General features: G+C 41.4%; 4 protein-coding genes across 6 annotated transcripts in view; 1 reads left to right on the top strand and 3 right to left on the bottom strand.

The window, feature by feature from the left end:
• Window positions 1–4,252: 4,252 nt before the first annotated feature.
• Window positions 4,253–33,986, bottom strand: dchs2 (dachsous cadherin-related 2). Of its 3 annotated transcripts, XM_082536939.1 has the most exons (21): window positions 33,034–33,062; window positions 31,584–32,933; window positions 29,139–29,330; window positions 28,820–29,051; window positions 27,939–28,175; window positions 25,161–26,183; window positions 24,884–25,071; window positions 23,868–23,967; window positions 23,053–23,210; window positions 21,895–22,738; window positions 21,462–21,701; window positions 19,076–19,210; window positions 16,106–16,315; window positions 14,695–15,555; window positions 14,501–14,614; window positions 13,717–13,928; window positions 13,479–13,630; window positions 11,096–11,226; window positions 10,661–10,947; window positions 10,177–10,318; window positions 4,254–7,848 (listed from the first exon to the last, which is right to left on the bottom strand). In XM_082536939.1, the coding sequence occupies exons 2-21, from the start codon at window positions 32,814–32,816 to the stop codon at window positions 5,252–5,254; spliced, it is 9,288 nt and encodes a 3,095-aa protein (XP_082393065.1). In that variant the 5' UTR covers window positions 32,817–32,933; window positions 33,034–33,062; the 3' UTR covers window positions 4,254–5,251. The 3 variants fall into 3 exon arrangements, with proteins under 3 accessions (XP_082393064.1, XP_082393065.1, XP_082393066.1); XM_082536938.1 differs by having other exon boundaries at window positions 4,253–7,848; window positions 31,584–33,986; XM_082536940.1 differs by lacking the exon at window positions 31,584–32,933 and having other exon boundaries at window positions 4,255–7,848; window positions 33,005–33,117.
• A 2,114-nt stretch (window positions 33,987–36,100) lies between these two features.
• Window positions 36,101–37,966, top strand: LOC309708702 (uncharacterized protein). Its single transcript, XM_082536957.1, has 4 exons — window positions 36,101–36,120; window positions 36,813–37,013; window positions 37,242–37,447; window positions 37,886–37,966. The coding sequence occupies exons 2-4, from the start codon at window positions 36,814–36,816 to the stop codon at window positions 37,963–37,965; spliced, it is 486 nt and encodes a 161-aa protein (XP_082393083.1). The 5' UTR covers window positions 36,101–36,120; window position 36,813; the 3' UTR covers window position 37,966.
• Window positions 37,967–38,067: 101 nt separating this feature from the next.
• Window positions 38,068–43,892, bottom strand: plrg1 (pleiotropic regulator 1). The gene is made up of 15 exons (XM_082536951.1): window positions 43,738–43,892; window positions 43,426–43,532; window positions 42,441–42,577; window positions 42,169–42,222; window positions 41,991–42,084; window positions 41,763–41,853; window positions 41,579–41,677; window positions 41,375–41,467; window positions 40,927–41,076; window positions 40,531–40,632; window positions 39,719–39,821; window positions 39,496–39,604; window positions 38,962–39,101; window positions 38,669–38,862; window positions 38,068–38,574 (listed from the first exon to the last, which is right to left on the bottom strand). Exons 1-15 carry the CDS (start codon window positions 43,744–43,746, stop codon window positions 38,515–38,517), a joined length of 1,542 nt encoding a protein of 513 aa, XP_082393077.1. The 5' UTR covers window positions 43,747–43,892; the 3' UTR covers window positions 38,068–38,514.
• Window positions 43,893–55,679: 11,787 nt separating this feature from the next.
• fgg (fibrinogen gamma chain) overlaps window positions 55,680–57,382 on the bottom strand; it is a 3,205-nt gene continuing 1,502 nt past the window's right edge. Inside the window, exons 6-9 of the mRNA XM_082537574.1 lie at window positions 57,134–57,267; window positions 56,538–56,722; window positions 56,095–56,372; window positions 55,680–55,995 (exon numbers count right to left, since the gene is read on the bottom strand). Of these exons, the coding sequence (XP_082393700.1) occupies window positions 55,811–55,995; window positions 56,095–56,372; window positions 56,538–56,722; window positions 57,134–57,267 (782 nt within the window). The 3' untranslated portion in view covers window positions 55,680–55,810. The remainder of the gene's footprint in view (window positions 55,996–56,094; window positions 56,373–56,537; window positions 56,723–57,133; window positions 57,268–57,382) is intronic.

Below are 57,382 nucleotides of genomic sequence, written 5' to 3'. Positions count from 1 at the left end.
TATCATCGTGCCATGTATTGTGCTAATGGAGAACACTCTCTTTATTGTGATTTTGAGCTAATGCTCTCAGATTGATGTTACAGATGCTTCTCAGTAGTAAACACATGTATTAGGGATCATTTGTGCCAAGTGCAAGTAATGGATATAGTCTATATTTGTGTATTATAAAATTACTGTTTCACAATATGTACTAGTATCAGCAGGTGAACTAGCATTACAAACTTTGTATTTTTTTTTCTTTAAATCCAATGTGTATGGCTAATAATATAAAGTATCAGAACCCTATGATTGCATTAAACTGGTCCTTGCTCAAACTTCCTGATTAGCTAAACACAAACACAAACATATGTGTGAGGTAAAACACACAAATATGCCTCGCAGCATCCTGTATAGTGTCCTATATACTTGTCCATTAAATCGTGATTGTTTTGCCAAAAGGAGAAAAAAAACCCCTAACAGTCATCAACACCTTTAATGATGAGTATGTAAACAGTTTAATTATAACCTCAGCTGTATTCCTGATTGCTCCTCGACGTGAAACAGTTTCTCAGCCAAGTTGAAGTAACCTAAATTCTTTCAGTGCATCATAGGGCCTCAAGCCCCCTGTGATATGAGCCAGAAACCACAATGCAAAACTTGTTTAGAGGCCAGCATATATCTCAACAGAATGCAAAGAGAGATAAATATGAAATCCAATCCAGGAGGAGAACACAGCTGGGTTTTATTTGTCAGTGCCTCTTCTTCCAGTTGATCAGGCCGAACGAGCGTTTTTCTTCTCTTCTTCCTTTTTGGTAGGAAAACCTGGTTCAGGAGGAATAGTATTAGCTCGACCTGATCCGACAATAGAGGATCCAGTATAAGCTCATAGTCTTATATAAGTTGCCTTGCGTTGGTAGTTGTGGTGATGCATTTGTCAAAATATATAAACGACAAAAAAAACCCTCTATATAATAAAAAACAAAGAGCTTTGTCTCAGGTCCTGAGCTCAAATAAAATTAACCGCACAAAAAGTTTCCTACCCAAAACACAGCTCAAGTTTCTCATAATCACGTATCCAGAGGAGCGCATCAGAATTAGGAACATTTTATGCCACCCTTAAATCATCTTGTAATGAGCAATAAAATGTACTGTGCTTTGCCTTCAGTCTCACCCAAAATACACAATAAACAGACTTTTCTCTTTGTGCACACCAGGAAACATGTCTGTTTCTGTAGCTGTTGGCAATATATATATATGTTGTTTTTACATGAGGTGATAGGCTTTTAATTTACACTTCAACCATCTGCACGTTACAGTAAAAATGAAAGAGTCACTCATTGAGCTGAATGCATACGTCTGACTTGTAAGAAGGTAAAGTTTGCAGAATTACCACCTTTGTTCAGGGAGCAATGCTCCTGGATCCCAAGACCCAAACATCCACCGTTCAAAACGTGTCAAACGGTGTGACGGGACAAGACGATCGGCTCTTTGAAGGCGAAACTGTTTAGTGCTGCTCTCAGTGACTATGCTTCAAGATGTGCTAAATGTTTGTTGCGAAGGAGTGAGCTCAGATGTGTACATAAGAGAAGTGTCTGAAGTGGTTGTGGAGTAGAAGAGAGGAGGAGGTTTTAGAGGCAGCTGTGGCTTTTCTTTGTTTAAAACAGACTGCCTTCGTTTCCAGACCTCTCGATGGCCGAATCTTTGGAATTTTCAAATAGATTGAGTACTGCGCTTAATGACGCACAGCAGGAAGAAGTCAAGAAGAATCTAATGGTTGTAAAACATATGGCTCTTAAATCAGCCTATAGCAAGTCTTCAATTAACATGTCAAAAGCTGACTTACTTGCCTGACAAACTGCTACTACAGCTTCTATGGGTTATGGTATAACAAAGTCTCCTCTCAAACATAAAACAATAGGTTATTGCACAGAGTCAGTCTGGCCTTTGAAGTTAAACAGAATGAGACTATCATTGCGTCAGAATCTGACTTTCAGGCTTCCAGTTCAGTAAGACGATGTCCCGTTTTCTATACTTTCTAAATTCTCGCTGTCATAACTAATGGCTGTGAAGATAGCAGCACTATTTATCACTGTCTTTTGCTGCTTACCATGACTATGGTAAATATGACATGAAGTGACACAGGGTGGCTGTAGCTCAGGGGATAGAGCGGGACATGCCAAAAATCCTTGGGAAAGATACTAACCCCAAGTTGCTCTCTCCTAACAAATCCATCGTTAGATAGAAAGCACTTACATAGAAAAAAAATGCTTGTATGAATGTGTGAATGAGGCGAGCTGTGTAAAGTGCCTTAAGTGCGCAGATAAAATAGAAACGTGCTGCATAAGGACCAGTTTACCCAAGTATCACAAAAAATGTGATGCTCAAAAAGAGTCGTAGTGACGTAAGCCCGCTGAAACTCAAAGAGTGTTACCAGACCGCACAGACGCTAGATAACAATAATAGCAGATAACATGATAAAAATAGACTTTGGCGTATGCTTATTGGAATGCTTTAGCGAGCGAGTTAAACCAAGTAGATTTGTCTTTCACATGCTGGACGCCAAACTTCTAGCCTGCAGTTTGTGAGATATTTCTGATTTTTTAGACCACCTTTTCAGCAGGACACCCCGCATTGTAGCACACAGTCATAGTCTATGTGCCTCACATTTACTTTGTTGGGATGTGGTCCCCCTGTGTCCACATAAACATTTATGTAATATTTTAGCACACGGTGGATAAACAATCTGAACAATCTGGTCATGCTGATGATTTAAGCCAGCCTAATATGACGTTAACATTTCTCAAGCATGTGTTCAACATTATTCACAAACCTCTCTTTCTTTCGTGTAAGTACTGAAACATTTTAGTGTGGTTGAGACTTCTTGACCCTTCTTTGTAAACGTACTCATACCTGACTGCCTGAGTGATGGGCAGCGTTTTATAAAGATCCACCGAATAACTCTTAACATTGGTGCAGGGACTGCTGAGCTATGTGCTGAGACACACAAGCTTGCTTTGCCAGATCACCTGATATAGTTAGAGATATCTTTCATCACTGTGGTCCTGAGGCCAGAGACCCACTGAAATCACAAATACAGAAGAGTGGAAAGCTTGTCAAAGCCCTGCGATGTGCAGTAGAGAAGCTGGCTAAGTCAATAAATACTTAAACATCTCTCAGTGGCTACATGCAGGGCACACTTGGCCAGTATAGTTCAAGGCTCGACTGTTTATTATCTTCTGTGAAACTATCTGATAAAGACTTTAGCTCTTCTGCTTCCTCGGCTCATATGTTGCCCAAAGGCAGCACACTTGGATTAACAGCAGACCACGTGGAGCCATGTTGAACCACTTTCAGATCATTTAAACAAGACAGGAGAGATGTGAGGTCTCGAAAACTTGAAATAAAAGGGGGAAACATAACAACAATAACTCATTATTAGGATTATAATCCATCAGTAAGTACTAGGTTGAAATATACTAGTGATGATATTGGCTTTCCTCTATTTTAATCAGTTTGTTTCATAACCTGAATTAATGTTCACATTAGAAAAGCCAGACTCTGATGTTTTGATGTTTAATTACCAGGCAAAGATTTGCTGCTGCTGTATATTTGTAAACCCTGGAAATGGTTGTGTGGACAATTGAAATACTAAAGGACTGGCAAAGTAACTTCAATCATCATTCTGATGCTCAGTTTGAACTCAGCAGGTCATCTTGACCATGTCTATGTGCCTAAATGGACTGATTTGCTGCCCTTTGATTGGCTGATAGACACATATTTGCATTAAAAAACACTTTAACAGGTGTACCTAACAAAGTGGTTCGAGAGTGTACACATATTATAGTGTTGGTCTATAAAAAGCATTTACACAGGATGTAAATGTTTACATCAGGATCCTAAAAGTGAAGAATAAGAACAGAATCTGTGATAGCGCTGCACACCACCACAAGTGTTCACATAGTTTGAAAACCTTTATCCCATTTTTCTTATGTAAAGTATTATCAAAGAATTTAACCTCTTGTTGCTGTTCAGATGCAAAATATTGAAGCTGACCATGTGAAAGACCAGATTCATGAAAAGAAAACCGTCTGAAGCGTAAAATGCAATATCCTGGGAAAACACATCATAAAAGTTTAATGTATTTGTTGCAAAAATGCCTTTAAAGAGCTGTTTTATTATTGCCCCACCACAAGAATCCTGTCTATATTACTGGTTCATGTCACTAATTCTCAGTTACAGTGACGAAAAAACATTTTTATCACTGGAAATGAGGAAATATGTACACATGCAAATCAAATTATCCTAAAGAAACTCGGTAGCACAAAAAAGCCCAAGAGAAACTTTTTTATTACAAATTATTTACTTACAAATGTTTTAGATTAGATTATACATTTCTCTGAAAATTATACCTAAAGTTCTGTTTATTAACAGGGTGGCCAAAGTTTACAGACAGCACACAGAAACAATCATGAATATATATCATGAGAAAATGACAAAAATCTGGAGCTGGTTCAGGAATAGAGACAGCAGAAACAGTACAATCTGTATAAACTTCGTACCAGTGAGGAATTCCTGAACTGCATTTTGGTTTTGAGAGATAGCTGCACTAACCCAGTCTTTCTTTTAGCTTCAAAAGTATTAAAGTATTAAATTGAAGGAATAAAATGTATTCTGTTTCTCACTGGGATTTATTGAGAGATTATATGAAAAGGGGAGGCAAAAAGGCCTGGATTCAAAATACCATTTTTTATTATTCCAGGAAGCAGCTAACATAGCTAACCGCAGAAAAATATTGCCTTTCTTTGGTTATTAAAGTTAAATCAACCATGAAAAAGTTTCCATTTAGAAGCTGCAACCAACTGCAATAACAAAGTGTTTCATTTTCTGCTCATATACATGTTTACAATAAAACATTCGGTAATTAATTGCTGACTAGAACATCTGCTCTTTTTCAGACATGTACATAACAAGGATATAATGCAAGACAGGTTTCAGTCCGGGTTTTCCAGATATTAATTTAGTATTTTTACTGAAGTGAGTTACGATTTCGCCCGGAATGCAAACCACTACAATAACTTCAATAGGATATTATTGTGTTGTATTACTGTATCACCCCTTAAAACCCTACAAGTGGACAATGAGACTATTATGGAAATGATACCAGGAATATATCTGAATATCAGCAAAATCACAACCAAACTGTGCAGTGTCTCCCAAAAAAATCTTCAAAAGGTGAATCGTAAATGAAAGTGATGTCACTTAAAATCTTTGGCTATACCTGTATTTCTGCCTCTAAAAGGCTAGCAGTGAGGGGTCCTGATTCAAGTCTGATCCCCCCAACTCCAGTGTCTGAGACAACTGGTGAGGCACTGGGGGTCCTTATAGTGAGCGAAGACAGTGATGGGGAGAAATTAGGTGTCATAGCTGAAGGGGTAAGTCCAGTGTTCCTGGCTAAGGGGGAATAAGCATATTTCCGGTAAGAGGGTCGTCTGACGATGCTTGGCACACGCCCTGGCTTTCGTGGAGGAACGGTCCTTATGCCCTGCTGTGCTACCCCTGTTATAAGAGGTGGTGGGTACATGAGACAACTCGATTCTGCTGCTAAGTCCTCACGGCCACCTTCAAGTTCCTCATCAGGGAGCATCCCAATATCAGTAAATACGGAGGCTAGAGTCTGGAAACGGGGTTCCCAGTCCAAAAGGTAGTCCCAGCAGTAGCTACCTTGCAACTCCTCGTCTAGAAACACCAGCGAGGAGAGAGAATCTGCAGAAGCCTGGGCTTCAGAAAGGGGGGCGAACCCTTTTATCCCCATGTTCTCCTTTAAATCTCTCATCCTGAGTATTCCAGGAAGTAGTCCCTCGCCGCCTCCTTCCTCTTTGAAGTGGTAGAGACTTTCTGTGCTGGCTATCCCTGAGACTAAACATTTATTGACTGATAAGATGTGCTCTGGTCCTACATCGATGGAACTGCAAGAGATATTATCTCCTAGTAAGGCAGAGTCTGGGATCTCTGTGGACTTCTGGGCAGATTCGTTTCTTTTACGGCAGGGGTATTCGTTGATCCACTTGATCTCCTGGTCCTCGGCTGTCTCGCCTTCCGCTGAACCTCGCCCGCTCGAGTCTGATGGATTATATGGGTTTGAGATGTCCATTTTAGTCACCATGATGCTTGGGCGTGTAATGTCATGCAAAGACATGGAACTTTGTGTTTGGTTATTATGTCTCGTGAGCGAGCTTGTGCCATGGCTCAAGTGCGTAGCAATGGCAGCAGCCTTTCTGATGGCTGCATCTTTGAGCTTACATCTGAGAACCAAGCTCACAAAAAGGATAAGCAGAAAGAGAAACATGATTAATGAAACAGTCAAACTGAGCATATGAGTATCCAGGGGGACTCCAGTTAGTGCTTCAGCTGAACTAGAGATATTGACAAAAACCAGGCAGGTTGTAGTCCTGGAGCCTAATCTAGGACTAGCTGCAGAAACAACCAGTTCTACCATGTCCTGGCTGCCTGCCCTATGATACACAGGACCAGAAACAAAGATAGCCCCAATTGTTCTGTTAATGGAGAAAAAAGGTGATGAATTCACAAGTGAGTACTCCACCACCCCGTCCACACCTCCATCATGGTCCATTGCCATCACGTAACCGACCGTATCACCAGGCTTGATGTTTTCTGGCAACAGAAAGTGATACTGCTTCTGGGTAAAGACCGGACTAAATTCATCCACTCCCTTGATATTTACTTGGACTCTCACTGTAGCAGCTTTGTCACCTTTATCTCTGGCTTCCACTATAAAACAGTACTCGCTTTCTCGTTCGTAGTCAAAGGTTTGTCTGGTGTGAATGTCGCCTGTCAGGGGATCGATGGCAAAGGCCTCCTTCCTCTCTGGGTTACCGCTGCCATAGTTCATGAAGCAGGAGGACATAACAGAGTAGGTGAGCTGCCCATAAGGGCCTAAGTCATTGTCAACAGCGTGAACAGAACATACATGGGTAAATGCAGGGAGGTTCTCCAGCACAGAACAGTTAACTGTAGGAAACATGAAATATGGGGTATTGTCATTCTCATCCAACACCGCGATGAAGACAATCGTAAATGCCACTTTATGGTTTTCAGATGATTTGCCACCATCCGATGCTCTGATGGTGAGGATGTATTTCGAGTCTTTTTCATAGTCGAGAGAGTTGTTGACTACTAAGAGGCCAGACTGAGGATCAAGCTTAAGGTGACCTTTACTGTTCCCAGAAATTATATCATACCGCACCAGGCCATTGGTTCCGAGGTCGGGATCGTGGGCACTGACCTGGACCAGTTTGGTACCTAACTGGCTGTTTTCACTTACTTGTGCATGGTACTCTGTGCTGGAAAACACAGGGACATTGTCATTGCAGTCTGTTACAGTCACCATGACGACGGTAGAGCTGTTCAGTGGAGGCATTCCTCGATCAGAAACGCTCACTGTTAATGCATAGCTCTCAGTAGTTTCACGGTCTAAAGCGTTGCAAAGAACAAGCTTTCCAACATTTTTAATCTGATTCTCAATCTGAACCATTTTTACTTCCAGACAGAATCTTTTCTCCTCATTTCCTCCGGTGATGGTATAGTCCAAATAGGTATTTTCAGGGCTCCAGTCTTGGTCCTCTGCAGAAAGAGTCAGCAGGGTAGTGTCTATAGGCGTGTCCTCCGGGACGGTGAGTGTGTATATGTCCTGGTAAAACGAAGGTTCGTGGTCGTTGGTGTCCAAAATCAGCACGTCTATGGAGGTAACGGTGGAGTGCATAGGATCTCCTCCATCTCTTGCTTCAACCAGAAGATGGATCAGGTTGCTGTTTGTGATGGCCTTTAAGGGCTTGTTAGTAAAAATAGACCCTGCAAAATAGAATATATTCCCATCAGTTAATGAGTTGCTTTAAAGGACCAGTTGATATTGTTGTATTGATAATGGTTCTAACATTCATGACTGTTACTAAAGGCAGTAACAGTCACAAACAGGACTATTAGCATATAATCATAGGCTTAAAATAAAGGCTAAATTAATATAAAGGCTTTATTCACATCTTTGTTTTTCAACAAGGGGAAATAATTTTTTTTTTTTTTTTTACAATACATGCCAAATATTGCAAAACTCTTTAACTCTTTGGAAGTTTAGCCCATAGTTTAGTACTTTGGTTTTGGTTTGGCCTGCAGTCTTCCCAGCTATGACCATCTATGACAGAAATACATTGCTGCATCTAATAATAAGTTTTAATATATATACTGGCAAGCACGGGAACAAAGATAAAACTTCAGGTAGTCAGTAACATGATTCAAAATGTTGTGGATCCGAATGTCTGAAACCACATGTAAAAACATGACCAACAAATCTGGTAATAATCAGATATTTTGACAACCCTTAAAACAGAACATAGTAAAACAAGAACACTGAGAGCACAACTCCACCGAAGGCCAGGGGCTAAACTAAAACTTAGATGTTTTTATTACAACATGCTGACGTCAGCCTGCTTTCATTACAATATGACGACATCAGCCTGTTACGGTGTCTTTGTGACATCATAAGGCGTTACATTGAAAACCTAAAGAGTAAGTTGTACAGCTCCCTCCATGCCCTTTCATACGATATATTACTCAAAATGGTTACTTGAAATTATTTTTCCAAGGTCAACTTTGATCTTTGGCGCTAACAACAAAGGTCAAATGTTTAGCCAACCAAGGCAGTCATGCCACCCGAGGTCTAATATGAGGTTGTGGAATTTGAAGACGATCTATAAAAAAATGTGGGTAAAATAAAGTTTACAAACTGTTCTTCTCTCAGCTTATGGTAGCAACCGAAATGTGTATACAAGAAAACAAAGACTAGAGATAATGACTCTGCCATGGAAGAAAAATCCACAGTGCAACATGCTGGTGGGAACTTTCAAGGGTTTTTTTTGGTTATTTTGGAGTTGGTCACTTTCCCTGAATGGACTTCATCTGACCCAGGAGGAGCAGCACAACACCAGATGCTTCATTTTTCTTTGTGAAGATGGATTAACAGACTCAATGCAGCAGAATAATGATCCCAATGCACACTGGATATTTCAAGAAGCACTCGGAGACTAAGAAAGGTGGACAATCCTGATATGAAAAGAAGCTCATATCAGGAAGCAAACAAATACATGGTTATATGGTCATTTAGACCAAAATATTCTTCACTGAATTCAAAGACCTGGCCTTCAGTTTAAGAAATATACAGTTGAAGGATTTGCTCCTCTTAAGATCAGTGTATTGTAACAATCTATCAATTTATTAAGGGTTAAATCAAAACTACCGTGGTCATTAGACACAGCATTGCAACATTATTTCCATGTGCTGACTGGAAGGGCAATTTTCTTGGTGAAATGCAACAAAGTGTCTGTTCATCTAATTTATTATTCCACTTCAGTGCCACTTAAGGTTTTCTACAGGACGATTGCATTCACTCTGAGGCTCTACTCTAACAGAGACACACCGTACCACAGAAAACACCATACTCGGCAACATTGCTGCAAATTTCCATTAGTGCATCTCACCACAAAACAGGGCAAATGCATTTCTCTGATATTAAATTTGGGGTTCAAACCTGGTAAAAGCCCATAAATTACTCTTAAGTGAAAGAGAACTGGCCAGAACTGAGGGGAGCTGGTTTGGTTTCAGCTATGTAGGATTTATCTTCTTTCTTGGGTTTAGGGATTCTTAAAAGGGAGATAATAACACAGGCACGGCTCATCCAAATCACTCTATCTTGCTGACTTCTAATTGGCTTTTTTTCGCTCTTGTCCAAGAACCTCACTAGCACAAGACTTCAAAAATATATTTCCACATTGCTAAAATGCTACTGGCAGAAGAAAAAGTCCAAGTATCATTTCCTGCTGTATCCTGAGCTGCTCCCAGTCAGGTTTTCAGTGTGCCGTTGGTTAAGGCATGCATGACTTTAACTGTGCAAGTAAAGATACCTTCAATGTAGAGAGCAACTCCTAAATATAGAAATCATACCACTAGACAGTCATAACATTTGATATCAGTAGAGTATGAGTATAGAGTATAGTAACTCTGGTATACTTAGATACTGCATGTGCCATATACATGTGCGCAAAGAGTATAGAGTAATCGTTTGCTGTCAGTGTTCATACATCATGTATGGGAGCACTTTCCCTTTTCATGAGTTGCACCGTTCCTTACCATCCTCTGGCTGGATGTAAAAGCCTTGCAGGGGAGATGAAAGCAGTCTGTAGTTGATCTTGCCATTGAGTTCAGAATCTCTGTCGGTAGCTGACACGGACACGACAAACGTGTCTGCTGAGACCAGCTCTGATAACTCCACCTCCAAGAGAAAAACAAAGAGCAAATCACATCTGCAGAAAGTTTTCTGAATCTACTGAAAGTTTTTACTCTTTACATATTCCACCTCCTTTTCTAACTTTCATTCAATTAGGCCACGGGCTTTTAGGAAAATGATCCAATCCAAACTTTGATGAGTTATTATATATGTGGTGCTGGTATATGGTATATAAGGTGCTGTCCAGAAGAGCGCAGGCCTCTGCTAGAGGGGGGAATATTTATTTTATATCTATATATCTATATATATGGGGGAATATTTTGAGTACCACATAATTAAGATTATGAATGCTTTCAACCATCTGACTGAAAAATCTTGTATCTGCACCTGGTAGGAGTCCTGGGTGAACGCTGGAGCGTTGTCATTGACATCGAGCACTTGAACTTTAACCTCTCCATTGGTCTGGTGAATTGAGTCAGATGCCCAGACCGTCAGAGTGTACTCTGTCTGCTCCTCATAGTCCAGGGCTCGAGTCAGGGTAATGACGCCAGTATACCGGTCGATAGCAAAGGGAATATTGGTGCTGCTGTTGTCTGAGAAGCTGTAGGTGATAGTCGAGCTCAGGTCAACGTCATTTGCAGTCACTTGGGTCACCATGTATCCTGCTGGCAGATCTAGGCAGAGAATAGCAGATTGTAGTTTAAACTACAATGAACTTGGATTTAAATCTTGTCCTACAAAAACTGTAAGTATTGATGTACTGAAGAGATTCTGCCATTCAAAGAAATGGAAGAGCAGTGCATTGACAGGAGTTAGGCTTACTCTCAGTTATAAGTACAGGATCCATGGGGGGAATGGCAGGGCTGTTGTCGTTGACATCTACCACTTGGACCCTAACGGTGGCGGTGCTGCTCAGTGGAGGATTCCCCCTGTCTGCTGCCTGTAGAACCAGCCTGTAATATAGAAAGGTAGGAAATTAGCAAATAATACAACTGAGCTTTAGTCAAATTCTCAAATCCATTTTTCAGCTGAGCGGGCCTGTTGACTCAGAGTAAAACAGAGTTTCTTGGTTACACCCACAATCACAAAGATATAATCCTGTTTTATTGTAATGTGGAGGAGGAAAAGTTAGTCAAGTCTTATTCCATCCAAGGTATGGACATTGAGGCTGTGGACAGCTACAGGTACCTTGGTGTTCATCTGAACAATAGACTGGACTGGACTCATAACTCAGACGCCCTCTACAGGAAAGGGCAGAGCAGGCTGTACCTGCTGCGGAGACTCAGGTCGTTTGGAGTGGAGGGACCACTCCTGAAGAAATTCTATGACTCTGTTGTGGCTTCTGCTATCTTTTATGGTGTGGTCTGCTGGGGCGGCAGCATCTCTGCTGGGGACAGGAAGAGACTGAACAGGGTGATCCGAAGGGCCAGCTCTGTTCTAGGATGCCCTCTGGACCCAGTGGAGGTGGTGAGTGACAGGAGAACGGCGGCTAAGCTGTCATCCCTGATGGACAACATCTCCCACCCCATGCAGCAGACTGTGACAGCACTGAGCAGCTCCTTCAGTGGGAGACTGCGGCACCCACGGTGTGGGACGGAGAGATTTCGCAGGTCTTTCCTCCCCACTGCTGTCAGACTCCATAATAAAGACTTTAACTGATCAAGCACACACATCCATACATATGCAATAATACTAAGTGCAATAATCCTTTCTGTCATCGTTGTATTTTTACTCAGTTGTATATAGTATTTGTATTTGTATTCTATTTTTATCTTATTGTATATTTATTTTATTCTACTGTATATAGTATTTTATTTTATTCTATTCTGTACAGTTGTGTACTGTATTTATTCTTATTGTATTCTAATTTTTGCCTCATAACTTTTGCACTGTCCACTTCCTGCTGTGACAAAACAAATTTCCCACGTGTGGGACTAATAAAGGTTATCTTATCTTATCTTATTCCTTTCTGCCTTTCAAAGAAATGGAAGACCAGTGCAGTGAAGAGGGTTAGGCTTACTGTCAGTTGTAACTACAGGCTCCATGGGTGGCTTAATTCAGATTTATTACGTTGTCTTGGCCCCTTCTTGTAAAAGAGACAAATCAGTACTTTGTAAAAAAAAAACCAAAAAAAAACCCCAAACTGCTGCTACCTTGAATCCTGAAAATCTTCACCTGTAGTCATGGTAGAAAAAAGTACGCCCTCTTTCAGTTCTAACATTTTACAAATAAAAATAAAATAAAAATAATCTGGTCCTTAGCAGGTCTTAAGATCAGATAAATACAACCTCAGATGAGCAACAACACATTACACCATATCATTAGTTATTTATCAAAACTAAGCCAAACAGTGTGTGAAAAACCTCAGCACACTCCATCATTCAGTAGCTTGTAGCACCAACTTTGGCAGCAACAACCTGAACTAATCGTTTTTGTATGACTTTATCAGCCTCTCACATGGTAGTGGAGGAAATTTGGCTCATTCTGCAATGTTTTTTCAGCTTATTGAGGTTTGAGGTACTTTGTTTGTGCACAGCTCTCTTAAGGTCCTGCCACAGCATTTCTATCAGTATGAGGTCTGGACTTTCACTGAGTCACTGCAACGCCTTCATTCTTTTCCCTTTTGTTTTGTAGATTTGCTGCTGTGCTTGGAATCTATTTCCTGTTACATGACCCAATTTCAGACTTCACCTGTCAGGCACATGGCCTCATATTTGAGTCTAGATGACTTGGTATACGAGGTGCCCAGGTCCCAAATCACCACACACTTGACTATTGCTAATATGCTGTGTGTGGTTTTCACCTAACAAGACATTTGATCTTATCTGTCCAGCAGACATTGTTCCAGAAGTTTTGCAGCTCAGGAGGCAGAGTGGGTGCAATATGCCCCGTTTTGTGATTTATCTGATATTGTATTTATCCGAGCTTAAGACCTGCTAAGAACCAGATCATTTTTATTATATCCTGATACGTAAAAGCTTAGAAATGAAAGAAGGTGTATCTTCTTTTCACCAGGACTGTAGGAAGATTGTAAAATGCCACCAAAATAATTGCTGTACTACGCCAGTTAAAATGCTTTAACATTTACGAAGAAGTGAAGTAGAAGAAACATGCAACTGTAGCTGATTCCATTTTGGAAGTAGAATCAATTTTATGTGTGCAATAAAGTTTACTTAATATTTTTTATTGAGCAGTTTGAGCATACTTGTATGATGGAGTGATCTCGCGGTCCAGTAAAACATTGGTCGCAAGGATTCCTCGTACAGAGTCCAAAATGAAAGCTCCATTAAGGTTACCAGAGAGAATGGAGTATTCAATCTGGCCGTTCATGCCGCTGTCAGCATCGGAGGCAAACACCTGTTCAAAATATGAGAAGCGGTCAGTATTAGAGGGATCACTGCATGCATCTCACATCAATGAGGGCGTTATTACCGAAAGTTTACCTGCATAATGTAGGTATTGTGCACTTGGCCCTCCCAGACAGCTGTCCTGTAGCTGCTGTGTTCAAACTGTGGTGCGTTGTCATTGATGTCCACCAGAGTGATGGAGACCCTGCAGTGAGCTGTCTGCAGCCCACTGTCAGCCAGCACCACCAGCTGGATGTGGGGGTTCACCTCAAAGTCCAGAGAGTAATCCTTCTGCACTCGGATTTCACCTACATAAGACGGTAACATGAAGGTAAAAGCTGCACTCAAAAGGAAGTACAGCTCAGTTAATATCAAGCCAATAAGGTTTATTTTTAAAAACACAAATCATAATCTTAATTGACATCTTACTTCACGCCCTTCTGTGAACAGGGCCTTTTCCTCTTTGGCCTCTTTTCACCAAATAATAGAAAAGTCATGGTAAAGTAGTGGAAAGAAAAACACAGCTTTCAATCTGACAACAAAGGCGTCGACAGAAGTACTTTTAGGTTCAAGTTTTTGTGGTGAACGTTCAGTCCAACATCAGTATGAGATTGTGTATTTGACTTGGTGTGTCTGCACGGTTACTTTATGTAGACGTGAGTCAAAAAAAGGAATTTGGGGGAAAATATGATAAAATCATACATGGTTTTGAAATACGTATGTATTAAAAAATGCAGAAGGACCAGAAAAGCTGATTTTTTTTTTTTTTGAAAAGGGGTAATTTAGGGATAATACAAAAAACTAACAGAAAACCTAAATTGCGGGATTAGACGGTTTTATTGGTTAAAAAGTTGTATTTAGAAATTAACATTTTAATTACCAGTGTGACGGTTAATGGAGAAAACCTGGTTCTCGTTGCCGCTAAATATGGTGTATGTTATTCTTTGTCTGCTGCTGCTTTGGTCGTTGGCCTCCACCTTTGCAATCCAAGTGCCTTTAGAAAGAAAAAGACAAAAACAATGACTGAGCTGTTCAGTGGTATCGGTGAAAACAAGACAAACAGATACAACGTACCAGCTCTGCTGTTCTCCTTGACACTGGCGTTGTAGACTTTGCTTGTGAACTGCAGTCCTTCGTGTTCTCCCTTCAGATGGATAAAAACCAGGCAGGTAGAGGTCAGAGCAGGATGTCCTCTGTCTGAAACGACAACTTGCAGCTTCCTCCCAGAGAAACCCGCTCTCACTCGTCTTCTCAGCGAAATCTCTCCAGTCTCTGTGTTGATGTCAAACAGATTGTCCTCGTCTGATAACGCATAATGTATCGTCCCATTCTCACCCTGATCCCCATCTGCTGCTGTCACTGTGGTAACTATCTGGTTCGCCAGCGTCCTCATGGAAACCCACGCGTTGAAGGGAGTCTGCTCACAGACCGGCATGTTGTCGTTCACGTCCTCCACCTGTATGGTGACCGACGCCAAAGAGCTCAGCGGTCCCTGAGTGCATCCATCGGTAGCGACAGCTCTGAGGCTGTACTGAGCTCTGCTCTCTCGGTCCAGAGACCTGGTGGTGCGGATCGCTCCCGTGAAGGCGTCGATTAAAAAGGCCCCTTGGCTGTTATCATCTGTCAGGGAGTAGGTCACTTCCCCGTTAGACCCTTCGTCAGGATCCGACGCACTTACACGCAGGACTTCAGCTCCTGCGGGGAGGCCCTCGCTGATAGAGGCATGATAGTTCTTGCGGGTAAAGGAAGGGATGTTATCGTTCTGGTCCAGCAGCACCAGATGGAGCTGGGTGAAGGAGCTGAGTGGGGTGGGGCCATAGTCACGGGCCTGGATGGTGAGTGTGTAATTCTGCATTTCCTCCCGGTCAAGGACCTGTGTGGTGCTAATGGCTCCGGTGTGACTGTTGATGGTGAACCGACCTCTGTAGTCCTCACCTGCAGACAATCAGAGATGACATCAGTGGAAAGGAAATAAAGGATAATTCCACTTTAACTTTGGCCACTCGACTCAACAATGCACTTTTGATGTCTTGAAAGCAAGCAGTCAGACATTCATCCATTTAGAATTTTGCTTGCTTCGTTTATCTGAAGGTCAGACTAAATGTATGCTGCTAATGGTCTCTCCAAGCAGAAACATTATATGCACACAGCTCAATATTGAACCAAGAAGTTAGTAGATAAGCTGTGCTTGTCCCTTCACTACAGACAGTTTGTGCAAGTCTTTAACTGTTAAATAAATGATATGCTCTAAAATACTGGACTACCCACAAGTTACGCACCTACAAGAGCTGCTCAGACTGCATCAGCACTCAACTAACCTGCTCTGCAACTTTGCCTGAGCTGCCACTTTATGCGAGCCAATAATGGACTTGTTGCAAAGGTGGCATCATTACAGTAGTAGCCTTGAATTCACTGAATGACGGCATGAAGTACAGGTAAAACTTTCAAATTGCTTGAAATACAAAACAAGGTCTGATCTTCTCACCAACTATGGAGTAGTGAATGGTGCCATTTTCTCCATGATCTGGGTCAGAGGCCTGGGCGGTGTGGATGACCCCAGGAGGAAGGTTTTCCGGGATGCTGATGCGGAAGGATGACTGCATGAACTCTGGGGGGTTGTCGTTGTCATCCAGCACAGAGCACATCACCGTCGTCGTGCTCGAAAGTGGCCGAGCGCTGCTGTCACGAGCCTGGACTGGAGATAGGAACAGAAAGGAAGGACACAGAGGCTTCCTCACCAGTTCTTTTTTAATTATTTACTAAAATATTCAAATGCTTGACACCCACAGGCTTTATAATAAGTACTGATGTTTTAAACAACAAGTGCCTAATACTATTAGCATGTTCTTTAGACCCTTTTTTCTATTTTTCTTTGGCATGTTTTAAATAGCATCCAAATAGCACCAAAAGCAAAGTGTAGCTATTGTAAACCTGATGTCTTAATGTCTGAATGTCTCAGATATGTCACACGCTGTTATTTTAATAACTCATTCAACACTAGAGTATAATTTTAAAAAGCCATGCTGTACACATTATATGTAACAATTTTACTCAAGATTCTTTCTTACAACACAGCAATGAGGCAATTATTGGCTGTGTGTCTGGACACTGTGTGGCCAGATTGGATGTTTAATAGTCTTTTTCAGGCAAGTTTTGTTTTTTGTTTTGTGTATTTTATGTTCAATATAGGTATTTGTTGTGCCTGAAAATGAATAAAAAATAGCAGTAAAAACTCCAAAATCAGTCAACGGAAAATAATGAGACACAGCTTTTAACACATGCTGACAAGAATTTTTTTATTTCTTTCCAATTCATTTCAGTGTTTCCCAATAAGCCCTGTGAGATTTTGGCGTGGCTTCTAAATATTCAGGCCTTCCTGTTATTATATTTAATTACTGGGACTTTATTTTTAATTATACTGGCAACTGTACAAATATTATGGTAAAACATGTGAAAACATTTCACCAAACGCTGGTGAATCTGTTGAATGTAATTACTGCACGCACCCATGTGAGAGCGAAAGCAAACTCTCGAAAAGACAGAAGGGTGTAGCGGTGCAGTCAGAAGAGGTTAGCTATACTGTAGCTCAGCCCTTTAACAGTCTTCTGTTTCCTTAACATAAATCAATCTGCTGAATAACGTTGCTTTAACGGAGAAAGTCGACCTTAAATTCTTTACGGCTTTGCCGGTGAAGCGTGACAAAGGAGAAGGTACAGAATGAAAGTATTTGTATAACCCTTCAGATGCAGGCTCTCACCCAATTATCGTTGTGAGTGTGTGGCTAAGCAAGCAAGGTCGTGATATGAAAGGAATCAAATTCCTCTGTTTACATAGCCATTAGTGATGCAATAACAGGGCAGCTCAACACAAACATCACCTCCATACAGACTGCCTCATCAGCAGATTGTATCTTCTGCCTGACAGGCTGTAATTGAACAATTACAGAAATTTGCACTGACTTTAAGTACTGTGCAAAAGCCTTGAGCCACCCCTTATTTCTTTATATTTTGTGTCTTGAGCAATAGTTCTCCAGGTCTTTCTGGAGGTTTTTCAAAGTCTTTTTGCTAAACATTGGCTGCTTTTTCACTCATTCTCAGTTTCATTTTCCCTTTGTTTCTAGCGCCCTGCCACAAAAACACATCTCATCGTTGGTTATATCCACAAAAAATACCAAACATAACACATTTGACAGGAATAGTAATGTATTTTTGCACCAACAAGATGATTCTTAAAGACCTGTTGGCTGAAAACTTAGTGTGCACCACGTTCTTATAAAATCTGAGGAAACTGGAGGAAAAAAGAAGAAATGGCAAGAGTAAGAAACTATCTGCAGGAGATGAACAGAATCTAAAAGTCATGTCCTTAACAAATCGGAAAACAATCCAGCAAAGACCTGACAAAGCACCCGAGAGATGTATCTGTCCCTTCAGTTGATCCATCTGCTGTTCACTAAAGCTTCATCAGAAATGGTCTTATTGGCTTTCAAGAAGCTATTCTTAAAGAATAGAAACAGGAGAAAAGGTTGAAGTTACAGAAAAACTAGAATGAAAATCAGGTCTTATGGAGTGATATGAAAATGAATTTGAAATCTTTGGCTCAAATCATCTTAATATGTGGGGAAGAAGTCAGAACAGAGATCCAACAGTGAGTGTCTACAGCCATCTGTAAAACACGGTGGAGCCTCAGTCATGGTCTGCGGCTGCATTCCAACCAGTTATGGACGTAGAAATGTACCGTCAGGTATTGTTCAACTATGCAATATTATCTGAAAAGTATCTGATTGACAATGATACCAAACAGACTGCCAATGCAGTCAAAGCATACCTGCATAGAAAAACACACCATTAAACACCATCAGTCTTGGATTGGCCTCCCCAGAGCCCGGACCTCAACATTACTGAAGCAGTGTGGTATCATCTTGACAGAGAACCGAAAAAAAGGCAGCCAACATCCAAGGACGAGCTCTAGATGTCCTTCAACAAGCCTGGAGAATTATTCCTGAAGACTACTTAAAGCATTAGAAGAAAACTTTTTTACACGTTTCAACAAACTCCTCCACCTATTTCCCAAGACTTTTGCCCAATGCTGTACGACTGACTGGCGCGTTTGTCACGACACTTGACAAACACAAGATTTCCTTTTACCACTGTTGTTGTATTAGATTGCTCTGATTTATTACAGAAAAAAATCCATTTTGGTGATGAGTTACTTAGTTTCTGAGCATAATTCTGATGTCTTCAGTGTTATCATTCTGGAAGTCATTAAACATGTGACTTTTACTGCATTGTTTTGCATAACTGCCGATTTTCCCTTGAGTTTGTTAACCCTGAACTTATAATTAAACTTTCTCATTTTTGTTAATAGATACGTGCTTTACTTCTGGCTTTTATTGTTGAAAACTATTATTTAAAATGTTATTGCTCAGGACTAACAGATGTTTGCTTATGTGTCCTACCTCTGAGAGTAAAATGCTGCTGCTGCTCTCTGTCCAGGTAGGAGGTGGTGGTAATCAGGCCGGTGTACGGGTTGATGCTGAAGAGCTCATAGCCGGGACCCGGCAGCAGACTGTACCACACCACAGCGTTCTCCTCTGAGGACATGAACACAGGAGGCGAATGTAAATGCTGTCACAGACCTCAAAACAAATGCTCAAGCAAAAAAAAAAAAAAAAAGGAAAATCAAGGTTAATAGAAAAAAAAAATCAACTTGATCATATATCAGATGATGCTGCATAATTACAGAAATCCAGTGATTTACATTACAGATATGCTCCCTGACAAACGATACACGCTAGTTTCTCTACTGAAAAAAACATTTCCAGTTTCAAGTAGATATAAATGGCCTTAACACTGGTGAGACAAAAAATGTGGCTTCTCTAATGAGACTATGGATGTCAAAAACAACACAGTGCATTTTTATGCTCACGATCTCCAGAAAAACCGATACCTCTAGTCGTTGAATCGTTATCTACCTCACACATTCAACTTTAGTTCAAGTCCATTCATGTTTATTGCTGCTTCTGTTTCAGGCAGCGCTTATCTCAGAGGAAAAGAGAACAATGTGGCCACTGAACTTCACAAGGCAGTTAAAACCTCAGCGAAAGCCTGCTGCTTGCAGCTTTTATGGTCTTGTGAATACGAAGCAAACGCAGAGTTCACTTCAACTTTACGTGCAAGCTGTGGTCTCATGACCATCACAATGATGCACGTTTCACATCACGTTAGTTTCAGAAGATAAGAACAAGGCGAGGAATGCGTATAGCATTTAAGGCTATGATTACTAAGATATCTTTTATGCTGATAGCAGTAAAACATTTGAATCACGGGGCATTTGCATGTTTTTGAAATTACGGTCTATTCACACACTTGTATGATGTTTTATAAGAGCATAACTCGATTACTAGACTTCTTCTGCTTAGCTTTGTTTGGTTCACTGATTTAATTTACATTGCTGTTAACTTGGTTTGCTTGGTAGGTGTCAAAACTACAAAACTCTGTCAATGTCTTCTTCATAACTCTTTTGGTGTAAACCGTGTCACTTTTGTCTCTTGTGCATAAACAACCATAAACAATTCCCACTCCGGGTACTAACAAACAAAAGTGTTCCATCAAAACATTTAAGTTTCAGCCAAAGTGCAACCCTGGCACAATGACCAAATCTTACCATCAAACCTCTTTGTAAATAATCAAACTCTTCTTTTGAACACAAAGACAGCACAGTTACTCTTTAAAAAAAAAAATCCCTCCCAAAATCTCAACTCTTGCTTAACAAAGGGAAATCCAGAAGGCTCAGAAGTTTAGCTGTCACACTCATTCACATTGCAGCTCTTCTGTGATTGACTCCAGCACATGGAAACTTACATACATAGATCATCAGAGACACAAAACAATGGTCATCTCTGGTGAGAGTTTGCAGGGAAAAAAGCAGCACAAATGATAATCAAATAAGACTGGTGGGAGAGCAGGCCGGCCTGCCAGACGAGGCGATTTGAGGAGATGGATGAGAGCACACAGCGCCTATTGGCACAGATGGCTTGGATTATGGAAATCATGATGAGAGAGGACCTTTCAGATTTCCCAGAGGAGCTGTCTGCTTGCTGTTCTTGGACAATTCTCACCCCCAAGAATGTTAGTTCACATTGAAACCCCTCCTGTACAGGTCCCCCTGCCGCACGCCCTCCATCTCCAGTATTTAAAAAGAATCCTACTGTCAACAATGAGGAGACGAAAAGGGATGTAGAAGGCCCCGTGCGCGATGTGTTAAAATAAACAGTGTCGATGTGTAGATTTGGGAATATGATTAAAGAGTCGGGTGAATGAGATTCGGTGGGATGTGCAATGAGCAGAGCAGACAAACCGAAAAGCATATGAGGAAAACAGCAGGGTGTGGTTTCAATTAAACTGTTAATGGAGTGAAAAAACAGCAGAGCTGAAGTTCGACAAGGAAGCTGAGCTGCATTACGGCACATGGTACGAGAAAAAAGTAATAAACATGGACTGTTGTACTTTGTCTTGCCAGGAAAAGCTGTAGTTTTGCAATTTGGCTCCTACTTTATTTTGATGCCTTCATCTTTTCATGGTTAGCGGATTTATGGTTTTAGGCTTCATGGACATGTGCTAGTGCTGCCATCTAGGTAGCTCACAGGGAAACTGCCGTCTCCACTTTAATATCAGGGCAATTTCAAACTAAATTTAAATGCTGTGAAATATAATCAAAAATTAGGAATTTTTAAATAGTTGGAGCTCAAAATTAAATGTACACTACCTCAGTATAAATGTCCCATTTCAGCCATTATTTGTTGGTATTACCTCTGACGTATCGCCAGTCAAATGAATTATTACCTGAATCCTCATCAGTGGCAGAGACCCTGATCACTGGTTCTCCAGGGTCTCTGTTCTCTGCCACAGTGGCGGTGTAAATGGTTTGACTAAACACAGGCGCCTGGTCATTCACATCCCCGACCTCCACTGTCAGAGTCTGGGTGGAGGAGAGTGAGGGCAGGCCTTGGTCCAGCGCACGGACGGTCAGACGGTGGAAACGTTCTGTCTCATAATCCAACGGGGCAGTGAGAAGCAAGAGGCCTGAAAAAGAAGGAAGGAAATAAAAGAAGAATTAATTTTCACATTTAAAAGTGAAATGTTTGATGTTTGAATTCACTGTGAATCAGCAGACGTTCATATGTCTGATATTCATGTGGTGAGTCTGATGAGTTTTTTTTTTAGGTAAAATTTTATTTAGAATAAATTTTTTCCGCTGTGCAAAAATCACAAATACCTGTCTTCTCCTCCAGTGTGAACAAGCCTTTCTTGTTTCCAGAAATAATAGAGAAGGAAACGATCCCATTTTCACCTTGATCTCCATCTATGGCCACAAAATGATGCAGCAGACTCCCCACCTCTGCGTCCTCCATCACCTGAGCTGTGTCTGCCGATACGAACACCGGCCGGTTATCGTTCACGTCCAGCAGGAAAAGCTGAGCCGTCACCGAAGCCTGTTTACGCTCATTCTTCTCCTTCGCCTGATCTGTGGCTGTTACAGTGAATGCGAAGCTGGGGGTGCTCTCGCGATCTAAAGGTGCTGCTACAGTCAGGCTCCCCGTGTAAGGGTCGATCCGAAAGGGGAAGGGTGATGATGACCCGCTGACTTCAGCGTCAAAGGCGAGCTCATAGCGGAGGGCACTGTTTGGAAAGGTCCCGTCAGCGTCTCTGGCATGAAAAGCGTACGCCAACGATCCGACTGCAGCGTCCTCCCTCAGACCAAACATCACCAGTTTATCAGGGAACCAGGGCGTGTGGTCGTTCACATCCTCCACTATCACGCAAATCAGAACAGACACATTCACGATGGGAATGAGGCTGGCGTCCTCAGCACGAACCACGAGGAAGTACTGCATGGCAGCCTCGTAATCCAGCGGCTGGTTGATGTATATGTCACCGAAGGAGCTGTCGATCCCAAAGTGAACACTCCCGTCCCCCTCAGTGATGGAATAGTGAAATCTCCCTTTATCTGAAACATGTGCAGAGCCAATAACAGTCGCAGGCTCCGTGTCCTCCCGCACCAAAATGCGTCTCACAATTTGGCGATCGGAGCGGCCGTACGGATCTTCTAATCCATGAATCTGAAAAGCACAAAAAAAAGACAAAGTTTTAGTTTGCTATAATTACCTTTTTTCCCTCCGTTTGGATTATGGGAGGAAAGCACTTGTCCAAACCCAGCTTTACTCTTTACGGTTATTAATTTAAAGTTAGCATGAAAAGATACAAACAATAAAGCAATAAAATACTGTACTGTATAAAAATGAGTGTAAACTTCCAAAACAGTTAATGCAGTATTTTTGTAAAATCTCTTGACTTAAAGCTGATCGTTCATACTGCAATTAAATAATATGTCACTGTTTTTAAAGGTGTGGCCTAACTGGAGCACAGCCCGTACCTGTACATGAATGACTGCAGTGTCCTCCTGAGAGATGACTCCGCTGTCCCTGGCGGTCACTTTCAGAGTGTAGTACGCTTTTGCATCTTGGTTGAAGAGCTCTGTTGTTGTGATATCTCCGGTTTCGCTGTCAATCTCAAAGTGCTCCAGATCATCATCTTCGAAAGCAGACAAAAAGAGATGCGAACAGAGCGAACTGTTAATAACACAGGTCTGCAACAAAAAAACGGCACGGGATTTTCTGACTGTTTCTTATAGATTTTTACTCACTGAAACTATGAAAAATATCTTTTAAATTCCATCCTCGTCAGGTTTGCTTCCACAACTCTTGTTTTTAGTCTAATTAAGCGTACAATGCCCCTTTTTAAACTGAAGTCTGGTATCCTATACTTGAGTCAAAAAAACATATCCAATAATAATTTCTTACATTAATTTAATATTTCTAAGAGTGAAACTCAAGAGAAATATAAATAGAAAATGTGAGGAATTGAGGACAGGGGGTCGGGGTGCGGTGGGCTTGGTGGCATGAGGAGCTCAGATGATCGTGTCCCAACAGGTTTATTTTGTTCATAGTGAAAGGTAAGGAATCTCAGAAACACTATGCATAGTTAATTGTAATAATAATATTTATTTTTTTCCATCGCTGTTTTTTATGTGAACTCACGTGATTACGTGATTGAGGGAAATGGAGATCATTTTTAGATTCAGCACCCTAAAAACCATAAAATTGACCAAAAACATCCCATGCAGCTAAAAAAAACCTTTTTTTCAGACCAAGTCTGTATAGTCAGTCAGGACACACGTTTACAGCTCACCTGTGACCAGTGAATGAATAACTGTTCCATTCTCTCCTGCGTCCAAGTCTTTGGCAAACATGTTCGTGACCAAGGATCCTGACTGTAGACCAGCCCATATCTGAAGTGAACACGTAGAGCGCATAACTACATCTGACAACATAACAACACATACACTAAAGATATAGTGTAGAATTTGCACAACTGTATCTAATCTTAGACACTAAGTCATATTTATCTCGAGTTCATTTTTTCATGGCACATATATACGTTTATGTTCACAGTAAATTAGTGCTTGAAGTAATTTATGATATTTTGATATTTGCTCTCCTTAAACTTGCTTTTTAATGTGTGCTGATAATATGTTGTGTAGTGATCATACATGGTCCTTATTAGCATATACACATGCTACAGTATTACTTAGATAAATTATCCCACTTAGATCATTTTTGCCTGGTACTAGGTCTTTGAGAGACAACACGATGACACCAAAATCTATAATATATCAATTTGTGTAGCATGTATTGATACATGTGGGGGATGTTGTGACGGTGTAATAATTTCTAATATTAAATAATGCTGGTATATGGGGAATATTGTCATGTTTTTTTGTATTAACTCGTCGACCTGTACTTAGTTTTCACGTAGTTTTTCTTTTCCATGTCTTTAACTGCCTGCTTCATGAGCTGCTCTGTGTCTGTCTTCACTATTTCTGTGTCTTCTTCTTATTTCTGTTTTTTCTTAGTGTAAAGGACTTTTTCCTGCCCTTGTGCTTGTCATTTTGGTTAGGTATTAATCAAAACAACATTAAAGTACCTTTACAGACTAACAATTTGTTTTTTGCCTAGATGTGAACTTCCTGAGTTTTACCGCTAAAGTGACAAATGCATTTCCTGATGCATCAAAAGGCAACAACAGCTAAATGTTATTGAGAAGCATGTGCAGTTTGGAGCGCAGATGTAACTGTAATTTATCAAGACTGCTTTTGATTGCATCAGTAGTTGCATCACGTTGTGATGAAGACGCATCGTTCTTACCAGCACATTCAGCTCTTTACTGGCTGGCAGGTAAGTGAACTGCGGTGCGTTGTCATTGATGTCGGCGATCAGGATGTGAACGATGGCGGTGGCATTGAGACGAGGGTGACCCTGATCTGTCACCATCACCTTCAGACTGTGCTGGCTGTACTGTTCCCGGTCCAGTGCCACCCAGTTGATGATTTCACCTGGCAGAAAATGGAGAAAGGTTAATGTCACATAGGTGACCATGGAGCACAAGGTAACTTTAAGGTGGTGTTACTTGATGTGTTTGTACCTGTTTTAGCATTGATTCGGAAGAATTTCCCATCTGAGAGCAGGAGATAGGACAACTGGCTGTTTTTCCCAGAATCCTTATCCACGGCCTTGACGGTTCCCACCAGACCTTGTGGCGACGACCCCTCCAACACAGTGAAGTAGTAAACGTCCCTGCTGAACACCGGGGCGTTGTCATTGATATCCAGCACCAGCACCGTCACTGTGGCCATAGCCGTGGTATTTGACAGTGAAGCCTCCGTAGCCAACACTCGAAAATGATACTTGGACTCTGTCTCATAGTCCAGGTTGGCTGAGAGATACAACCATCCCGTCTTTGGGTGAATCCGAAACGGAACCAGAGGGAAGCCAGGTTCTCCTTCCAAAGAGTAGATGATGCCGGAGTTTGAAATGTGGGCTCCACGGGTTCGGTGAGCCCTCGCTTGGATGACCCGAGCATCTTTCCTGTAGCCCTCCCCAATCTCCACGTGATAGATCAAGGTCTCAAATGCCAGGCTGTCTTCGGCAGTCGTTTGGTCTACGTTTACTGAGAGGGTCAGGGTGGAGCTCAGGGAAGGTTCTCCTTCATCTTTGGCCACAATCTCCAGCTTGTATCCCTGCTGATGATCCATCTCTAAACTCTCATTTAGCGTAACCGTCCCGAGATTGTGATCAATAACAAACACGCCATTTTCCCTGCTCTTCAGGTAATACTGCACCCGACCATTGGCACCGCTGTCATAGTCATGCGCGTGAGCGATGAACAACACGGTTCCCGGTCGAGTGTTTTGTGACACCGTGATGGTGTCACTATGTTTGGGGAAAATGGGGGCGTTGTCATTAACGTCAGCTACAGTGATGTTGACTTGGGTGGTGCTGTAAACGGGAGAGGCGTCGGTGTAGGACTGAAGAACCAGAAGAGCGTACGACTGAGACTCGTGATCCAGGGGCTTGAGGTTAGTGATCAGACCCAACTTTGGATGAACGGAGAACAAACTCTGAGGGTCTCCAGAAGAGATTCGATAAGATACAGATTCCATGGAGTCTGTAGAAAAAACAAAAAAAAACACTTTCTTCCCTTTGAAATAGTCATAAAAATTTAAAGGGCTTACATAAATTAGACATTTAAAGACATTGTTCTAGATGTCTTGGGATTTAATCAGATGTAACTTTGAATGCACACACACACGCTAATACACTTTAAGTAATTAAAGCACAGGCCAGAAGATCCCATTAATCCCCTGCAAGTGTTTGTTGTGCTTCGACTGTAAACTAAAAACTCCTGAAACAAGCAGAGAGCTTAATGGTGCTTGACTCCTGTCAAACAGCCCCAATTCTGCTGTTTCTGCTTTAAGTCGAAGTGTTAATCTCTTAGGTGATTAGACAGCCTTGAATGACTGTCTAGTGCTGTTGGGGCGTTTAGCTGTTGAAGGCATTCGGTGGAAAAACAAGACTATGAGGAGATAATTATGAATCCCTTTACTCTTTGAAAACCATCTACGCAGAGGTTTTTTTAAGATACTGAGAATAAAATTATAAATGATATCCACTCTTCTATTACTTAAACTGTTGCCACCACAACCTGCTGTTATATTTAACAGAAAGCGCCCAATAAATAAGTTTAGAACAACAAGGAAGAAAACGAGCAGGTTGATCTGTAACAGGATTGTTTCTGATGTAGATGCAGTACACTGCACAGCTACTCTTTATTATCTGTCATGTGTTCGTGAGACTCAAAGGGATTAAAGATTAAACTTTAGCTTCTTCATGTCTGAAAGGAGATTTGAGCAACTTTTCTGTTGCAATCATCTGTTGGGATATTAATGCCTTTGTGTAACAGCCACCTATTCTGAATGTGTCTAAATCCAGTTATTATGTTTCAAGAGACCTATGAAGCACGATAATGTCAGTACCTACACTAATCCACCTCATATTAAACAGCTGTATAGGTTTAAAAAATATATATTTCAAGATACAGATGTTAGCTTTGCTTGTTTAGCTTATCTTACCATAAAGCTGATAAAGTTTACGAACCATCCGAACTGAATTTCTTTGAACTGGAGGCCAAAAAGAAACTCAGTGATTTTCAGAGTTCTGCTCACACAAACGTAACTCTCAGCAGCACGTGATTACAGCAGGACGCTGGAGCAGGACTAGCTTGAAGCTTTTACTATAGCTTTATTATGCAAGAACACTTTTACGCTTTGTTCCTTTTGTTTGCACTCGTGACAAAAGCATAAAGAAGAGAGAAACTTATAAAATGTTCAAAATGTTTTTCAGCTTTAAAACTGATGTTTTATTTTGAGGGACTGATTCAGATCCTTTACTGAGAGTTTGAAGCTCTCAGAGTATAATTGGACTGACAAATTACACTATATGAACAAAAGTATTGGGACACACCTCTCTGTTATTGAACTCAGCTGCTTCAGTCCCATTGGAGTATAAAATTTTAGCATCATGGTGCCAAAATGGCTCAATGAATTTGAGAATGTTACTTCAACAATGCAACAAGTAAGTTTGTGGGATTTCGTCCCTCCAAGTGATTCCCTGATCACCTATTAGTGGGGTTACAGCCAAGAAGTGGCAGAGCAGGTGAGGTTACAGGTGACCCCAGTGCTTTTTTCCCCCATATGGTGTATGTTGTGTCCTCTACAGTAACTCAACAAAATCTTAGTTGTTAAACTTCTCCCGTTGCTGTAGTGATGTTCAGCAGAGGTAGAGTCTGGGACCTTGTGATGACTCTCTCCCAGCTGCTCTAACATCAGTTTGGATAATAAAGAGCAGATAATACACGTCTAACCTGTTGGGTTGATGGCCTGCACCGTCCCCACAGGTGTCCCTGGTGGTGCGTCCTCAGGCACTGTGAAAGCGTAACGTGACCTCTGGAACACAGCTGGAGCCTGAGCACTGCGTAAAACATTGATCGTGACCTCTGCAGGTCTGACTGAGATCGAGCCTCCTCCGTCCTGTGCTGTTATCAAGAGCTTTACATTAGCTGTGCCCAGGTGGGTCAGAGTGGAGGTCAGGAGAAGCATTCCTACAGAAGAAAAATACGACATAAAGAAATTAATTTAAAATGTTTTTATTTTTCCCCAGTTCCTTTCTGCTTTTCAAATGTGTGAAATGAGATTCACAACACTTCACATTTATTATATTGACAGATGGGAAGGACAGGGCTTGTTTTTGTAACCAAAATGCATCTTATAAGTGCAAGAGAATCAATATATGTCTATATAAACAAATGCAGGCAGAAAAGTGTCAGATTAAAGTTTTCTTTTCCTATAATTTATCCATTTCATGGTGTTAAATTTTGGCTGAGCACGAATCTTATCTTACCCCTTAGCCACCTGGGGATCTAAGCCTTTTGGGGCTTTCTGCATCACCCCTGCTGAGCTGTGACATTGACAATCATTTCATGGGGACTTACACAAAGTAAGCAGTCGTTTATCCCTGAATAATGGAGCCTGCCAGTCACACGGTTTACTTAAAGACTACTGATTGGATCAATGTGACAAATCAAGCTTAAGAAGTCAAAATGCTATCCTTTACCAAGACTGAAACCTACACAAAGCTTTATTTATTTCAGTATTGGAAAAGCAACAGTTGGTTCACTGGAAATTGTGTCCACACACTTATGTTCAGACTACAACAGAAAGTGTTCTCACATCTTTACGGCCCTACCTGTTTGTTTATCCAGCGAAAACAAAGTGGACATGTCGCCAGGAAGGAGGTCGTAGGTAACCTGGCCAAACCTGCCAGAATCTCTGTCAGTGGCAATAACGCTGACGATCTCTGTGCCAGGCTGCGCGTGGCTGCTGATGCTCACGGTGTACTCCTCAGGGCTGAACACTGGAGCGTTGTCGTTCAAGTCCTCGATCTCAATGTGCACATAGGTTTGAGCACTCAAGCCTCCCTGAGGGAGAGAATTTTATTAGGACCCAGAAATTAGGGACGAATTGTTTAAATGAAATCCACTGTTATATATCTGCGTGTCACTCACTGGATCCTCAGCCTTGATCAGGATGTCGTGGACTGTCTGTCCCGTATCTCGATCAATATCCTGGGAGACGCACAGCTCTCCGGTGTGGGGGTTTATTTGGAAGAGCGGATGTGTGGCCTGTTTGTCGAAGCCATCAGACAGAGAGTAGAGCAGCGTCCCAAACTCAGGGCTGTCTGCATCTGTAGCGACGACCTAAAGAGAAGAGAAATGCAGGCATGAAAACAGGAGGTGCAAAAATGAAAACATCTTAAATCATTTCGTTAACACAAAAGACAAATTCAATTAAAACCAGTGCTGCAGAATAACTGGGAACAATTTAGTGTAAAACTTATATATTCATATCTAAGGTCATATGTGGGGAAAAAAAACATTAAATAATTAATTTAAAACCTATCATCAGCCTATAATGTGCTATATGTGCTGCATATGGTGTAATTATGATCATCTAAGATGATTTTCTTCACAACTTTAACAGGTAACTGTTACCTTTCTGGTAAAAATGGTGCCTTGATCCTTTATTTCAATAAGCACATGTTTAAAGGGGAAACCCTAAACAATTACACTGTAATGCTAAAAATAAAACAAAGGTAAAACATGTAATATGTTTAATAAAAATATAAAGATTTAAGAGAAACACTTTTGAAAAATGTCCACAGGTAGATTATTTGGTTTAGGTGAGCTTAGATTTTGTACCTGATACTGCTCGTTGAAAATGAAAATAATAACAAGGCCTTTATCAATAACTCAACAATATAACTGAACTTATATGATGATGATGAAGCGAGGAAGAACACCTCCTTAGTTAGTGATGATTGAATGATTACGACATTTGTGTTCATCGCTGCCCAGTTTTTAAGTGATCTGAGAACGAAAGAGTTCAGTATGAAATGACATGGACGTGATTAATAACTGACTAATTATTATTAATCAATAACTGCATTAACGAATATATTGTTCTTGAATCAAAGCACACACTAGACAGTCTTTGTGGTTCATGCAGTTTCACATGAATTCATTCATGCTTTGTGTTTCAATTCATGTCCCTCATCTTATGAAGCTTGTGTGCACATAACTGCAATATATATATATATATATATATATATATATATATATATATAGTAAATTATGAAGTGCTCCTACTCAAATACTTTATGTAAAAATTAGCAGTTTTTGGTATGTTTAAGTGTTTATATATTAGAAGAAATATTCCTTGTAAAACAGCACTCCCATACTACAGTAACTGCCAGCTTTTAGATTAAGCTTTGTACTATGAATCATAATACGCGTCTTCCTTTGACAGTGAGAGTCAACATAATAAAAGCATAAAAAATCCCCACAATCAAAGGGCGAGGACCATCCCTGCAGTATAAAGATTATAGTAAAAACGCGCCTTATATCCTGTGCAGCTCCTTTCATGTCTGCCTGTGGCTGTGACTGCAGACATGTCTCACAGATAGAGCGCTCATTTTACAGTCATAAAGATGATATCACCTCCCAGTTTGTGAACTCTGATCAAAGGAAGTTTAAAGACACGGGTCAAGGTCTGGACAGTCACGCAAACCCAGTCAGTTTTTTGAAGCTTGCTTCTTAGAATAAAGCATATGTGCTGCGTTTGCAAAATCATGCGACAGAGGGGGGTTCCTTATAGACGACTTCCCAGATATTCTGGTTACCTCTGCTCCTGCTAGTTCTCGCATTTATTTTGGATGACATCTTCAGTATTCTGAAGCGTCGTAGCTAAAGTTCGAATCGGGAACTAAACAACTAAAAGTCAGCCAGATGTTTAGAAATTTTCAGTCCTTATATATTCATCAAATCTCTTGTTTGCAGAAAATGTGCCCTTAAACAAATGTTCCTTTGTGTTGGGATGCACTTTGTGCCAGCCTGCTGGAGTGTGGTACCAGGCAGCACATCTGTCATACTAAAGCCACAGAGCTAAGCTGGAAAGGGTGCATGTTGAGCATCTTTAGGAGGAACACTGACGGCTTTGTGCAAACAGACTGAAGGCTACTTTTGTCTTATAAGACGTAAGACAGACACAGCAAAAGAGCACAAGATGCTGGATATTTACTGTGAATCTTTCAGAACCTACAAAGATATCTTTATTTTTGTTTCTGTGAATCCATGTTAGCTGATATTTTACTGAGATGAGTGCCAAGTCAAGTGAAACGCTCCCCTGGTCTGTGTGTGGATGTGTTCTTGTAAAAAAATAAATAAATATGCATGTGATTTCATATGAGTGTCAGCTCCCCAAATTGTAAAAAAAAATATATATTTGTTGCCTTGTTAATAAGCTTTTCTGATTCAGTGCCAATTATTATTATCATTATTATCATCTTGTGGATCCTTCTTGGACAGAAAATGTAATTAGAACCATTCAGAAACAATAATGTGTTGTTCTTTTAGATAAGTCACCAAAATGATGCTGAATATCCTCCAACATACTTGTAAAAAGCAGCTTCCAACATCGCTCTGCTCTAGTATGGACACATTGTACAGCTGCTGCTCGAACACTGGCTCGTTGTCGTTGACGTCTTCCACGAGCACCGTGACTGTCGCTGTGGATGACAGAGCCGGTTCTCCTCCATCCGCTGCCACCACCAGGAACCATATCTCCATCTGCGTCTCTCTGTCCAGAGCTGCAGCTGTGGCGACCAGGCCTGACTCCGGGTCGATGTCGATCAGGCTGTCCTGGTTGGACTTCAGAATGGAGTATCGGACCTCTGAGTTTGCACCCTCATCTGCGTCTCGAGCCTGAAACTGGATGAGAGAACTCCCCTGAGGAGCATCTTCAGAAATACTTATGAGATACGCATCCTTCTCAAAGACTGGGTAACAGTCATTCATGTCCGACACCTTCAGGAGGAAAACCGTCTCACTGCTCAGGGGAGGGTTGCCAAAATCTGATGCCTGCACCTTCAGCTCATACAAATCCTTCTCCTCCCTGTCCAGCTCAGAGTTAACACACAGTGCATACAGAAAGTCATCTGTCTGCTTCAGGGTGAACTTCCCATCACCTCCCTCGAGTGTGACAGTGATTCTCTCCCCCTCGAGGTCGGGGTCCGACACTGAAATCCGGGCTACGTAGTCCCCGACTGCTGCTGATTCCGACACCACAGCATCTCCTGTGTCACTGAGAAACAGTACACTGATGGTGGGGCTGTTATCGTTGATGTTAAGCACTCTGACACCCACGAAAGTGCTGCTGTACTCAGGCTGAACCCCGTTGTCTCTCGCGCTGATGATCAACTCATGAAAAGCCTGAGTCTCAAAATCAAGCGGCTTGTTGAGATAGACCACCCCGGTGGTTTCATTGATGGAGAAAACCTCATTTGGGTCGCTCTGCCTCCTGTTGATCTCATATGTGAGTCTGCCATTGTCACCCAGGTCATAGTCAGTGGCCTGCACCTGACACACAGCAGACATGACTGGAGCATCCTCACGCACTGAGGTGTGATATTCAGTCTGGTTGAACACAGGCGGGTTGTCATTCTCATCCAGGACGTGGATGTTCACCTGAAGAGTCCCAGTCCTGGCTGGGATCCCCCCATCAAAGGCCTCGATTGTCAGCGTGTACAAGTCCTGCGCTTCTCTGTCTAGCTTATTGTTAAGAACTAGATCCAGGTTGAGGTGGTTCTCAGGTCCACTGCGATAATCCAGGTGGAATAAGTCACTCATCTCACTCTCTGTGATCCTGTATCCCTGAGTACCAAACTCGCCCTCATCCTGGTCTTTAGCACCTTCAATCTGAAACCGACTCCCCGGTGGGCTCAGTTCTGATATTTCCAGCTCAACCTGCTCGGAGGGGAACACGGGAGAATGGTCGTTCACATCTTTCACCTCTATTGTCACTTTTATCATCTCACCTGTGAGAGTGGCTGCCACAAATTCATACTTATCCCTGCTCTCTCTGTCCAGGACTACAGCTGTGGAGATGATGCCCGTGTCCGCGTCTATTTCCAAGTCTCTGAAAACATACGAGTCTCTGCTTTCTGAGATGAAAAACCCAGTGCTCGGCCTGCTTAGTCCCGCTCCCAGATCTCCAACGATAGTTCTGGCCGGAAGACCCTCTTTAACAGACAGCGTGAGGTTGAAGACCTGTCCCAGCGACTGTGCGCACAGCAGGGACAGGACGAGCGTCTGAAGGAGCGAAGCTGAGGCATCCTTGCACCCCATTCCTCCTTTACGCGTGGCTTTGAGCTCTCGGTTTGTTGAGGTCGATGCCCGCCAGCATATTCTCGAGTCGAAGTCCTCAGTTTTGTCCTCACGTTTGAGCGCACTTTTCCGAACCGAAACGGACGAACGCGTTTTTGCGCGCAGGGCGACTGCGAGCGGTCATTCTCCTTCACCGTACTTCAGTAGCTTGTTGCGTGAACCGTTGCCTAACCAGCCATGGCACAGTGCAAATCCCCCTTTGGCTCCTTCACATAACTCGACACCTCTGACTGGCACCAACTGTGCGCCGTGAACACTCCTCCTGGCAGGCGGCGCGTCCCACGCTGGTCGGCTCCATCTGTGGCCCTGATTGCTTAAGATTTAATTAGGCTGAGAGATTACCTTCAGTGCCTCTTGCTGACACGTGGCCTAGTATAGCTGACCTGTGGAAGAAGTCAGGTGGAAAGTGGAATAAATACGGATATCACACCAGTTGAGCCAAAACGGTGTCCCAAAAGGCCCCTTTGTGGTAATGTGGTTAGTATGAGCTTGAAGTGATTTAATAAAGTGCTCCCGTCTAAGCAAAGGAACATATAAGTGTTAGGGTGGCTCACTCTGCTGGTAAAAAAGCAGAAACTGTACCACTCTTTAAAAGGAAAAGAAAGGAAAAATCAAGGCTATCCGGTCACTTAGTCCTAGGGGGGTTGGGGTGACGATGTCTCCTCAGGTCTAAGGATTCTCAATGTAACATCCACACGAGCTTCTCAGCAAAATACTGAAGTTTATCAGGGCCGTTTCTAGCTTTTTGAGATTCTCTTTGGGGATCGCTGTTTATAACACGATAACTGGGAGGGTGGGGGTGGAGAGGTTAAATTCTTTAAGCTGATCCAATGATCCATGGTGATAATTATGTATCTCAAATTCAGATGAAAGACCTAAAAATTGGTGCAAGCAATTAAAATCTACATAAAAGTAAATAATGAAGCTTCTTCGCACAGTTTTCCTCCAAAATTTTCCAGGTGAACATAAAATTAATGAAACCGCTATTTCAAATCAAAACCTAACTGGCATCCACACCGGTGTGAAAATTACACCATAAGGTGAAAATAAAGTGAAATACCATATTAAAATACAAAGAAACTATAGCATCTATTTTAAAGTTCAAATAAGAAAAGCCCAACAACAATAAGAAGAGTAATACATCCTCTTCAACTTCAGCTTTCTGTTTTTGTTTTTATTTTTTTATTCAAATTCTGGCTCCTCCTCCACAGAAGCAAATATTTCCTTTATCATGGGCATATTTCTGTAGATTTCTTCTTCTTTTCTTAATTTTATGCTTAAAAAATAAACACATTTTGATGCAATCCGGGTTTCACTGCAGCCTGGGCCACCCTTATTCTCCTCGTGAAGATGTGAGGCTGTCAGTCATACATCATATGCAGACTTCATTCACAACAAGATATCCTAATGGTGATTTTTTTTTTTTAAATGATCCACCACAGCTTCCCTGTCGTTGCAGCCAAGCTTTGGCAATATCCCACATTTCAGTTTTAACCACACAAGTGTTTCAGTAAACACACAGAAGAGAGCAGCTGGCTCCAAATGAAAACAGGTCATTTAAATATTTTCCCAAATATATGAGGCTGAGCTTGCAGCTTGGGGTCCCCCTAGTGGCTGTGTGGGGGTTGTGCATTTGCAAAGTCCATGAATAGCTGAGAACCAGCCTATTCATTTATGTCCTCTGTAATGGACATTTATTCTTGGTCTATATCTTTTGACTTATTTTAGCTATCCAAATAAGTCCTGCTGTACCAAATAGAGGACATCCTGGGCTTTACATTGATATCTCATGTTCAATGGGAAGATTCTTGCCACAGCTCTCAGGAGCATAAAGCAAGCAAGAGCTCTGAAATGTATAAAAGATGATTACTGCATGGGAGCTTGCTTCCTTCACTGGGGAAAAAAAAACAAAAACCTATTTTATATACAATTTTACAGTTTTACAATGATGATAGTTAATTTTTCCTGACTATTTCAATGTTTCTGCATAAAATATTTAAAACTTCACAAACAAGATACTTTTTTTTATGATTTTCTCTTTGAAACGGAAGCATAAAACTAACACAAGATGAAAGAAACCACCCTGATAATAACGACATGATTGCAGTTTGTTAGCAGCTGATACTAATGTACAAGGATTTCTGAATAAATGTAAATTTGTTTGTGCAGTTTGTGCTTCTTTAAAAACACTGTTGCATAAAAACCTAAACTAATTATATTTAAACCAGAAAAACATTACAATAATATCCGTCATAGCTAAAGTAAATGGTATCATAAACACAAATAGGGCGTTTCTTATTTCTTCATAACAGACTTCAGTCTGTCTGTTGTAAGTCTAAACTGTGCTCAGTATAAATAATAAATGGTAGGAATGGCTGGAAAATGCTGGTCTTACAGTTTACTGTCATTGCTGACCTCTCGTTTGTCCTGCAGCTTGTAGTTGCGATCATGGCCTGCTGCAACCGCACAACAGGTGTAATCTGACCACAGTAAACAAGCAGCATAGCTAAGGGGCTCATTGTCTGGGTTAGTTTGCTCAGCAACTCAGAAACCACCCACTCCAAAGCATCACAGGACTTTTTCTTTCTCATAAATCTAAGTAAAATTTAAAAAACCAAAAAAATGCCGTCTCACATTTTGCTCTCCTACCAGTGGGATGATCAGCCTCTTGTCAAGAAGATATACGATCACCTGAAAGATGAGGGGCTCCCTGTGTGGATGGACACAGGGACATCGAAGGAGGGGTGACGGGCAACATCAACGACGCGTGAGTGCAAAGTATTGTATTGTATTGTATTGTATTGTATTGTATTGTATCTTTATTTGTTTCAGACATATAAAACAAAAAAACAATATATACACACTACATATATTTTCATTTACAGATACGAATATATATGTAGATATAAGCACACACATGTATGTGTTCAGATAAACAAAAAATATATAATGAAATAAAACAAAATCGTCTGACATAATGTAACAATGTTTGGTCTGAAAAGGAGTAGGAAGAAGTATGAACATACTTATTAATTCCTACCCCTGCTCAACATCTTATTGATCCCACATAATTCACCTAATTCCCATCATCACATACTCCACACAATACACGAGGAGAACCTATATAAACATGGCTACCGTGATTGATATAATTTGGATATAATTTGATATTTTTATACATACAATGGGTGATCATCTTTATCGGTATCATATTCTTCCAAAATCAGTTTTCGAAGTATTTTCATGAACTTACTAATTCCTGAGCATTGCTGTAGATCTATAGTAAAACTATTCCACAGTTTTACCCCATAAATAGTGACACAAAAGGTTTTAACCTTTGACCGTGCTTTAAGAATCCTTAGATTCAAAGTGACGTGGATAACAGGTTTCATCTGTTCTAATCTCTGATGGGCTTCATCACTACTGTGTTGTGCATATTAAATCTGTGTGCGTTTTCAGCATGGCTGCAGGAGTGGAAGAGGCTGCTGTGATCTGTCCGTTTATGACTCCGGCTTACCAGGCATCACAGTGCTGTAAGAAGGAACTCAACTATGCCGAAAAACGGCAGGTCATCATTATGCCGGTGATGTTGACAAACAACTGGGAGGCCAGTGAGTGGCTGGGACTGATCACTGCAGGCCTGCTGTGGGTGGACTTCAGGTGAGGAGCACACGTTTTAAAACCTGAAATTTTAGCAGGACGGAAACTGCATTTGTTAGAAAGTGTCGTCCTTCAGTCACACGTGTCCTTGAATTTCCTGGAACAATGTCACCATTTCATGTTGTCTTGGAAAAAAATATCTTAGCTAAATAAAATATATTTTAGAGATCACAAGTGCACCTAACTGTAACATCTGAACTCTCAACCATCAATGCTGTCGTCTCCCAGAAATGCAGAGGAGGATGAAGAGCACTTTGACATGTGTCTCAGGTCTCTAGAAGAGGAGATCATGTATAATGCGGGCCACCTACTGACGGTTGAAGAACCTCCGAAGGAGGTGGAGGAGCAGCCAGAGCCAAGAAAAGCCCGTCTGAAGAAGAAACCTGGCCGAGCCTTCTGTCGTTCTCTCTCCAAGCTCTACATGCAGGACTTAGGTAGCCATGGAAACATTAACAAACAACACCATGTGCCAAAGGATGGTCTCAAAAAGAGAAAATAACCAATGAGCAGTTCTCTAAGTGAAGATATTTTCAGAGGTCAGAAGAAATTTGCCAGACTGTTTCGTAGCTGAGCCACATTTTCATAAAAAACTTAGTTGAACATCGTTACACAACAGGAATAATAAATCCCCCTCAATAGAAAGGTTGTCTGGTAAAAACTCACTTTAATGAAAGCAATTCAATTCCTGTTAACTGGGAGAAAAATATGGAAAATTATTCATAGAATAATCCCGTTGTACACAGCATGAATACATATTAAGCATTACTAGGCCTTTCATTTCCCAAGTCTACTGATAGTCAACCACTTAATTACAAAGTGGCAGCCACTTTAGATTCATCTAACATTTCTGCTGTTCCAACTTGACCTCACAGGTGAGCAGATAATGCAGAAACCTGCTGAAAGCAGAACCACAGTGGAGCTCAGCGAGTCCTGTGGAGATCAGTGCTACTGAGAGGAGATCAAGGGTGACGGCTGTAAGTACTACAGGAACGCCTTCACCCACGGATACCTCGGTGAGTACACAAAACCCACCTCAACTGAACAAACGCAGGCATGTGAAAAATGTGGTCTTTATTCAAATGGAGCATAATAAACTTTCCATGTCTGTACAAACACCAATTCTGCTGAAACAATACAAGTTTTTTCTTTCTTGGCTAAAACTTCCAAACACATTTCCTTTGAAGGGTTTGACTTGAGCAGGTCCACTCTGAAGTCTGTCCTTCTGAAGGTGAAGAGTGGCTTCTGTTGGTGGACGAGTCGGATCAGAGCTATCAGAGAGCCGTTATCATCAAGAACAAACGCTCGGGGAGGTTCCTGGCAGTCCGTAACGGCTGCTTTATCGGACTAACATCATACAACGAGGACTGCAAATGGTTTTTAGAATAAAGAGCATGCTTCTGAGAAAGCTGAGAGTTTGCCTGACAGAAAAAGCACAAGCAAACAAAAGTTGGTGGAAATATAATTCACTGCTGTTACTGTGGCAAGAAAAACAAATAAATCTTTAGAATCTTTTTCTCTTGAGGATTTCTGGTTTCCAGTTGACTGGGTGGCTTTCTTCTGTCTGCAGGAAAGAAAACATGGTTATTATTTATTTTATTTCCTGCTGCATAAGAATTGGCACAGAAATACAAGTAGAGTGTAACAGTGTAGCGTACAGCGGTGTCATCCTCCTTGTAAACTTTAATGGTCTTGTCAGCCTCTGCCGTGATCAGTCGGCTTTCAGAGTGGTCGAACATGCAAGCGAAGATTCCCGACTCGCTGTCCAGAGATCCGGGCTGCACGGCTGCGTGGATACGCTGGAAATTGTATCCGGTCCTCCAGTCCCACATGTGGATAGTTCCATTGTCGGCTGTGTGTAATGAGGTCAACATTAGCCTCAATAAAATGATTTAAAACAAGCAAACAAAAAAGGCAGACAGTTAAAGACAGCACCGCAGCTCTTTATTACCTCCAGACACCAACACGCCATCAGAGTTAACAGCCAGAGTGTTGATGATGGCGTTGTGGCCCGACAGGTTCTGGATGAAGTTTCCATCTGGGAACATCCACTGCTTGATGTTATCGGCGGATCCAGAGGCAAAAGTATATCTGCAAAACAACAAATATGACATCGATATCTGAAGAACAACAACTCTTAATGAGTTCTTGCAATTAAAGTTATGAACAAATGTGCTCCTGTAATCCTAAATCATGACTCAAGCTTTAATTTATCTTCATTATCAATCAAAACTTTATTTCTTTTAAATTACAGGATTCACTTTGGCATCAAACAGGTAAACAAAGGTGTTACTAATCACATTAATTAGGCTTAAAACTAACTGATGCGATTAGTAACACCTGCATTTACCTGCCTCATGTCGAAGGAGCTTCTGTAAAAACATATTTATAACAACAAACCAATTTTGAATATGCATTGTTTGAGGAGTCTGCATGCTGCGTTTCCTCCACTCCAACCAACGCCACCATATAAAACACCACTTACTGTCTGGGGTGCAGGACCAGAGTTCGCACAGACTTCTTGTGGTTTGTAAGAGTTGCTCTGGTTTTCCCAGCAATCAGATCCCACAGCCTGATGGTTGAATCGTGGCTCCCTGCACAAACCAAGCACACATTAGGGGCAAGAGTGAAGAGAAACCACTTTAAAACCTGTCTTACTGAGGGGTTTATACTGCTGTTGTGAGCGATTTGAAAAAACATAATTGTACCTGTGATAATTTGTGGTTCTGCTGCTTGACATCTCACCGTGGCCACAGTGTTTGTGTGACCGGTCAGTGTGTGCACATTTGCCTTCGTCCTGATGTCCCACACCTGCATGGACCGGGAGGACAAGCAGTTAGTGTCATCTCATAACCCACATCACATCTGAACACAGCCCTTTAGTGGAAGAGTCTGCCCCAGGGCAGCTGTGGCTACAACTGTAGCTTGCCTCCACCAGTGTGTGAATGTGAGAGTGAATAGTGGAACTGTAAAGAGCTTTGAGGGTCTCGAAAAGCGCTATATAAATGCAATCCATTATTATTATAATATAGTACTGTGCAAAAGGGTTGAGCCACCCCTCGTTTCTTCGTATTTTCTCTTCTCTCTTTGAGACAAGCTTTCTTGTAATTTTAAGTCTGGGCTTTGTGGTGGACAAACAAAGCTCTTCTTTGGATGTTGGCTGTCTTTGGTTCTCTCCTCTGTGAAGATGATCCCACACTTTGAGGTCTGAGCGCTGGAGGGGGCCGATCCATGACTGGTAAGTTTCTTTTCACTAGTACCTATGTGCCTTGACTCTACTCTGTTTCGGTCATTTTCCATTATGATTAACAACCACCTCAATATGTGAGGGGTCGTTATACCAACGCAGTTGAAAGTCCCACGATGAAACATCAACGGAGAACATTTAGATGACGGTATGCCTGCTGCTCAGTCTGTGGCTGTTTGTCACACAGTTTTCTGCACTGTACTGCTTAAACCTGATCCATTTAGGTCATTCCATCAATGTCATTCGCTGATTCAACACAAAGTAAGAGCTTACCCTCGCTGTGGCATCTCTGCTGCACGTCACGAGCACGTCGATGGTTGGATGCAGATCCAGATCATACACTGCGCTGAGGTGTCCGTGATAGTGCCTAATTACCTAAAATATAAACCAATATAGTCAAGAAACATCCACAACATTACAAGGAGAGAAAAAGAAGAAAATGAGCCACAACAGAAGCAAGTTAGCTAGTTTCAGTTGCACCTTTATTCACCAGGGCTGTGCCTGTTTTATTGGGAAAAGCTTTTATGCCAGATGCAGCCCCCAAAAAACATTTGTGTCACCTCCCAAAGGAACCTTCACAGGTGAATGTGTAAATCATTACAGCATAAAGCCGCTAAATAAACTGTTTTGAATGACACAAACCAATAACTCCCTTGTTTGAAAGTATACCTTGTTGTACTCCAGATCCCAACATTTGACCTGCTTGTCCTCCCCGCAAGAGAAAAGGTAAGGACTGCGGCTGCTGACCGCCACCCCACGCACTGTGCTGATGTGTCCAGTCAGAGAGAGTTTCAGTTTTCCACTGGCCAGGTCCCAGATCTGTCAAGACAGGCAGCCTTCAAGTCAAATTAAGATAATCTGAGATTAATTTAGAAACATAGTCAGTTTAATAGGTAAAAATTGGGCTTTTAGTATAACTTAATCATCTGTGAAGAGCAGGGTATTAAAGTTGCAAGCAGGCACTGTGGCATGTTGGAGCCTACAGAAAACAATCTATGAAACAAACACAGGTAACGATCCCGAGGAGAGATGACTCGGAGGAGAGCTAATTTAGTCAGTCCATGTCAGATGAGCCATTTTTAGTTTGTCGCTTACTGTTATTTCCTGCTTGACTCACCTTTATAGTCCTATCAGCAGAGCCTGTGACAAACCACTGATTCCCAGGCTCTACAGCAATGGACCTCACCCAGCCAAGGTGGCCGCTGATGACCTACCAGACAAAACAAACTACAGTTAAGCAAAACACAGAACCCAGACCTTACCCACTGTATCGTGTCGAGCAAAGCTTAAACTTAGAAAAGTTGAAATGATTTATAGTTACCCGAAACAGTTTCCATGGCGGATGCCACTGAGGTTTGGGCATTGTGGGCGCTCTCCTCATGAGGGCAGAATTTCTGGTCCCACCTCCCTCCAGGAGTGACTGAAAACACACGGATGATCAGTTTTGCACTTCTTTCTTTCAAACCGATAAGGCTGAGTAAAAGTAGGAATACACTGTGACCTACCACTGCAGATGACGGAGGGTGAGATCGCTCTGCTCCTCCTGCATGCCGGTGGATGTCAGCAATACTGGCTGCTGTGCGACTCGCGTCCTGCCTACAAATGACCCACAGAGTAAATGATGGTTTATGTGTGAGTAAGCATCATTTTGTTATTAGTGCTTTTATGCTAAATTACTACTGGTGACTGACTGCCTTTGTACTGTGTTTGTGTGTGTGAGGGCCAAAGTTTACCTAGCTTGCGATGGGGGTAAAACTAACGCCATGGAGTGTACTCCGGTGTCACTGGGATTCCTGTGCATCTTTGTGTCAGTGGTCAATGCCACCCCTGGCGAATAAAAAAATACTGGTTATAAACGCTCCAATTGGATGATGAAATTAAATTAAAAAGTCACAAATTGAGAGTATTTACCTGGTCCAGACGGGTAGGCATGTGTCCCAGTGATCAGGTATTCTGGGTCCTCACCTAAAACATAAATAATATTCCCAAAATGTCTTTAAATCATGTAGTTTTGAAATAAAAGGTTTCAGAATAACAAAGAAAAGCTAAATTTAAAGACAAACGGAGCTTTTTGACAGCAAAACATAATAAAAAAAATATCTACATTTCCACATATTTGTTAATAATAAATTGTTGGCACACTTAAGAGTGACTCTGACATGCAGTGACACTTTCATCCTCACCTGGCTGAGCGTAGTTCTGGTGGCCTTCCATGCTGCCCGAAAGGTGTGAGGCTCTGTCTTTCCCTTCCCTCAGGATGGGCAGGTGTAACACTGCACCGTAGTCTGCTTTCAGTTTAACCCCCATCTTCAACTTGTGGCTGCAAGCAGATGACATAATGATGCATTTCCCCTTAAAACATCTAATATGTTTGATTAAATTAGCATAATGATATTGAAACACATGAACAACACACAGTAACACACAGAGATTTCTGTTTCTTGGAGCAGGAAATTGATAGCGCTTTAACTTCCTACTTATTACCATAATGTCAGTATAAATTTACAGACAAAAAGAGTTGCTGGTAAACTGAAAATAAACTCCTGACAAATTGATGCTCTTTAGTGTTGCATCTACAAATCCTTCTTTTTTGACTGTTCCCCAACAACAGCAGAACATATGTCTCCTTCTCACCCTATCCTGAACATCGTCCTGTGTCAAACACTCTGCATGTCCTCCTTTGTCTTTCTCTCCTGCTTGGGAGGTCAATCTTAAACACCCTTTGTCCAAACCCTCCTCTGCACATGTCCAAAACATCTCCGCCTTGTTTCTCTACATCCAGCTCTCTGTCTTCAAAGTACTCGACCTGAGATCTCCCTGCAATATACTCATTTTTATCCACCCCAGTCACGCCCAATGAAAAGATTCTTCAGCTCTGCCACCACCAGCATCAGCTCCTGTTTTTTGTCATTGCCAATCTCTCCAAACCATAAATGATAGTAGGTCTCACTACTGGCAAAGATTTTTTTATTTACATGAGATGCCCTTCCTGAGGCAACCCTCCTCATTTATCTGGACTAGCGAGCAATATTAATACAAAGCGCTAGTACAAAATTGTTCAATCGAACCTCTACAACAATTTCACATGACATTAGAGCTTGCTATGTGAATTTAATTTACCCCAAAACACAACTTCAAATCATTAGAAGGTAACACTGTGACGTTTACCTTTCATCATCCAGCGCGATGGACTTGGCGTGATCAGACACAAACATATCATGAGTCCTTTTAAGAGATCTGAAGACCAGAGTGTGGACTGAGTGCTTCTGAACATCCTGTAGATGATAATAAATAGTAAAACGTGGGTTTTAAACGAGTGCAACCACGGCAAACTTTGGGAGTAATTACTTTTTACTATGTGTAATGCAAACAAAACCATAAGCGTGTGGTTGCAGTTATTAGCCGAGCGTGGCTATGTGTCTGCCGGGCGGGCGGAAGCACAAAAAAGACAAAAAAAACGGACTTCAAATATCTTCTTACCTCAGTCATTGTGGCGGTAAAAATAAAGCAGTATTATAAAGAAGCGGAAAATATCCCTTTTTTCAGTAAACAAAGCACGCTCCCCGAAAAGTATCACGGACGCAAAAACATGACTACCGCGACGCTCCAACGACCGAATACCCCGGAAGTAAAGAGGTAAAAGGACAGCTAGCAGCTTATTAGCGCCACCTATAGGCCAGGAGGTTGAAATGGAAAAAAGCCAAATCTTTAACCTCTACTCTTCCGAATCTCGTTATAATTCCTGCGTGAAGCGAGAACACAGCATGTCCTTCTTTTCTTGACACTAATAATAATAATAATAATAATTTGTGCTCTCCAAGTTGCTTTAACCAGTTCAGTCTGCGCTCTACTGCTCCTTTCTTTCTTACCACTCCTGCTAATTGTAGAAATAATGCCCTATTTCCATTGCTGTGGCCACGATTTTTTTGTTTTTGCACTTAAAAGGTTTATCATTAATAGCTGCTTGTTCTGGATTAGCATTGTTTCTTTACATCCACAGGGATCAAATCTAGTGGTGTCCAGCCATTTCCTGACATAGTCCAAAAGGAAAAAAAATGCATGGGTTTATCAGTGCTTCTAAATTGCGAGAATGATTGTCTGTCTGTTCAGTGTACTGCCTCTCGCCCCACAGCACAGGCTACAGCTACCTGTGTGACTCTGAACTGGACAGTTAGCTTCCATTGGTATTAGTCATACCCCACTTACCTGGTTTACCTCCTATCTCTCAGACCGCACTCAGTTTATCCAACTTAAATCCCATTCTTCAGCTCTCTATCCTGTTTCTGCTGGTGTGCCCCAGGGTTCAGTATTGGGGCCTCTTTTATTCATTATTTATATGCTTCCTCTTGGTTATATATTCCGAAAATATAATCTAAATTTTCACTGTTATGCCGATGACACCCAGCTCTACCTTTCTTCTAAACCCAATTCATCCCTCCCACCTACCTCCCTCTCAGACTGTCTTATTGAGATTAGATCCTGGTTCTCCTCCAATTTCCTCAAACTTAACAGTAATAAAACTGAAGTTTTACTTGTTGGTACACCATCTATCTTAACCAAATCCCACAGCTTTTCCATTAACGTTGAAAATTCTCCCACCCTTCCCTCCCCTCAGGTTAAGAGTTTGGGTGTCATACTTGATAATACTCTTTCATTCCAGTCTCACATTAATTACATAACACGGTCTGCTTACTTCCATTTACGTAATATTCACCGACTCCGTCCCTTCCTTACTCCCCATGCTGCTGCCATCCTTGTCCATAGTCTTATTACATCCCGTATTGATTACTGTAATTCCCTCGTATTTGGTCTCCCTAAAAGGTCCCTTCATAAACTCCAACTTCTTCAAAATTCTGCAGCTCGGGTCATAACTTGCACTCCGTTAAGTGCTCATATTACCCCAGTTCTTCAGCAGCTTCACTGGTTGCCCATAGAAGCCAGGATAAATTTTAAAATCTTACTTCTTGCATACAAGTGTATCCATAAATCTGCTCCTTCATATTTGTGTGACCTGCTCCATATCACCACTGTTTCCCGCACTCTCAGATCATCATCTGCTATTCATCTTACTGTTCCGTCCTCACACCTTATCACTATGGGGAACAGAGCTTTCAGTCGCTCTGCTCCTCGGCTCTGGAACTCTCTTCCTCCTGCACTAAGAAATATTGACTCCCTCTCCGTATTTAAGACACAGCTCAAAACACATCTGTTTAAACTGGCTTATTCGCTTTAATGCTGATTTTATCTGTTGTCACGCTCTGTTTTGTAATTTTAACTTATTTTATGTATTTTATCACTATTGTTCCTTTTATTAATTGTGTTTTTTGTAAGGTGACCTTGGGTTTCTGAAAGGCGCCCTCAAATAAAATGTATTATTATTATTATTATTATTATTATTATAAATGGTTCTGTCTGTTTACTTCTGATCACCTTGACTGCTTATTTCTGGACTGACTAACCTCTAACTGATGAATAGTAGCTCATAATATACAAGGTCTTGGTGATTCCCAGAGGGTCCTATTTTAATGGATGGCGACAGTCAAATTATTGTCATGTTTAATGTTCAGTAGATGAACAAAGAACTGTTGGGACATAACCATATTACACAAACTTTCATTTGCTCTAGTCCTCGCCTAGTTAGCAGTGAACTGTTTCTTATGGAGTCAAAGTGGCATTTCTTCAGCTTCCACTCAGAATGTGTGAGCTGGAACTGTTTTCATTGTCCCTAATGAAATCCTCAATATAAGAGCCTGAACAAATCCACATTGGCAACATTGGGTTGGCTGGAAGACTGTTTACTTAGCCTAGCAGGGCGAAGGACACTGTCTCAGCTGAACTCTGGACACGCACACACATACTCTGTCAGTGCGCCCCAGGGTGGCTGTGGCTACAATGTAGCTTGCCATCACCAGTGTGTGAATGTGTGTGTGAATGGGTGGATGACTGGATATGTAAAGCGCTTTGGGGTCCTTAGGGACTAGTAAAGCGCTATATAAATACAGGCCATTTACCATTTATACATATACACTGATATGCACACACTCATCTCTCCTCCCTTTCCAAACGCCTTCGATGCTTGTTCCCTCCTGGGAACACAGCGGGTCTGAGCCCGCACTGGAATGGTAGCGCTGGGCAGGATGGCTGCTGTGTTTGCTTCGGATTACTCCTCACCCCCCACCCGACCCTGTGGCTTGTCACGTGTTCCATAATGTTGTGCTGTGGACATTTTATTGCTTTTTTGTGCAGAGGAGTTTTTTTGTTTCCTGTTCTCATGCTTTCCTCCCAGGAGCCCAGCATGAGTAGAGGTCTCTTTTTTTCCTCTTGTACTTTTCCATTGTAGTGTATATTTCAGTGGTTTTTTTTCTGTAATGCTACAGATCTCCGACCTGTATCCCCATGTAATGTCTGTGTTGTGTCTGTAAGGTGGGGGTGGGGTGGGGGGGGGGGTCCTATTTCACTGCAGGGCAACCTGCACGTGGCGAATAAAGCCTTGATTGATTGATTGATTGTTTCTATGCCACACAGTCATAAAGCTTACTGAGTTCAGGGCTGTATGTATATTTCAACGACACTTTTCTTCATCATTTTCTTGATTTCCTGATTTGGTGTGCTTGAGATTTGGTGAGAGGACAGGGCCAAATTTGGTTTTGCTTCCTTCTGTGCCAGATCATGTTTGCCCAGCAGAGTACATCTATTAATGGTTATCCATTTCGAATTTGAACCTAAATGGTGCAGTGTGTGTGTGTTGCGTTATTGTGGCAGAGTAAATTTGAACAGTCATGTTTATATCAGTGTTTTTCAAAAATTTCTGAGGCCAATTTAATAAAAAAACAAACAAACTGGCTTTTGAAAGAGTCACTGGCTGTACTAACATAATGTTGTCCTGTTAAGAAGCTTTAGAAATCTGCGCATTGTTCGGCAAAATCACATGCCAATAGCTGGGCAGAATTTGGATTATCGATGTGAGTCTGGTGATGCACGGGGACATGTACTACAAGTTCAATGCAAAGTAAATAAACTGTGGCTCAAAATAAACAATTCAACTGAGATGCTCTGAAAGCTCTGCAACAATGTGACAAAATGGTTTTCTGTCCTCAAAGATTTCATTTCACAGTTTGTTCAGTTAGGCATTTTTTTTAAAGATAGTTTATCTCGGCGACCACAGGAAAAGAAGATAATATTTATTAAAAGTCAAAATTTCTGCAAACTAAAATCTAAAAGTCACAAGTAATATAAGTAAAAAGTAATAAAATGATTAAAAGACTGATTATCCAAAGCAAATTATTATAATCATTTAATAAAACAAAGTCAGGGGCCATGGATGGCATCAAGAATATCCTTACTAAGCTGCTACATCCAGAATCCGGTACAACAACGCTGAGTTACTGTAACTGGAGAATGATCTAGTTACATATCTTGTATCCATACAGGACTGTTTCTAGTGTGTCATTTATATCACAGTGCTTTCAGGGTCACTGGCGATGCTAATTAATTACAATTAATTTTATGAAAAAGAAAGTATTGATGAAGTATGTTTCTAAGGAAGGCATGCTGAACGTTGGCATGACAGTTGACAACTGCTCTCTCTAAAGAGAGTGTTTTAATGATTTCTGGAAATGTTCCTGAGCCCATGCAGTGATTCCATGGCTGAATCATGCCTGTTTTTAATGCAGTGCTACCCGAGGGCCTGAAGATCACCAGCATACAACGCTGATTTTCGGCTTTGTCTCTTACAAACAGAGATTTCTCTAGATTCCCTGTGCACTGCAGATGATGATGAAATATTAAAAGTCTTCCATATTTTACACTGAGGAACATTATTCTGAAATTGTTCCACAATTTGTAGCCTCAGTTTTTTGCAGATTGATGAACCGCTGCCCATCTTTACTTCTGATAACTCTGCCTCTCTGAGATGCTGATTTTTTATACTGACCTGCTGTCAGCTAACCTAATTAGTTGAAAATGCTCCTTCGGTTACATTTTCTTGTCAGTTTACTTGTCAGTACCACTTACTTCAGTACCAGCACCACTTATGTTCAACCTTTTGTTATCCTGGTCCCAGTGTTTAAATTCAAATTCATACAGAGTTAACATCTTTCAAGAGGAGCCGGGTTGCAAGGGCAGCAGCTTAAGCAGAGGCGCCCAGAGCTCCATGTCCGTGGCCACCTCCTCCAGCTTGTCCAGGGAAACACAAAGGTAATCCCAGGCCAGCCGAAAGATATAATCCCTCCAGCGTATCCTGGTTCTGTCCTGGAGCTGGAGCCTCCTCTCAGTGGTAAGTGCCTGAAACACCTCACCGAGGAGGCATCAGCAGGTAGCCTTGTCAGATGCCCGAACCAGCTCAACTGGATCCTATAGATATGGAGGAGTTGTGGCTTTACTGTGAGCCACTTCCGGATGGCCGAACTCCTTACACTGCCTTGTCCCTTACGAACAGAGGGAGGGGCCAACTACCCTTCGGAGCTCATTTCAGCCGCTTGTATCCGAGATCTCATTCTTTCGGTCTCTACCCAAAGCTTGTGACCATAGCTGAGGGTGGGGATGTAGATCAACCGGTAAATCAAGAGCTTCGCTTTTACACTCAGCTCTCTCTTCACCATGATGGATTGGTACAGTGTCCGCATCGCTGCAGCACAAATCCATCTGTTGATCTCCCGCTCCACTTTCTCCTCACTTGCAAACAAGACCCCAAGATACTTAAACTACTCCACTTAAACTTGTCCCGGACCAGTAGTGAGCTCTCCATCCTTTTCCAGTCAAGGATCATGGCCTCTGATTTGGAGGTTCTGATTCTTATTCCCGCCACTTCACACATGACTGCGAACTGCTTCATTGTGAACAGTGAGATTGATCATTGAGAGGAAAAAGGTCTGGTCCAGTGTTGCATGACTGAAATGAAAACCACATTGTTCCATCTGTATCAGAGGTTCAACTAACGGTCAGATTCTCCTTTCTGTTTGGAGCTCTGGGCGCCTCCATTCAGATTCTCCATCGGTTCCAGTTCCATCAGTTGACAGCTCAGCACCTCCGAGTGCCCAGAACATATGGCCACAGATCTAATTATACAATTACAAAATTGATCATCGACCTGAGGCCTAGGGTCTCCTGTTGCCACATGCAGTTATGGACACCCGCAGGTGCTTGTTATGGACAAACTGTGGTTTGCTTCAGTAACAAGTCCAGTAACAAAACACCACTTAGATTCAGATCTGGCCCAATCAAACCCCTCCAGGGCTCACTGTTATTGCCCACATGAGCGTTACAGTTTCCCAGTAAGATGACAGAGTCCCTAGGTGGAGCACCCTCAAGCACCCCACCCAGGGAATCAAAGAAACCTGGTACTCTGAACTGTTGTTCGGCGCAAAGATGCAAAAGACAGTAAGGACCTGTTTCCTGACCCGAATCCTGCCATCTATGTTGGAAAACTCCACCCCCTCTCCAGGAAACTAGTTCTAGAGCCCAAGATGTGCATTGAGGTGAGCCCAATTATATCTAGCCAGTACCTCTCGACCTTATGCACTAGCTCAGGCTACTTCCCCACCAGAGAGGTCATGTTCCATGTTCCAGTTGCTAGTCTTGGTTGTCGGGGATCGGTCTGCCAGGGTCTCTGCCCCTGAGCGCAGCCAGCACACATTGCACCTGACCCCCAACGGCAAATCCTGAGGGTGGTGGGCCTACAGGAGGGTGGGCCCACGTCCCTTATATGGGCTGTGCTCGGCCAGGCCCCATGCACTAAAGCCCGGCCACCAGGTGTTTGCCCTCGGTCACCCTCCCTGGGCCTGACTTTAGGGCAGGGCCCAAGTAACTCTATATCAGGCAGGGTGAACTGCTCCCTGGATCATCTTTTCATAAGGGTTTTTGAACAGCTCTTTGTCAGGTCCTTCACCCAGGACAGCTTTGACATGGGAGACCATAGCAGGGGACAAAAGCCCACCAATAACATAGCCCCTGTCACGGTTCTGGGTCAGTTTGACCCAGTATTTTGAGTTGTTGTGTTTTGGTGTGTTTTTGCATTATGGGTTATTTTCTTATTCTCTTGTAGTGCTTGTGTTGGTGATGATGATGATGATGATTATTAATCTATGTTTCAGTTATTCTTGTTTAGGGATTAGTTCTTAGGTTTTGTGTTCTCATGTTTATTGCAGGTTTAGTTCAGTGTCTAGTCTATCTCTCTCTATCCAGTCCGTGTCTTAGGTTAGTGTGTATTGTTTCCTGTTTTATTTTGAAGGATTGTGTCTTATGTCAGTGTGTCCAGCTTTGCTCCTCCTGTCTCGTTAGCCCCAATGTCTCCCAGCTGTGTCTCCCGTCTGTTTTCCATTCCCTGATTACTTCCTTGTGTATATTAGCCCAGTGTTTGCCCTTGCTCAGTGTCGTGTCGTACCTTCAGAGTCTACCTGTGTGTTCCCAGTTCTGGTTCATTGTTCTGTTCATTGCCAGCAATAAAACTGTGGTTTTCTGTTGAAACTTGGCTTCACGAGTCCTATCTAAGGAGTTTTCAGAGCTGTTAGTGAGAGCATTAAAAATGTCTCTCTTTTAAGCATCTCAAGTCCACCAAACTGTTTAACTCCAGCCTGCTGTCCTCCTGCTGTGATGCGGCTGAGGGGAATGAGCTTCATGGTGGTCTCTTTCAGGGAGTACCAGCGGTTGTGCCACGTGACCCAAAGGATGCTGTTGTTGAAGCCATATTCACCAGCATCCTTTTCAGTGTACCTGCCACCTGCATAAAGATAATGCAAACAGTTTAGACCTCACATTAATTAGTGCATTTGTCTCTGTCACAGAATTGTGGATCTAAAGTTAGTTTTTGGTGACAACTGTTGAGTCATTTTTCTTCTTCTTATAAGTTAACCTCGCTACTAGAGCAGTCGTGTTTGTCTTGTCCACAATTCCTGTCTTACATAATCTGTTATCGTGTGTGTGAGTTTGTGTGTGTGTGCCTTTTGTTGCCCTCTCAGTCAACAAGCTGTATCCTGAGCACAACTTGGAAGTTAGAGCTAGTAGTGAGCAGGTAAACCCTCTCATTGCTTAACCAGAACTCTGTGGTGAGAAATAACCGAAGCCCTCCTTGTACTGGGCCCAGTTCTTGTGGAAGTACAGACTGCCATCACGTCAGGCATTAAGAAATGAGCAGAGACAAGAACCATTTGTTAAATTCTGACAGATTTTTCATCAAAAACTGACGACAGAGGGAATTTATGAAAAATTATTATCGAAGATCAGAAAACAAATGTTTTTACACCTGGGACAGGCTCCAGTCTCACAATAGGTCAGGAATTGCTCTGTTTCTTTTAATGGTTTTACATAGTAAAGACCACTTTTGGTGGCTCTCTTATTTGCTCTGTCTTGGCAGTGTAAGGAAAACCAAAATAAAAAAAATCAAGTAAAAACCATGCAGGAATTAAGGCATTAGATGTAAGTCACGTAATAATTTGCCTTGTGTGCTCCAGTAGGTTCATTATGATCAATTGACCTATGCTACTGCAACTCAGGGGGACAATTAGCTTCCCTTTTCTGTAGAGAAACAGTGGTGTTGTATTATTACAATATGGGTAAATTACTCTCCAAGTGCATATTTTTAGAGGCAGATCCATTAAAATCATCAGGATATAACTTCAACCACTTTTCATGTGGTTTTGTTTAGTTTTGATTCTGACAGCAATGTGTGGTATTTTGCATGATTTTGCATAATTGAAGGTAGTGGAATGGCACACTTTAACCCTAGACTTTAGTGCTTCCTAACATTTACTCACGTCCGCCCCCTGCTGGTTGACACATATCAGGCAGACAAGAAAGATTTTAGTTTATAGTGCTACAGCTAACTTTCAAATCTGCAAAGATGTGGGAAGAAAATAAACTTTACATGGACGGGCATGTGGTTCCTGGGACACTTACAAGGAGGGCAGAATTTTTTTTATAATAGCCAAAAAGAAGGAAAAAATTCAGGAGAGGGAAATGTAAGATGTAAGAAGAGAAATAGATCCTACAAGAGTAAACCGTGTAAAGACTTTCAGATAAGCAGAAATATTCTAAAAGTATGTTGTAAAACATGTTTTATGTTTTAGATTCTTCAACATAGACAACCTTTGCTTTGATTACTGCTTTGCACACTCTTGGTGTTCTCTCGATGAGCTTCATGAGGTCGTCACCTCCATCTCATCCCAAACCATCTCAATGGGATTTAGGTCAGGTGATTGTGGAGGCCAGGACATTGTTCCCCTTCTTGGTCAAACAGCTCTTACACCGCCTGGACGTCCAACTAAACATAAAACGGGTGGCATGTTGCTGCAGGATGCTGTGGTAGTCATGCTGGTTCAGTGTGCCTTCAATTTTGAATAAATCCCCAACAGTGTCACCGGCAAAGCACCCCCACACCATCACACCTCCTCCTCCATGCTTCACAGTGGGAACCATGCATGTAGAGACCATCTGTTCACATTTTCTGCGTCGTGGAAAGACACAGCGTGTGGAACCAAAGATCTCAGATTTGGACTCATCAGACCAAAGCGCAGATCTCCACTCATCTAATGTCCTTGTGTTTCTTGGCCCAAACGAATCTCTTGTGTTTGTTGCTTTTCCTTAGTCGTTGTTTCTTAGCAGCTATTTGACCATAAAGACCTGATTCGCATAGTGTCCTCTGAACAGTTGATGTAGAGATGTGTCTGCTACTGGAACTAAAATAAACTGTGGCATTTATCTGGGCTCTAATCTGAGGTGCTGTTATCTTCAGCGGTAGAGGGGACTCTTGGTCTTCCTTTCGTGGAGAGGTCCTCATGTGAGCCAGTTTCATCGTAGTTCTTGATGGTTTTTGCAACTTCACTTGAGGACACATTTAAAGTTTTAGCAAGTTTCTGGACTGACTGACCTTCAGTTCAGTTCTTAAAGTAATGATGGACTGTCATTTCTCTTTACTTAGCTGATTGTTTCTTGTCATAATATGAAGTCTAACAGTTGTCATATAGGGCTGTCAGCTGTGTACCAACATGACTTCTGCACAACACAACTGATGGTCCCAACCCCATTAAGAGGGCAAGAAACTCACAAATGAACCCTGAACCAAATAACATGAGAACTCAACATTGATGCAATTTAACAGAAGAAAGACAAAAATACAAAATAAACTCAAAACGCTGGGTCACAGACCCAGCCCCTAACACTTAATGACAACAAAGCAAGTTCCCAATAACAATTACTCATTTTTTGCATTGAGGAGATGATGAAATTGTTAGATTTGGATTTGCAACTCAAACCGAGTCTCTTTTGTAACATACTTTATTTACCTCGATAATTGTTCGAAATAACTCAAACAAAAGTAAAAGTTGACTACAAACTACAGCATTCGACTACGATGTAAACATAACCAAAAAAATCATTACATGGGAACATAATTTCAATCGAGGAGTAAAATACAAAATATCAATACATATTATTATAAGTCTGACTCTCTTACTGCAGAAAACACCGAATGATTTATACTTTTACACAGTAATCATCACAGAAATGTCAGAATTTAAAAAAAATTTTTTTATAAAATGAGAATGTTATTTGTTAATTTGGGGGGGTGGTGGTGGGGGGGGGGGGGGGGGGGGGGTGTCACGGGCCATAGTTTGGTTATCCCTCCTCTTGTACCTGACTATGTTTGCCCAGAAGAGAACATCTATCAAAGGTTATCCAGTCTAAACTTTAACCTAGCTGTGTGTGGGCGATGCCTGTGCCGTGGGATGGCAAATTCAAACAATCTAGTTTAAGATGAATATTTTACTGACATTATTGTGAGATTAGTTAAAAAAAACTAATAAAAACAATTAAAAAAAACCCTAAAACAGAACAAAAATATCACCGACTGTCTTTGGTCAGTGTTCATAGCAGTTCATGTGTCATTTGGCATAATTATGTACAAAGGATCTGGTGGAATTTGAACTCCATGAGTTATTGATGTGAGTCTGATGATGCGTCTGGACAAGAACAACCAGTACAATACAAAATAAATAAATGGTGTTGGTGTGGTTCAAAAGAAACACGGCAGTGATTTTCCAATAACTCTGCAACAATACGACAAATGGCTTTAGGTCAGACAAGCACACAACACGGTTTGTTCAGTTAGCAACATGCTGAGATCACACAGTAACTAATTCATTAGACCACCTGCCATAAAAACAGGAAAACACAAATACTTTGTAAATCTCTCAAGAAATTGTTTTAAACCAAAATTATATCGTTAATGACGATAACAAAAATTATGTTGCTATTTTTTAAATTTCAATTTCTAATAGACAAATTTGATCTGGCACACTGAACTTCTCACAAATTAATGGAATAATTCTTTCAGTAAATGTATTTATTATTCAAGTAAATGAATAACTATTTTTTTAAAGCTGCATTTTTTTCTGCTTTTTGAAAAACAGTAAATGTGAAAATTCATGAATAACAAAAATAACTATATTGTGGCATTAAAAATATTATGTTTAAAGAGCTTGCACATAAAAAATAATAAAGAATTGCTAGTCAGTATTTTTTGTACTTTTACTTGCTTTTACACAGCTATGGCATAAACCTCCCTTGCATTGGGTGGGGATCTAATTAATTTGTGAAAAACTGTGAAAAACTGTATCCATATACATATATATATATATATATATATATATATATATATATATATACATACATATACATATATTCGTGCTGTCAGCGTTAATCTCGTTAAAATGGCGTTAACTCGTTGATTGTGTCCAGGGGGGCAAAGATGGAGATGGAGATCTGGAGGGGGGCGGGGGGCAAATATGGAGATTTGACGTGTTAATGCGGTTATGGCGTTAATGTTATTCTAACGACATTAACGCTGACAGCAAATTGAATGAATTCTTCGATAATAAAAAGGTTGAAGGTATAAGGGGCATGCTTATTAAGCTCCTACCTTACGTTTCATTACTGTAATGAAGATATTCTCTGAAGAACCCTTTATGTACTCGTACTGAAGTGTTTCCAGCTTTTTGGTGTTGTGCTTTGATGGTCGCTGGCAATGCTGATATTTTACAACTGCTCATTTTATGAAAGAGAAAAAATCATGGCCTAGTTTCCGTGTTTTGTTGCTTTTAGAGTAAACTCAGTTGGCAATAAGTTCTGTAAGAGGGCTTTGATGTGGCATTCAGTTTGTGGGGTTTATTACAGCAAATAAAGTGGACACAACATAAGTATTTAAGGTGGCATTTATGTCAGGGCATGTCTTCACACACAGGTGTATATAACTGACTGTTCATTATACCTTAAGACAGATTTTTGTTTCATTTAAACATATTTTTTGTTGGTTTTATAATTCAGCAGCTAGCCAAACTGACTTTACATTAATGTATATCTGAGCTGACAACAACTTGATCCATATAAATATTGACCACCCATTTCTAGAGAAGCAAAGAGCTTTATTTAAAGATGTGAAAAACAGTGAAGAGGAAAAAGGAACTCAGATATTCTGGAGACATTACAGAAAAACAAAAAGTCAGTAAGTTTCTATGGAGGCATTTTATTTAGTGAGAGCATAACAAAAACCTGGTCCCTTTTTTTAACCATCTCCAAGTCCACCAAACTGTTTAACTCCAGCCTGCTGTCCTCCTGTTGTGATGCGGCTGAGGGGAATGAGTTTCATGGTGGTCTCTTTCAGGGAGTACCAGCGGTTGTGCCACGTGACCCAAATGATGCCATTGTCGAAGCCATATTCACCAGCATCCTTTTCAGTGTACCTGCCACCTGCATAAAGATAATGCAAACAGTTTAGACCTCACATTAATTAGTGCATTTGTCTCTGTTTATGCTAACTATGGCTGCTCTTAGCCAGGAGGGTTTTACCCTGGTAGTATTTTCCATTCAAATGTGCAGCATGACATCTGTTCATCCACCAGCCAGAGCCATCCTGCTGAGCACAGTTTCCGTCGTACTTGTCGTTGTCCTTGTCAAAGGTGCTGAACTGCATGCCATTGTGTGCTGTGTAGAACTTGTCGCTGGGGTCCTCTCCAAAGTCAAAACCATCAAATGCATCTCCTGCATCTCCACCAAAGTAGAAACCGTAGGTCATCCGGTACATGTCGATCTCTGGTCCCACTCTGAACATGTTATAGTCGGCATACCTGGAGAAATACGGCCACCGAGAATCGTGGATCTAAAGTTAGTTTTTGGTAACAATTGTTGAATCATCTCTTTTCTTCTTCTAAGCTAACATCGCTACTAGAGCGGTCATGTTTGCCTTGTCCACAAGTCCCTTTCTTACATAATCTGTTATCGTGTGTGTGTACCTTTTGTTGCCGTCCCAGTCGACAAGCTCTATCCTGAGCACAGTGGGGAAATTGGTGCTGGTAGTGAGCGCGTGAATCTTCTCGTTACCTAACCAGAACTCTGTGGTGTCATCTGGTGAGAGATAACCGAAGCCCTCCTTGTACTGGACCCAGTTCTTGTGGAAGTCCAGACTGCCATCACGTCTCTGTAGGCAGGAAGGCGTGATCAGATTCATCAGTTTATTGGGTGGTTTCTCCACTTACTTAACAAAACATTAATGATTTAATGCCTTCATGGCTTAATGAAAATTGTAGTGAATATTTAATTTTACATAAATTTAGAGATTAATTAAAATAGATCACAAACGTTTCATTTTATGATTTCTGTTATTAAATCACTGTCGTGATTTCTCAAGTCAAAGGGACGGTCCAAAGAAATGCTAATGACACAGAAGAGGACTTGTTTTTAAAGCCAAAGCCTCGATTTTTGGTTACTCTTAGGTTTCACGTGTACGTGACTTTTGTCTGACTCTTATTATTCATTTCCATCCCAAAATAAATACACAGGAATCACTTAATGTAAGATCAAGATACTTATGGCCTCAGATGATACGTACCCTTTGAATTACTGTGAAGCCACGTCCAAAGCTGTCAATCTCACAATAGACCAGGAACTGCTCCGTTGATTTTATTGGCTTCACATAGTAAAGACCGCTGGTGGTGGCGCCCTTGTTTGCAACGTCCTGGCAGTCTGATTAGAAAAACGCATTTTAAAAAATGAGCAGCCTATTATGAAACACAAAAACCTGAATATTTTCTAAGTTGGGTAAATAATTATGTAATCACATCCACTAGAAAAGGTCACA

Source organism: Aulonocara stuartgranti (assembly GCF_965226115.1).
Source record: "Aulonocara stuartgranti genome assembly, chromosome: 6".
NCBI classification, from domain to species: domain Eukaryota; kingdom Metazoa; phylum Chordata; class Actinopteri; order Cichliformes; family Cichlidae; genus Aulonocara; species Aulonocara stuartgranti.
Note: the sequence above shows the minus strand (reverse complement) of the source record. Positions and strands in the feature narration are given on the sequence as shown.

Excerpts from the sequence above, each read along its gene's own strand:
- LOC309708702 (XM_082536957.1), top strand. The coding sequence starts at position 36,814 with ATGGCTGCAGGAGTGGAAGAGGCTGCTGTGATCTGTCCGTTTATGACT. Across the intron at positions 37,014-37,241 it reads CTGCTGTGGGTGGACTTCAG|AAATGCAGAGGAGGATGAAG; the intron begins GTGAGGAGCACA and ends GTCGTCTCCCAG. Across the intron at positions 37,448-37,885 it reads GCTCTACATGCAGGACTTAG|GTGAGCAGATAATGCAGAAA; the intron begins GTAGCCATGGAA and ends TTGACCTCACAG.
- plrg1 (XM_082536951.1), bottom strand. Across the intron at positions 42,223-42,440 it reads CCAGAACTACGCTCAGCCAG|GTGAGGACCCAGAATACCTG; the intron begins GTGAGGATGAAA and ends TTTATGTTTTAG. Across the intron at positions 41,678-41,762 it reads ACCCTCCGTCATCTGCAGTG|TCACTCCTGGAGGGAGGTGG; the intron begins GTAGGTCACAGT and ends GTGTGTTTTCAG.
- dchs2 (XM_082536938.1), bottom strand. The coding sequence starts at position 33,314 with ATGGGGTGCAAGGATGCCTCAGCTTCGCTCCTTCAGACGCTCGTCCTG. Across the intron at positions 15,556-16,105 it reads CATTCACTACTCCATAGTTG|GTGAGGACTACAGAGGTCGG; the intron begins GTGAGAAGATCA and ends GATTGTCTGCAG. Across the intron at positions 10,319-10,660 it reads TCACCCAGGACTCCTACCAG|GTGGAGTTATCAGAGCTGGT; the intron begins GTGCAGATACAA and ends TTTCTCTTGGAG.